Source organism: Dendrobates tinctorius, unplaced genomic scaffold, assembly GCF_039654945.1.
Source record: "Dendrobates tinctorius isolate UK_male_01 unplaced genomic scaffold, ASM3965494v1 ptg000039l, whole genome shotgun sequence".
NCBI classification, from domain to species: Eukaryota; Metazoa; Chordata; class Amphibia; order Anura; family Dendrobatidae; genus Dendrobates; species Dendrobates tinctorius.
In genome coordinates, this window is record NW_027361707.1 from 35,898,279 (window position 1) to 35,970,367 (window position 72,089).

A 72,089-nucleotide genomic window follows, 5' to 3' on the forward strand; every position below is an offset into this window, starting at 1 on the left:
GTAGGTTAGTTACTTCAATGTTGGACTTTATGAGCATGTCAGCAACCTGGATCTTTGCTGGTCCCGAGGAACTACAACTCATAGTTCTCTTTCAATATAACCAGCAACTGATTTTTACAGTACTAAATTGTGCCAGATTTACACCAGGTTTTTTTTTCCTTTAACCTCATCAGTGTATGTCTCCTCTACTCTTGGCTTGTTTCTACTGCATTGCAGAGGGTAAGAGTTAGAATAGTCTCATTCTTCTTCTCAGAACGCGACTAGTCTGTATGTGGATCAGGTTACTTCAGTGAGAAATCCTAGATTTTCCAGTCTGGAATGAAAGCTGGAACTTAAAATCGATGTGAGCTTTTGTGTTGCCTCAGGCTTGGGAGCAAAGATATTATAGCGTGCTCTACTGCACCAAACACAAATATTCACATTGTATAAAATATCCGAGTCTGTTCTTATAAAATGAAAACGGTCACATTAGAAATAGTGCGATGCTCCCAGGAGCAAAGTGCTTAATGCAACGTTCTCTTGTAGGGACCTGACTGCATTGCAGTGGGTTTAGTCATGTGAAGAAATATAGAAGGATTTTTACATGTATGTGTAAGGTCTCAGCCCATTGACATATAATAGCGTGCTACAAGCTTGTAAGGTGTTGAAGCCAACGGTTGTCTCACCACTCGTACAATGTTTGCTAAATTATTTGATCTGATAACATATTTTGTCTGAATATTTATATTAAGAACAAAACCAAGCAAATGAGCCGGAGCACATGTTGGTATAAGTGCAATGTGTAGCTGCATAGTCACACTGTGGCCACTAACAAACATAATCCAGTGTAAAACTAACATGAGGAAATACCCTTTAGTAAGTAAATAGCAATAAGACATGTAAATAACATAGTATAATTAATTGACACTATTTTGATCAAAAAAGTGTAAAAGCCCTCCCACCGCGACAAGGTGAACCCTCTCAGGATGTCCTACTTCTCTCTAGTGTTAAACTTCCCTTATGTTTAAACAATTGACTCTGAGTTCTGCTCTGCCCGACCTATATTGAGGTCTGCTGGCACATAGAGAGGTTTATACGAGAGATCTGGCCATCCTGACTGGGTTCACCTTGTTGTGGTGAGATGGCTTTTATACTTTTTTTGTTCAAAATAGTGTCAACTATGTGCCCTATGTTTCCTCCCTGTGTGAAAAAAACTGTGACATTTGGCTCACTCTCAAACTGATCAAAAAAAATGAGTTTGTTTCTTCTCAGACATGAAAACATCGGATGTCTGGATAATAAATAATTATTTTTTTTATACACCAATGTTCTGCAAAGTTTTCAACAATTTAATTTTTTTTCTTTTTACACTTACGGTATTTATTTTTTATTTAATAATATAAAATGTGACGTGACTGCAAGTGTGGTAAGTATAGGGTTATAATTGATTTTATCAAGCTGGTTACTCATTATGATAGACGATTGATTCAGGGACCCTATATAAACCACAAACCTTCCGCTTTCCTTTATACATACCTTCTGAGGAAACAGGGTGAAACGTTGGGGCCTGGCACATGTGCATCTGTGCCATTGGAAAGAAAGGTTGTCTTATATGTCTTTATCTTCCTTTTCTTAGCAATTTATGTCAATCATAACTTTATTGGATTTATTACTTCTAGCGATAATCTTACTTTTCTACCTCATTTATTTATTGTTATTTCCAATTTGGGTTATTTGACTTTCACCACTGCACTTTGTTCACTCTGGCAATGTTTAGATTTACTTTTATTCCCATAGTATAATATAGCGGTACTTTGCACTAGCACTTTACACTTTTACCTATTTTTTTTCCACTGGGAGGTTTATGACATTATATTTGCACCTTAAGTATTCTGACAATATTAATATTCCGTATGTTTCTATACATAACTGGATCATCTTGAGGCCATTTCTTGCTATGTTTTCACAGTTATGCATATGACTAATTTTTGTACTGATAATACCCACTAAATACTGTATACATGCATGACTAATAATTTAGAGTTTTATTTCTAATCTCATGATCCCCACTAGATGTTCGGTTTTGACACCACAGTGCCCTAACATTTGTGAGGAACATTTTGCTTGCTATTATTCTGCATGAAATTATATTTTAAAATATTTTGAAGAAATTTGTCATTTTAATATTGAAGTTGTATTGCACTTTCATTGGTCTCCCTGGGATTTTGCATGTGTTAATCTGAAGGCGGGGGGGTTACAAGAGTGGACCCACTGGACTGTGGTACCGAACCTCCCCCGAGTGAGCGCACCAGGTGGAACCAACCCCTATACAGGAACTGTTAAGTGGCAGGCTCAGGGACCTCAAGTATCACGGCTGCCAGGACCAGGGGTCGACTCAGGGAGGTGAACCGGAACAGAGATGAGATGGGAGAGCGGGGAAGAACTCTGGGTGAGACTGGGAAGATGGAGACCAGGAGGAAGAATGCGGAGAAGGGACAGAGCAGGACATCAGGAGAATGAAGGACTGGAGCAGGCACTGGAAGAAACAAAGGAAGACACACTGGGTTAGGGAACAATAGTAAATGGTAGCTAGCAGTGGCAAGCGGTGGCTAGCAGAGGCAAGAGGTGTCTAGCGGTGGCCTAAATATAAAGTAGTGAACTCAATAGTCAGGCGTCTCCACTAAGGGAGGGCAGCCAGAAATACCTAGCGCCTGCCTCCCATTGGACCGGGGGTGCTGCCGGATCAGGTCACGCAGGGAGACATATGCTGCGCAGGAGCTCGCAGCCTGGCCCTAAGGCACGTGCACAAAGACACAGTGTGCACGGCCGAGAGAAGTGGATGGACGCGCCGGGACGCTGCACGCCAAGGAACGAGGAGATGAGAGGCGCACGGCAGAGCGGGAGCAGCGGCGGACCCAGGGCTGGTGGCGAAACAGGCAGTGGTGGACCCAGGACCGGAGGTGATGCCGTCAGCAGTGGACCCAGGATCTGAGGCGGTGAGGGCAGCAGTAACAGTATGTCTCTCATGACCGCCCATGTTGCTTGGTTTCTCAATAATTTAGTGCATCCATACTATTACGATTAACATGGATCTGTGTAAGGATTGATCTGTATCCTCCAAAAACATGTATAATTCAATTGTAAGAGAAAGGAAGCCGGTGCCAGGAACAAATGAGCGAGCGTGTCGAAATCTACATGCTCAAGCCTTCTTTTCTCCCAACATCTGACAACCTCCCCATATACTGTAAAGATAACGCAGTCATCTGGACTTGTCAAATTTGACTGGTTGGTACAAGTTTTTTCTAATATTAATGACTATTGTATTTGTTATACAAAGCAAAAAGATTTAACACACGGAAGGAAGTATGGAGATATAAGTAGTTGAATATGTTAGCATATCAGCAAACAAAGAGGAAAAATGAAAATAGATAAAACTTTGCTATCTCAGATGCATTTGGTGAGGCACTGAATAGGTTATCCCATCTGCCCCAAATTACTAGAATATCCACCTTGTCATCAGCAAGATCGGAGTGTACTGTACTGACAGCCCAACCCTGCACACCATTCTCATTAAAAGTGCCGAGTTCCAGAATGGGGAAGCCGACACCGGTGCATTCTGCTTGTTGCTAGGGAACCCCATTCCATCATTAATGAAGTCTCTAGGGGTTTGGAGGCATGCATGTCTATATATATTAAATTACTGCTAACAGTGATATAATAGACAGGAAAGAACACGTAGACCATGAACTTATTTACTGCTTGAATAAATACATGAAATAACATTAATAATAATAATAATAACAATAATAAAAATGAGAAAAAAATAAAACTATATAAAAAGATAAATAGAAAAATAAATAAGCCCCTCTCTCCCCACACAGTGCACACCTTTCCAAACCCACACATGCTAATTTTAGACATCCCGTAGCATTTATACGTTGCTATCATGCAGAGCTCAGACAGCAGGGGTTCCCTATGCAGGTTCAGTATATGGGTGCCTTGCTCTCCAGGAGCTGATCACAGAGCACTCATGTCTCACTATCAATCAACTCACGGGGCCAAGTTCACACGACAGACTTGCAATTCAACTGCCGTCCGTGAAAAAAAACTGACATCGCACGAGGATGTTACTTAATTGGCTGTCCATTCTTTTAATTATGCATCCAATCTGAACGTGAAAAAATCCAAGCATGTGTTAGGCCAGTGATGGCGAACCTTTCAGAGACCGAGTGTCCAAACGGCAATCCAAAGCCCACTTATTTATCTCAAAGTGCCAACTTGAAAATTTAACCTGAATAATGAGGTTTTACTTTAGAAAAACAACTCGTACATTAAAATTTTTTTGTTTTAAATGAAAAAACACAATAACAGAACTTTCAATGGTACAAATAACTTTTTCTTGGAATTTTACAAGTTTGCATTTGGCATGGTTCTCTGAAAAGTCATAGGTACTCTTCAGAAAGCACTGTGTTATGGGTGCTCTCAGAAGGCACTGTGTTATGGGTGCTCTCAGGAAGGCACTGTGTTATGGGTGCTCTTCAGAAGGCACTGTATACTGACTCCTTGACTCCAGCCCAAGTCACTCTGGTAGTCTCCGGCTGGACAGGGACCAATAATGTCTCATTCTTTGGCCACTTGACTACTGAGGCCTGTAACATGGCATCAGTAAAAGCATATCTGTTGATGTTTTGTTCCAGTCACATGAGGTCTTAGTGATTAGATAACCAAAGAATGGATGTCATTACTTCCTGCCCTGCTAGAGAACACTAAAGCAGCTTGTGCTAGACCAGGAGTGAGGAACCTTTTTTCTGCCAAGGGCTATTGGATGTTTATAGCTTAGCTCGGGGGCCATACTAAATTATCAACTAGAACCTCTGGCAGTAGAGAAACATCAGAACCACCAGCAGTATAGAAATACATCACTAGAACCCCCAACAGTATGGGAACATTTGCATAGTTTTAGGCGCTCTCTCAAAACACATTTGTTCAGAGCGGCCTATCACGTTCACTAATCAAAGTCATTCTATGTGTAAGTGTGTGTGTATAGCCCATTCACTATCTCCATCCATCCCTCACTCCCTCAAGATGGCTGGACCATCATTGTAAATATACAATTGTAAATACACACCTGTACTTTCTATCTCCCTCACCTCATTGTAGATTGTAAGCTCTCACAAGCAGGGTCGTCTTATTTCGTCTTATTTTGCTTTAATTATTCGTGACGCCACCTGTGGTGTTCGGCAATGAAGATGTTAAGCCAACGCTGCAGACAGATCCTCTGGGACAGATGGTGTGGTGCAGCAATGATGGTGTAGCCCTCCACAGGTAGGGCTGTAGTCCCAGGGCAGAGTAGATGAAGAAGATAGGTGTTAAGGGAGTGAGTGTAGTGTCTGGCACCAAGATGTAGCAGTGCAAAGTGTGTTGGCGCAGGAATAAGTGGAGGACACCAGGGCATGTAGTTCCAAAGCTTTACTCACAGTCTGTTGTGCATACAGGTGCCCGCATCCGTGCTGTGTCCTCTGGGTCAGGGGCTCAGTCAACCTCCAAGCCAGATGAAGCACTCCGCTCCAACACTCCGCCAACATGTGCCTTTTCTGAACGTCTCCCTCTATTGATACACAACCCCTTTAACATAGTCAATATCTTTGTAACTCCGAACGTCTTAAAAAAAAAATTAATTCCTGCTATTCCATTTGATTGGGTTAAACCTCTATGCCTTTAATGTCTCCTCCACTTCCCCCAATACATTGCCGTGTCCTCCAAGTCAGGAGCTCAGTCGACCTCCAGGCAAAATGAAGTACTCCGCTCCAACACTCCGCCAACATATGTGCCTTTTCGGAACGTCTCCCTTTTGCGCCTATAGTGAAGTACTCTCAGTACTGAGTTACACTGGAGTTCCTCCCGTCAGATGCTCCTATGAACTCTACTGGTACGGCAGACAGCTGTAGCCTGCTTCGGGGACTCCTTACTACCATGTCCCGGCTCACTATCGTTGCTGTTGTGCCCCTAAGTTTTGTGTGGGAATAAAGTGGTGACAACTTCTATTCCTCCGGTGTCTGCTGCAGGACCATCAGTATCCATACAACCTCGGGGACCGGACCCCGGCCTTGCGCTGTGATCTTAGGAAGGGTTCTGCTCTAACCCTAATCCTTAGTCCTCCTCTCCTCACGTTCCATACTAATCCTTCCTTCTTATGGAGAGAGTCAGGCTTTCCATCAATGTCTCTTTCCTGTGCCAGTGGACCCAGGTCACTGAGGTCGGCTGCAGCACTTCCTTCATCCATCCCACTCAGGGGATCTTCACTCTTCCACTGACTCTGTCAGACTGACCAAATCCTAAACTCTTCCCGCTCTTTTGGTGCCAACTAACTCCACCCGCCTCCCAGCACGCTTCGTTTTCCTAGCAGGGAGCCACCAAAGGGTGCTTTGCTACACTACTATGTTGTGTGGGATGCAGGTGTTGGAGCGTGGTCAGGTGTCTCCACCTTACCTGGATGGTGGGGTACCACACCTCAGGAGGAGGTGCAGTACCTCTGTGGCGACTGAACCCTCATGGGCGCCACATACCCCCACCATTAAACACAGCACGTCCGCAGGCTGCAAGTGAAACAAAGTTAGACAAACAAAGGAACATACAAAAAATTTTTGAATGCTGATAAACAATTCTTATCTAAACTTCCCAATGTGGGAGGCACTGACTCTTAAACGTTGCAAACAATTTAACTAACTATCTATGTCGACCTAATCAATGTGCTATTGGCAATAAACTCTCTACCAGTTCAAGTATCATCAGTAACACATTTTCTATTACTTCTTGACTTCTGAACCCTAGGTGACAACCGCTGATGCCTGGTTCGTCACCTGCATTTTCAATCTTCATTCAATTTTTCATCTTTATTCAAATCCTTCATCTCTTTATTAAAACATTCCTAACTGTTATTACTATCTATTAAATTCTATATAAAAGCTGTTCTATAACTATTAATACTTTCATAAGGCACATTATAAAATACTTCACATCAAAACTTCAATAATTCTTGTAAGTGCTGGACACCGCTCCCAGCCGGGATTTCTTGCAGTGTCCTTAGGTTGGAGCAATGCTCCAGGTTGAGGTAGTCCTTATCCATAAAAGACTTATGTAAAACCAAGAAAGGGCACCTAAAGAGGTGCAACTATGTACAGGTCAGTTCTGGATCATTCATTGTACATGATCTCACAGTTCAAGTATAAAAGGCTGCCAAGGGAACTGGGCAAACTAGAGCAACATGATGAACCTCAAACAAAAAAAATGAAAAATGAAAAAGGCATAACAGTGCCTATACCCTCCTGTGTAACAGTTAGTTACTGGAGTGTTTCTTTATTGGGGGGGTCCCCTCCTGGGGTAGTGGAAGCTGGTTGCTTGGGATGCTTCCAGGGGAGAACTGCAGGGCATCCTCTTCTTGCTGATTGTCCACAAATTGCATATATTCCCTCTCCCAGGAAGTGAGGTTGGTATTTGCCTGTGTAGATGGAATTTCAACGGGAGTAACTGCTGCCTGTGAGGGTAGCCTTTCAGCTGCTGCTGGTGGTATCTCTGCTGCCAGTGATTCTGCAGGGGTTGCAGCTGGTACCAGTGGATGTTTTTCCCCAGTTTCAGGTGGTACCACAGTTAGCAGTGTTGCTGCCGGTTGCTGCTGGCACGGGGTAATTTGGGTGCTGCCACTCGATATCCGAGCAATCACGGGCCCATTTCTATCCATGGGAGCAGTCCCCAATACCAGGATCATAGCAGGGGCAGTGATTCCACCTGGTGATTCCCGGTGATGTTCGGGCTCCTGCATGAGGGAGGGGGGCGGATTATGGCTGCCACAACCTCCAGGGCTGCCTGATGAGCAGCCGGCAGCGGAGCCAAAGCCATTACCGGATCGGTGCCTGCCAAAGCCTCCGGGCTGGACCTGCATGGCTGCACCAAGTCAGGGTAGGGCCTCAGCCCCAGCTCTACCACTTGCTCTGGGACCCTCATATACCACCTTCTGGCAGGCCACATCCAGTGGCAATATCGGGTTGGAGGTAGAGGTGGGCGCTGTAGAGGGTATTGCAGCGGCCGTATGCCCCACAGGGGCGGCTTGAGAGCAAGTGGCCTCTCTCCCTTGCGTTCTCCTGGCCTCCGTCTGTCCTCCTTCATGGCGTTCTGGCATTCTCCTTCCTTCTTCCTGGGCTGTTTTCCCGCCACCGGCTCTCGCTCCTCCTTCTGGGGGTGGCATCTTCTTCCTACTCCTCCATACCAAGCCAGTATCCGAACCCCTCGGGGGTGGGCCATGTTGCAGTTGCATAGAAGTTCAGGCATGGGAGACCCAGGACAATTCGCGGTCTTTTCTTAGGACCACCCATGTTGTCACATCCTTCTTCACCGCGCCGGTGGCCATTTTTAGAGTCCATTTTACAGTCTATTAACTTGGTTATTCTGTACATTTTCAGCAAGGTTTAAGTCCAATAAAATTCAGGCACACAGAACCCAGTGGCACCGGGCCTCGTCAACCTGTTCGTGACGCCAAGTAATGGAGCGGTCTCGCCCTCACCCACGGCAGCGGGGTACTCGGAGCCGGGCTCGATGATTTCAATGGGAAGTGTCATGGCAGCTGTGACCCGGTCCGTAGCGCTGGGCATCCATTGTAAAAGGGAAATGTTGAGCGTGTGGATGATAATGATTAAAGTTTATGAGTGAATGATTCGTGACGCCACCTGTAGTGTTCGGCAATGAAGATGTTAAGCCGACGCTGCAGACAGATCCTCTGGGACAGATGGTGTGGTGCAGCAATGATGGTGTAGCCCTACACAGGTAGGACTGTAGTCCCAAGGCAGAGTAGATGAAGAAGATAGGTGTTAAGGGAGAGAGTGTAGTGTCTGGCACCAAGATGTAGCAGTGCTAAGTGTGTTGGCGCAGGAATAAGTGGAGGACACCAGGGCATTTAGTTCCAAAGCTTTGCTCACAGTCTGTTGTGCATACAGGTGCCCGCATCCGTGCCGTGTCCTCCAAGTCAGGAGCTCAGTCAACCTCCAGGCAAGATGAAGTACTTCGTTCCAACACTCCGCCAACATATGTGCCTTTTCTGAACGTCTCCCTTTTGCGCCTATAGTGAAGTACTCTCAGTACTGAGTTACACTGGAGTTCCTCCTGTCAGATGTTCCTATGAACTCTACTGGTAGGCAGACAGCTGTAGCCTGCTTCGGGGACTCCTTACTACCAAGTCCTGGCTCACTATCGTTGCTGTTGTGCCTCTAAGTCTTGTGTGGGAATAAAGTGGTGACAACTTCTATTTCTCCGGTGTCTGCTGCAGGACCATCAGTATCCATACAACCTCGGGGCCGGACCCCAGCCTTGCGCTGTGAACTTGGGAAGGGTTCTGCTCTAACCCTAATCCTTAGTCCTCATCTCCTCACGTTCCATACTAATCCTTCCTTCTTATGGAGAGAGTCAGGCTTTCCATCAATGTCTCTTTCCTGTGCCAGCGGACCCAGGTCACTGAGGCTGGCTGCAGCACTTCCTTCATCCATCCCACTCAGGGGATCTTCACTCTTCCACTGACTGTGTCAGACTGACCAAATCCTAAACTCTTCCCGCTCTTTTGGTGCCAACTAACTCCACCCGCCTCCCAGCACGCTTCGTGTTCCAAGCAGGGAGCCACCAAAGGGTGCTTTGCTACACTACTATGTTGTGTGGGATGCAGGTGTTCAGGTGTTGGAGCATGGTCAGGTGTCTCCACCTTACCTGGATGGTGGGGTACCACACCTCAGGAGGAGGTGCAGTACCTTTGTGGTGACTGAACCCTCAGGGGCGCCACATCTAATTTACAGGATCCAGCTTGGCGGTAAAAGAAAGAAAGGACACAAGATTATGGCTCGTTGGCTGACTTGCCTGTGAATTGGGTACAGGGCATTGGGCGAAGAGCATGTCTTAATAAAATATTAGTGCCTTTTTAATGGTTGTTATTAAAAGATAATAAAGCTGTGACCAATCTTAACCCATCACTTCGTGTTATGTGCATTATTTGCTTGTGGTTTGCTGTTTGGAAAGTGTGCCCAAGGGGGATTTTGGGGTCCTGGCTCTGGGGTCGCTGCAGTCTGGCAGGCACCGCACTGTCTAAGGCAAGTGCCTCTGACTGCGGAGCCCTCCCCTCTTGTCCCCTTTTCCATCTCCCTTCCCCCAAGTTTGTCTGAGGCACGCTTTAGTTTAGCTGCCCATGGGGGGAATAGCGGAGGGGTGAGGGATCGTAAGCCCAATCAGGGACAGATGTTTCAGTTCACCCCCCCTCCTCTTTTGAGCTCCCATGTATATTAAGGTACAGTGCCCCTTTTACTTGCTCTTCCTCCCGGTTTTACGTGCGTCTTGGAGGCGCTTGTTCCACCCTCCTTCCCTTATTGAGATGAGTTTGTAATATTTTTTCTATCTGTTTTGTTTTTCCTAGATTTCAAGTCAGAAGTAAAAGAAAGAAAGGACACAAGTTTATGGCTCGTTGGCTGACTTACCTGTGCATTATGTGCATTATTTGCTTGGGGTTTGTAGTTTGGAAAGTGTGCCCAAAGGGGGGTTTGGGGTCCTGGCTCTGGGGTCGCTGCAGTCTATTGCACGCTCCACTTTTCAGTTTTTCAGTTTCCACAAAAATGTATAATAACCAATAAATTTCATACAACTTCACAATTGTGTCCCACTTGTTGTTGATTCTTCACCAATAATTTACATTTGGTATCTTTATGTTTGAAGCATGATATGTAGGAAAAAGATGAAAAGTTCCAGGGGGCCGAATACTTTCGCAAGGCACTGTAGCAGTACCACAAATATTAACATAGACATTACCAACATTAGCACATGTAAACATCAACACACTGAGACAATTAAAGGGAAGGGTAGCAAAGAGGTAATTCCATCCCACCCCCTTACAGAACAAAAAAAAATAAGTAATCACACAGCCCCATATCCCAAAAAATAAAAACAATATGGGTCTTGAAAATTGCGACAAATGCAAAAAAAAATTTTCACTTTTCACACAAATTTCCGATTTTATTTTCTCCACTTAAATATATAAAAAACAATACATGTTTGATATCTGTGTACTTGTACTGACCTGAAGAATCATATTGCCAGGTCATTTTTACCATATAGTGAACATGATAAATAAAAAAAGAACAATAGTGGAATTGCACTTATTTTTGCTATTTCACCACACTTGGAATTTTTTTCCTGTTTTTCAGAACACTATATGGTAAAAATGAATGGTGTTATTCAAAAGTACAACTCGTCCTGCAAAAATCAAGCCCTCACATGGCCATATTGACGAAAAAAATAAAAAAGTTAGGGCCTAAAATTGAAAAAATTAAAAAATTGTCCGGGGTAAAGGTTAATGTAATTCTATTTTTGTGAAAATCGAAAAGAAAGAAAAGTATAAAGGAATAACCACGTTATCTGTTTTTTTTTGTTTCTAATCCAGTGGTTGCCTCAAAAACTGCACCTCCATGTGTGAATTCTGCTTTATATGTATAAATTACTTTCATATAAACGCTATTGTAAAAAACGCTAAAAAACAACATTAAAAACACATTGTTGAGCAAGGTGAAGCCTTTCAATTGAGGACACTTTGCTAATTGCATACTTTGATTAATTAAATCATATTACACTCGCGTTCCTCTGATGAGTTTGGGTCATTTAGGTTTTTTATTTTCCAGCCTGCTATGTGTTTGTATTCAGCTTTCGTAGAGTGCTGGTGGATTGCATTGTGCCATAATTACGGTAGAGCTAGCCTGTTAAACAGACTGATCTGATAATCAAGATGATTGCCATGCAAAAGGAGCACACTAATTAAGCAGGGATTTTGCGGCATCCCATTTAATGGCAGACTCCTATGCAAATATAATGAAAGGAACACAAGAGCAAGAGTTTTCTTTCCTTGCTTTTTGGGGGGTGGAATGTGGGACACATATGAAATCACACACAAGGAATTGTTCTATTTTAACACTGCTTATTAACCATATAAGTCAACTTTAAGGGTAGGGAAGATATTAGTAATACACATAAAGTATTGTGAAAAAGTTTTAGGCAGGTGTGGAAAAAATGCTGTAAAGTAAGACTTATTTCAAATATATATTAATTGATTATTTTTATCAATTAGCTAAAAAGAAAGTGGATAAACAAAGAGAAATCAAATTACCGGTAGTTGTGTTGAAACTTTGCCTTCAAAACAACATCAATTTTTCTAGGTGCACGTCGGAACTCGTCAGGGAGATTGTGCTAAACATCTTGGAAAACTATCCAGGGGCGGGACTACCGCGGTTTCAGCGTTCGCAGGAGCGACGGGGCCTGGAGTGCTTAGGGGCCTGATCACAGAGCTGCAGCTGCTCATTGGCTGCGCAGCTCCGTGCTTTGATTGGCTGCCAGGATACAATTGGTCTGACGGGATGGCTGCTCTGTGCGCACAGGACCTGTATGAGGTCACAAGAGGGGAGGAGTCAGGGGTCACATGATCAGGAGCCTCGTGAATGCAGGACTGGTTGTCATGGTGCTGGATGAGGGGAAGTCTATGTGTGGGGTCAGGAGGGGTTTACAGGGTGGATGTAGCAGAGCCGTGTGTGTAAAAGATGTACGGGCGGGAGCCGTGTGTGTACGAAGTGTATGGAGCGCAGCCGGTTGTATGATGTGGACAGAGAGAAGCCATGTGTGTGAGGTGGACAGAGTGGAGCCGCGTATGTACGAAGTGTACGGAGTGGAGCTGCTTGTGTATGATGTGGACGGAGAGGAGCCGTGTGTGTATGAGGTGGACGGAGCGGAGCCGCGTGTGTGCGAAGTGTACGGAGTGGAGCCGCATGTGTATGCATGTGTATGAGGTGGACAGAGAGGAGCCGCGAGTGTACGAGGTGTACGTATGTTAGGCGTCAGGTTTCTGCATCTGCTCTGCAGGAATCCAGAGCCTCACATTCTGCGATCTCCTGCTGTCTATCTACCGCAGAGGAGATTACTTTGCAGCAGATCGCTCCAGAGACTAAGTCCATCTGTTCCTTCTTAAACCTGGCGATCTTGCCGCCTCTGATACCTTCCATGTGTCCCAGTTTTCCGTGTCACCTGCAAGGACATCAGACTTGCCTTCGGACGAGTCTGAGGCCTATGCCTCTGATGGGCACAAGGTGGTGGATTGGAAGGCTCAGAGGGGAGGGGGCCCTAGGAAGGGGGTAATGTTAGGCGTCAGGTTTCTGCGTCTGCTCTGCAGGAATCCAGAGCCTCACATTCTGCAGTCTCCTGCTGTCTATCTACCGCAGAGGAGATTACTTTTCAGCAGATCGCTCCAGAGACTAAGTCCCTCTGTTCTCCTACTGGGCATGCTAACGAGACGATCTCCCATTGGAGATCGGGAGTCATGTGCCCAGGTCCTGCTCCAGATCTCATTGGTCCATCTCGGAGATCTGGAAGCTTCCGGGAGGTCCCGGCTATAAAAAGCACGCATGACCATTCGGCCATGCGCTATTATAGTCTCTAGTTGCTACTGTGTGAATGATGATGGATGTATGAACCTGCGAATGACTCATTAAGATCCCCTCCCTCTGAAATTATGAATGTGTACAGGGACTTAGATTAGAGTCAGCACCAGCGCGTGGCAAGCCTCAAGCCTCTACAGCATCATCCACAGTGCTAGCGTCCGACATTGCGCCTGCTTCCTTGCTTTGTCGACCAGCGGCAGTGTCATACGCCGCGCTGCAGTTGAAGCCCTCTTTGGCGTTCGCAGTAGCGACGCCGCACGCACGGTAGGTCTTGACGGACGCAGCTCCTGTGTCTTGGGTCCTGCTCCTGTGACCAGATACCGTGTGTTCATTTACCTGAGACCTGTGACACTATCAGGCTCAGCCTTTTGTGTTTACCTCTGCTGACATCTCTGTGAGCAAACAGATTGCTTAGCGCACTTGAGTGACGTTCAACCCGCGTGCGCATTTCCGCCATATTGCTCATCTGTCACTACTTAGCAGCAGTGTTTACATCTACTGCACGGTGGACCCCGAGCGGCGAACGCACTTTATTATTTATTTTTATTTAGTGCGTTCCGCCGTTCCAACAACGTAGCGGAGATGTGCGTGTATTTTGGCATGGGGGGCCCCATTTGAAAGTTTGCATCGGGGCTCATAACTTTGTAGTTACACCACTGAAACTATCCATAGGTCTTTTGTAGATTTTGCATGTACAAAGCCTTCTGTCTCTTCATGTAATTCTATACTGACTCAATGATGTTGAGATCAGGACTCTATGCGGGTTATATCATCACAGAATTTGTTCTTCTTTAGACTGGAGATAGTAAATAGCACTGCCTGGATTTTTGGTGTTCTTGTTCTGCTGTATAATAAATTTAGAGCCAATCAGATGCCTCCCTGATTGTATTGAATGATGAATAAGTATCTGCCTGTATTTTTCAGCATTGAGGACACTATTAATCCTGACCAAAATCCAACTCCAGCTGCTGAAATGCAGTTCCAATCCTGCATAGAACCTCCACCATGCTTTACTGTTGCTTGCAGACAATCATTATTGTTCTGCTCCCCTGAACTTAACCAAACAAGCTGCCGTCTGTAACAAACACATTTTTACACATTTTTATTCCTCGGTCCAGAGCACCTGCTGCTATAAATCTGCACCCCAGTTTCCATGTTTTTGTGTAAAGGTGAGAGTCAATTGGCCTTGTTTTCATTTTGAAGGTTTGATTTTTGGTCACAATTCCCCCATGAAGACCTCATCTAGCCAGACTTCTCCAATCAGCAGATGCGTGTAGTTGGGTCCCAATGGTTGTTACCAGACCTTAGTTGATGGCACTGCTGGACATCTCCGTATTTTTAAGTGAAGTAAGCATGATGTGTCTTTCATCTGTTGCACTAAGTTTCCTTAGCCGACCACTATGAACACAGACAACAGCTTTCTCCATTTCTTGGGGTCCTTAATGCTGGGAAATATAGGCAGACACTTAACCATCCTGCATTACCTTCAGGAAGTAATGTGAGTGGCTCCAAATGTTTTCTTTGGCAAGACAATGACCTCAAAACATACAACCAATGTCAATAAGAACTATCTTCAGAATAAAGAAGAAAAAGTAGAATATCCTTCAGTTTTTTTCTTCTGTTGGATGTAATGCTATTGCCAATCATTCATTTATGTTCCATGTTGTTGGATGCTGGATTCTGTTCAGTGCCTGTGACACACATGTTACTAGACAACACTGCTCAGTGTGTTGCCTCTCCTGTGCTATTTTGTGTATTCTAGACTTATACGTGTGGCTTTCAAGTACCGTATCCACTTTCACGAGTAATCTGTATAATAACTATAAACTGTGATATAAAGTAACAGGTAACCTTTATACAAATCCATATATTTTCCATGGGTAATAAAATGAAATATGCAAACCTCATTGCAACAGCTGGGATATTTGTACTATTCTTAAAGGGAACCTGTCACCTGTTTTGGCCGCTATAAGGTGCGGCCAACACCTTTCATGGCTTATCTACAGCATTCTATAATGCTGTTAGTGATGAGCGAGTATACTCGTTACTCGTTATTTCCTGAGCATGCTTGGGTGATCTACGAGTATTTGGATGTGCTCGGAGATTTAGTTTCTGCCGCCGTAGCTGCATGATTTGTGGCTGCTAGACAGCCTGAATACATGTGGGGATTACCTGTTTGTTAGGAAATCCCCACATGTATTCAGTCTGTCTAGCAGCAGCTGCAAATCATTCAGTTACGGGGGCAGAAACTAAATCTCCGAGCACATCCAAACACACTGAGATCACCCGAGCATGCTTATAGAATGCTGTAGATAAGCCCTGAAAGGCGGTGGCCGCATCTTACAGCGGCTGAAACAGGTGACATGTGCACTTTAAATTATCTATTGCACTAAAACTCTTAATCCTTCCAAATTACATATATACAGTAGCATCAGTCTGACACAGAATTACTGGCTGTCCTACAAACAGCGTTGATCATCTATCCACAGGTTAGGTGATAAATAACCGGTGGGGGTTTGACCATGGTCCCAAAAGGGTTCTCACGCAAATGAGGTAGTAGTGTCCACATGTGTTCACTGATCCATCCACTACTATGGGTCTATGGGAGCAGCAGTGCAAATGCTTCTAAACCTCTTTATTTGATATTGAATGGAGCAGAGATCAAGAACGTACACCACCACCTCATTGGCAAGTGGTACACAAGACCTCTCTTTTTCACTTTTTGCAGTTTTCAGTGGTCAGACACCCAGCCATCATATACTTACTACCTGTCCACGGATGATAGTAGGCAGGATATCCCCTTTACGATTTTTAAAATTTACATCATTTTGATGGAATTTTTAAACATTGTTTGTTACTTATACAAACACAATCCATAAGTCCTATTAGGGTTTCTGGATATAATGAAAGGAATACCCCTGTTTGGACCTCCTCTCTATTGGGCAAAATAGCAAGGTGCTACAAAAGAGCAAATCCTCATCTAAAAGACTTGGCCCATCCATGCGTTACATTCCCAAACCATTAGCTTCAATTAATTGCAAAATTGTGACCTGGGGAAATGAAAACTTGACAGTATCTCCCCATCTATCGGTAATAATACGTCATCACTGGGGACCAAGCGGCTTGACCACCACAATAAGCTAATCATAAGGAAGCATGTTTCCTGCCCATAGGAAGACCCTACATAGTACATAACATGAGTTCTAGTATAGTGTCAACTATTTGCCTGCTCACACTTCACAAAAAAAAATCATTTGTAAGGAGATAGACCAGACCGCAGGAACCTGCATGCTGGGTCGGGAACTAGAAAGGCTGCATCCTTTTGTTCCCGGGAGAAGCCTGAGTGGGGCAGACCTTCCCCTGCTGTCTGGAGGAAGCCTGAGAGAGGCGGACAATCTCCTGCTGCAGGAGGGAAGGAGGAGAGAGATAGAGCTTCCTACTCACCGAGGAGAGCTGGGAAGCACGTGTAGCAGCAGGGAGATAAAAGGGAGAAGCACGCCAAAATGGTCAGTCTGGCATCGGCATAGAGCAATCAGGAGGACGGTGCAGAGAGCAGCGTGCAGAGCAGAGAACATCGCGCTCTGCTTCCCCCACCAGAAAGGCAGTATAGAAAGAGCCCCTGTCGCCTGCAGAGTGGAGCCGTGCCAGCAGAGCAGAGCCATGCAGAGCCGTGCCAGCAGAGCAGAGCTAAGCTGAGTGCCGTACCCGGCGTGATAGAGAGTACCACACATGCTCTGTCCAAGAGTGAACTCATACTTGACAGACCCCTGCTTACAGGTCCACTGTTTGTGGACGACCAACTGTCAGCTCCCTGCTAGCCTCCACACTAGGAGGTGACCCTAGTGAAGGCAGAGACTGCACTGTGAGTGTGACACACAGAGAGAGAGACAGACAGCTAGGACAGAGCCTCGCTACCAAGGACTTGTGTACACTGCAGAGCGAAGTCCCGTTCCGGCGGTTCCCCCACACTAGACTCAGTACCGTGCTAGATACGTTTTAGCACGGGAAATCTTCCTGCATTCCAGAGACTTCGCCGTGACATCCCGCGCCGCTGTTGTTGGAGCCATTGTTGGATTCCCGCCTGTGACAGACCTCACCGAGACATCACGTGCCACTGTTGTCAGTGCCACCATTGGAACCCTAAGGAGCTGCACTCAAGAAGACTACAGACCGATAAGTTTCATCTCTTTGTTACTGAACTTGTCCCTGACCTACCTTGCCACTCTCCCAGTTCTGCCCCCATTCCTTATCATCACCCTACAATCCCTCACTCCCTGTGTGGAGTACATTCCCCTGTAAATAAACCTGTTAACTCTTGCCCCGTCACTGCATCCCGCGTTCCTGCTTGTTACCTTACACATTCATCATTAAGGGTGGGTTCACATTAGCGTTCTTATGCGCAGCGTTTGCGGCGCATTCATGCGCATGCGCCCCTATCTTTAACATGGGGGCGCATGGTCTTGCGTTTGCACACATTCATATGCGTTTTCGTGTTTTTTAGTCGTGTGCGCCTTTGCACTCCAGACGCAACATGTTGCATTTCTGGGTGCGGCGAAATTTGTAAAAAAAAAACGCATGCGCACGCTTGTGCACAGAATGCGACAAAAAACGCATTACAGTCTATGGGAATGCAGGCGTGTGCATGGAAATGCGCACGCCTGCGTTTTGATGAACATGCGTTTTTGTCGTAAAAATGTGTAGACACTGGGTTTACCCATAAAGACGTAAATGCATGCAAAAACGGGTGATGCGCTGCGCACAAAAGCGCTAATGTGAAACCAGCCTAACACAAATGATTTTTGCCCGATACATAATTGCATTTGTGCCTTTATTTGGTCTGTTTGGTGGTGTTTCCACCTGTTTCTAATGTGCGCCTTTTATGCGCCTTTTAATTTCTTTTATGTAGTCGCCTGTTCTGTTTTTTTTATGTTTGCTATCGTGGGCAGGGTTTGGGGTTTCCAAATGTTTTCAGCTAATTTTTAAAAAGATGCTAATTTTTTCCGCAAATGTACTCTAGGCTCCACTGAACGGGGGTGATTTTATAGATGCCTGGGGTGTTTGCACAAATGTTTGCTACATTTTAGCTGAAAATAGAACTTTAAAGTCATAAAACGGTTAAAGAGAACCTGTCACCATTTTTTTTTTGCTTACAAACCGTGCCCATCAACTTTAAGATCATGTGATTGGTGTTCCTATAACCCCTGTATATCCTTAGAGGTGCCCCTGCATACCCCAAAAAAATATGTTTCATACTTGTCCCGCACTGCATGAAAATTGCATTGTCCAGGCCTATAGGTGTCTCCAAATTTTGATCAGTGCCGCCCTGGTCTCCTTAAAAGCCACTTCTTTTCTCTGGATATGAGTGCATGAGGTCTCTACATCCTTCGCACAATGCTTAATGTCTCGCACCTGCACGGTGGAATGAGCAGCAAGGGAGCTGCTGACTGGTCCTTGCGCTGCCGGTCTGAATCCACTGCGCCGGTGAGAGACTTCGGGCACCGGGTGGACGGCAAAGGCCGGAGTCACACTGGCGAGGAATACGGGAGAGTGAGAGGCGCTAAAAGCACGCATTAGACACGGACAAATGATTTTCTATGGGGTCCCTCGCACCAGGCGTATATTTCTCATCTGTATCCTACGCTCTGTGCCAATCGCAGCATGCTGCGATTGTCAGCGTACTACGGCCGTAATACGCCAATGCAAGTCTATGGGTGCACAAAAAATACGGATTACACACAGAACACACATGTGACTTGAGAGAAATACGCACCAGGTGTCTTTAGAAACCCTGTCATAGGGCTCCATTATATGTCCATTTTGCAAGCCTGCGAGAAAATCTCGCCATACGGATTACATACGGATGCTGACATGCTCAAAATACGCAACCACACCTTGATTACGGATGACTTACGGAGCACTGTTTAGGGGTCTGTCATCCGTATTACGCATGTAAAATACTGACCGTATTTTGCGCAGGTTAGTGTGACTCCAGCCATAGAGACATAATCCACATACAACCAGAGAAAAGAGGCAGCATTAAAAGAGAACGGGGCGACGCTGATTGCAATCTGGAGACACCCATCAGCAATTTACATGTAGGGGGGACTTACATAAAACACATTTTCGGAGGTATGCAGGGGCACCTGTGAGGATATAAAGGGGTTGTAAGAACCCCATTCACATCAAATTTTCTCTAACGTGATGGGCAGGGTTAGTAAGTTGAAAAAACTGGTGACAAAAAAATAAAGATCACTCTTGATTTTGCACAAAAGTCATGAACCGTGAAAACTTTGTCCCCAAATAATCAAGAAATATTTAAAAAAAAGACCCTGCAAGTGATGAATCATGTCCCTTTGTCTTGTTTTGACCAATGGACAAGCAGAAATGAAGACCGTGCCATGAGGGGTCGGTGGTTACAGACAGGTTCCATGAGATTGCGCCGTTTTTCATTTGGCACATCCTGACCGATTCTATGTTTTTGCATTTACATCTCTATGTCTTGTGATACATAATGCCTGCTGTTTAGAATAAAGGAATAATGACTATCACATGTGCCCTACACGCTGTAAGGTCACCCGTCTGATTACCATTACCGCCATACACTGCACCGAATATATTATCCTGCCCTTAACTCACTCCACCCAGCCTGTCATGTGAGTCACACGGCACATCCGTTCATATCACGTCTGGTTTCTATTTTATATCATCACCATTGGAGACTTTTCTGCCAATTTTGGTCTCTTTTTTACGACACATTTTATTCCTAACGAGGCGACCAATTTACTCGATTCTGACAAGATTCATGTCCGTCTCGAGGATGCGGTCAGTTTTTTTTTCATTTTCTGTCATTAAATATGTTTACTTCTTAACTGCAACTAAAAAATCCAGCGCCGAGTAATTATATCTATTACAAATCCTACGTTCTGCTTTCCTATTATTTCCACGATAGGAGGCAGATCAGCTGTCTGTCTTCATGGCGGCGGCTCCGATTCACAGGTTCGGGTGATACTTCCCAAAGGTAAAACATATTTATCATACCTCAAAAACTGCGTCAAGAAAATGTGCATTAGCGTGTGTTTTTAGCGCAATCGAGGTTGTGGTTTTTGAGTAGAAATATGACCCCCATTGTGGGAAAACCTCAGCTGCGTCGAAATGTGCAATTTTCAGCAATGTAAATGTTAAAGGGATTCTGTCAGAATGTTTTCCCTATTTAATCTGAAGGAAGAATGAGATAGGGGCTGAGACACTGATTTCAGCGATGTGTCACTTATATGGCTGTGTGCTGTTGTTTCAATAGAATGAGTGCTTGATCAGCAGATTATCACTGCTGGAGTAGATGCCATGTGACTCTTGGCCTAGCCCCACCCACAACACTGATTAGCAGCTTATTGTCAATAAATGATGCACACAGAAAGCTGTGGGTGTGGGTGGGGTCATCTGTGGTGTGGGCGGGGTTAGCTTTCTGAGCTCTGCTTCATCTTACGGCTAAAAACTCTGATTGTGTCACAACTGCTGCACCTAGACGAGTGTTTCCCAAACTCTTGTCCTCATGGACCCCATGGGTCATGTTTTCAGGATTTCCTTAGTATTACACAGATGGTGGAAGTATCATCAAGGCATCAGGAATTCTCTCACCTGTGCAACTCTATGGAAATCCTGAAAACATGACCTGTTGGGGGCCGTGAGGACTGGAGTTTGGGAAACACTGCAGTAGACTAACTGATACATTGCTGGAATCAGGGTCTCTTTCTCTACATTATGCTCTTATCAAATGAGGTAGGAAAAACCTGGTGACAGATTCCCTTTAAATTTTCATCCTTGAAAAGACATTCACCCTTTTTTTTTCATTTTAAAATGTCCAAAATTTTAAAATTTGCATACATTTTTAAATTGAGTTTGTCAGCAGGGTTTTGCTATGCTACCTGACAGTAGCATGATGTAGGAGCTGGGGGCTGAGACCCTGACTCCAGTGATGTGTCACTTTGTTTGCTGGGTGCAGTATTTGTACTAGAATCACAGTTTTCTCTGCTGCAGCTGAGCTGTGTATAATCTCACCAACATAACAGTTTTTTGTGGACATTGTATAGTGACAGAAAGTTACTCATCAGTAGTGGGGTTGGATCAGGAGGCAGGAGACCAGTGGTCCTGTAGTAATAATCTCCTGCTGATAAAGCACTTAATTGTATTGAAGTAGTGAAACACAGCCCAGTAAGTGCCACATCCCTATTATTGGCGTTCCTGCTCTCACATTAATTTTCTCTTCGACTCCATAGCAAACAGCTGGTGGTGAAAGATTCCCTTGATAAATGATCAGTATTTTGTTTTTCAAATTTGTAGATCAATGGAGGCTAAAGCCACCATCAAACTATCAACTATAGGATTGTTCAAGGAATTTAAAAATGGGATAAAGCAAAGGCAATAATGTGCGATGGAGAAAAATGTGGAAGAAAAAACAGATGGACACAGCTTGTAATGAACCTTATCAAATTCAGGAGTTTATTATTAGCACCTGCATGTACCGAACATCCGGCAAAATTTTGGTCACGTGTAGCACCCTTCCTTGCCATGCAGAGGCCTTTCTCTGAGTGTAGGTCCCTTCACTTACAGAACCACAACTCCTATTCTAAGAAGGGCTTTATGGCCATATTGTGGCCTGATTATCTGTACATACTGGTGAACCTCGTAAAGGGGCTGCCCTAGTAGTGGACAACTACTTTAAATCCATAAGGACTTTTATGGGCTGTCTTCTTGTCTTCTATAGGCATTATGATGTTTGAGGGACACTGCTTTCCATTCCTCAGATATTATTATTATTTATATATACAGTATGTGTGTGTATATATATATATATATATATATATATATTAGCTGAAGAGCCCGGCGTTGCCAGTGTAGGGTCGGTAGGGGTAGGCTGGGCTGGGGGGTGGTCCCTCTGTATACCACGCAGTTACGCACAGACAAAAGATGGAGGCAGATTTCGGGTGCAACAGGTCCAAGTTTATTTCCCGCCGTCCGACTGACGGCCCTCACGATACACCGCAAATTCTCTTCATGGCCCTCCATGTCCAGGCCCCGTTACACACACACCGTACTTATCACCAGGGACGTAATTACACGTACCGTCCCTTTCTGCTTATCGACGTTCCTGTCAGCTCAGCCACTGTGGCCGCTTTAGGCCCGTACACCAACAGTAATTTTTCTGGTCAGGTATCGTCTTCAACTCGGTATGTGTTTCCCCGGGGCCTCGTTTGTACTGCGGTACTTCCGGTCAGGACCACCCCCCTGACTTCCTTTCTCCTCAGTCCCCTGGTTAGGTTTTCCTCACAGTGCAGCAACTGTCACAGTCTCCTCGTCACTTGAGCTCCCCCTGGGGACTGGAATCTTCTGGAACCCTCCTGTCAAATTTATAGCTTTCCCGGTTCCCTGTAACTCCGCCCCCCATGACCAACGGTTTCTTAGCCCTAAGCTGATGTCAAGTCCTATGCTCACACTCCTCCCTGCCCTCTAATGTCAGTTCCAGGTACTGCACGTCACCTACACTTTCCTAGCTGTTTTCCCTTCTGTCATAACTGAGATCCTGCCTGACAAGTGCAAACCCCTTTGATTCCTGACCAGACAGTCCGTCCGTCAGGTCACCTTCCCTACACCAGGGCATAGTAACTAACTGTGGTTAGTTATAACAAATTATAATGATTATATTGCACATAAAAACATTTCACATCATATATTCAACACTACAGATTAGCAACACAAATTAACGAAACAATTACCCAAGTATTGATAGTATTTTATTTTCAACTCATTCAAGAGCCTTTTGATAAACAACATGTGTATCTGTGTATCTAATCCTATCCTGCGTGATAATGACTGCTGAGCCATGTATCTAATCCTACCCTGTGTGATACTGATTGCTGAGCTGCATATCTAATCCTATTCTGTGTGATACTGACTGCTGAGCTGTGTATCTAATCCTATCCTGTGTGATACTGACTGCTCAGCCATGTATCTAATCCTATCCTGTGTGATACTGACTGCAGAGCCGTGTATCTAATCCTCTCCTGTGTGATACTGACTGCTGAGCTGTGTATCTAATCCTATCCTGTGTGATACTGACTGCTGAGCTGTGTATCTAATCCTATCCTATGTGATACTGACTGCTGAGCTGTGTATCTAATCCTATCCTGTGTGATACTGACTGCTGAGCCGTGTATCTAATCCTACCCTGTGTGATACTGATTGCTGAGCTGCGTATCTAATCCTATCCTGTGTGATACTGACTGCTGAGCTGTGTATCTAATCCTATCCTGTGTGATACTGACTGCTCAGCCATGTATCTAATCCTATCCTGTGTGATACTGACTGCAGAGCCGTGTATCTAATCCTCTCCTGTGTGATACTGACTGCTGAGCTGTGTATCTAATCCTATCCTGTGTGATACTGACTGCTGAGCTGTGTATCTAATCCTATCCTATGTGATACTGACTGCCGAGCTGTGTATCTAATCCTATCCTGTGTGATACTGACTGCTGAGCCGTGTATCTAATCCTATTCTGTGTGATACTGACTGCTGAGCTGTGTATCTAATCCTATCCTGTGTGATACTGACTGCTCAGCCGTGTATCTAATCCTATCCTGTGTGATACTGACTGCTGAGCCGTGTATCTAAACCTAATCTGTGTGATACTGTCTGCTGAGCCGTGTATCTAATCCTATCCTGTGTGATACTGACTGCTGAGCTGTGTATCTAATCCTATCCTGTGTGATACTGACTGCTGAGCTGTGTATCTAATCCTATCCTATGTGATACTAACTGCTGAGCTGTGTATCTAATCCTATCCTGTGTGATACTGACTGCTGAGCCGTGTATCTAATCGTATTCTGTGTGATACTGACTGCTGAGCTGTGTATCTAATCCTATCCTGTGTGATACTGACTGCTGAGCGGTGTATCTAATCCTATCCTGCGTGATACTGACTGCTGAGCCGTGTATCTAATCCTATCCTGTGTGATACTGATTGCTGAGCTGCGTATCTAATCCTATCCTGAGTGATACTGACTGCTGAGCCGTGTATCTAATCCTATTCTGTGTGATACTGACTGCTCAGCCATGTATCTAATCCTATCCTGTGTGATACTGACTGCTGAGCGGTGTATCTAATCCTATCCTGCGTGATACTGACTGCTGAGCCGTGTATCTAATCCTACCCTGTGTGATACTGATTGCTGAGCTGCGTATCTAATCCTATCCTGTGTGATACTGACTGCTGAGCTGTGTATCTAATCTTATCCTGTGTGATACTGACTGCTCAGCCATGTATCTAATCCTATCCTGTGTGATACTGACTGCAGAGCCGTGTATCTAATCATCTCCTGTGTGATACTGACTGCTGAGCTGTGTATCTAATCCTATCCTGTGTGATGCTGACTGCTGAGCTGTGTATCTAATCCTATCCTGTGTGATACTGACTGCTGAGCTGTGTATCTAATCCTATCCTGCGTGATACTGACTGCTGAGCCGTGTATCTAATCCTACCCTGTGTGATACTGATTGCTGAGCTGCGTATCTAATCCTATCCTGTGTGATACTGACTGCTGAGCCGTGTATCTAATCCTATCCTGCGTGATACTGACTGCTGAGCCGTGTATCTAATCCTACCCTGTGTGATACTGATTGCTGAGCTGCGTATCTAATCCTATCCTGTGTGATACTGACTGCTGAGCTGTGTATCTAATCCTATCCTGTGTGATACTGACTGCTCAGCCATGTATCTAATCCTATCCTGTGTGATACTGACTGCAGGGCCGTGTATCTAATCCTCTCCTGTGTGATACTGACTGCTGAGCTGTGTATCTAATCCTATCCTGTGTGATACTGACTGCTGAGCTGTGTATCTAATCCTATCCTATGTGATACTGACTGCTGAGCTGTGTATCTAATCCTATCCTGTGTGATACTGACTGCTGAGCCGTGTATCTAATCCTATTCTGTGTGATACTGACTGCTGAGCTGTGAATCTAATCCTATCCTGTGTGATACTGACTGCTGAGCTGTGTATCTAATCCTATCCTGTGTGATACTGACAGCTGAGCTGTGTATCTAATCCTATCCTATGTGATACTAACTGCTGAGCTGTGTATCTAATCCTATCCTGTGTGATACTGACTGCTGAGCCGTGTATCTAATCCTATTCTGTGTGATACTGACTGCTGAGCTGTGTATCTAATCCTATTCTGTGTGATACTGACTGCTGAGCGGTGTATCTAATCCTATCCTGCGTGATACTGACTGCTGAGCCGTGTATCTAATCCTATCCTGTGTGATACTGATTGCTGAGCTGCGTATCTAATCCTATCCTGTGTGATACTGACTGCTGAGCCGTGTATCTAATCCTATTCTGTGTGATACTGACTGCTCAGCCATGTATCTAATCCTATCCTGTGTGATACTGACTGCTGAGCGGTGTATCTAATCCTATCCTGCGTGATACTGACTGCTGAGCCGTGTATCTAATCCTACCCTGTGTGATACTGATTGCTGAGCTGCGTATCTAATCCTATCCTGTGTGATACTGACTGCTGAGCTGTGTATCTAATCCTATCCTGTGTGATACTGACTGCTCAGCCATGTATCTAATCCTATCCTGTGTGATACTGACTGCAGAGCCGTGTATCTAATCCTCTCCTGTGTGATACTGACTGCTGAGCTGTGTATCTAATCCTATCCTGTGTGATGCTGACTGCTGAGCTGTGTATCTAATCCTATCCTGTGTGATACTGACTGCTGAGCTGTGTATCTAATCCTATCCTGTGTGATACTGACTGCTGAGCCCTGTATCTAATCCTATTCTGTGTGATACTGACTGCTGAGCTGTGTATCTAATCCTATCCTGTGTGATACTGACTGCTCAGCCGTGTATCTAATACTATCCTGTGTGATACTGACTGCTGAGCGGTGTATCTAATCCTATCCTGTGTGATACTGAATGCTGAGCCGTGTATCTAATCCTGATCTGTGTGATACTGTCTGCTGAGCCGTGTATCTAATCCTATCCTGTGTGATACTGACTGCTGAGCTGTGTATCTAATCCTATCCTGTGTGATACTGACTGCTGAGCTGTGTATCTAATCCTATCCTATGTGATACTAACTGCTGAGCTGTGTATCTAATCCTATCCTGTGTGATACTGACTGCTGAGCCGTGTATCTAATCCTAATCTGTGTGATACTGTCTGCTGAGCTGTGTATCTAATCCTATTCTGTGTGATACTGTGTGCTGAGCTGTGTATCTAATCCTATCCTGTGTGATACTGTCTGCTGAGCCGTGTATCTATTCCTATCCTGTGTGATACTGGCTACTGAGCCGTGTATCTAATCCTATCCTGTGTGAAACTGTCTGCTGAGCTGTGTATCTAATCCTATCCTGTGTGATACTGACTGCTGAGCTGTGTATCTAATCCTATCCTGTGTGATACTGACTGCTCAGCCGTGTATCTAATCCGAACCTGTGATACTGTCTGCTGAGCCGTGTATCTAATACCATTCCGTGTGATACTGTGTGCTAAGCTGTGTATCAAATGCTATCCTGTGTGATACTGACTGCTGAGCCGTGTATCTAATCCTCTCCTTTGTTATACTGACTGCTGAGCTGTGCATCTAATCCTAGCCTGTGTCATACTGCCTGCTGAGCCATGTATCTAATCCTATCCTGTGTGATACTGACTGCAGAGCCGTGTATCTAATCCTATTCTGTGTGATACTGTCTGCTATGCTGTGTATCTAATCCTCTCCTGTGTGATACTGCTGAGCTGTGTATCTAATCCTATCCTGTGTGATACTGACTGCTGAGCTGTGTATCTAATCCTATCCTATGTGATACTAACTGCTGAGCTGTGTATCTAATCCTATCCTGTGTGATACTGACTGCTGAGCTGTGTATCTAATCCTATCCTATGTGATACTGACTGCTGAGCTGTGTATCTAATCCTATCCTGTGTGATACTGACTGCTGAGCCATGTATCTAATCCTATTCTGTGTGATACTGACTGCTGAGCTGTGTATCTAATCCTATCCTGTGTGATACTGACTGCTCAGCCATGTATCTAATCCTATCCTGTGTGATACTGACTGCTGAGCGGTGTATCTAATCCTATCCTGTGTGATACTGACTGCTGAGCCGTGTATCTAATCCTAATCTGTGTGATACTGTCTGCTGAGCCGTGTATCTAATCCTATCCTGTGTGATACTGACTGCTGAGCTGTGTATCTAATCCTATCCTGTGTGATACTGACTGCTGAGCTGTGTATCTAATCCTATCCTATGTGATACTAACTGCTGAGCTGTGTATCTAATCCTATCCTGTGTGATACTGACTGCTGAGCCGTGTATCTAATCCTATTCTGTGTGATACTGACTGCTGAGCTGTGTATCTAATCCTATCCTGTGTGATACTGACTGCTGAGCGGTGTATCTAATCCTATCCTGCGTGATACTGACTGCTGAGCCGTGTATCTAATCCTACCCTGTGTGATACTGATTGCTGAGCTGCGTATCTAATCCTATCCTGTGTGATACTGACTGCTGAGCCGTGTATCTAATCCTATTCTGTGTGATACTGACTGCTCAGCCATGTATCTAATCCTATCCTGCGTGATACTGACTGCTGAGCGGTGTATCTAATCCTATCCTGCGTGATACTGACTGCTGAGCCGTGTATCTAATCCTACCCTGTGTGATACTGATTGCTGAGCTGCGTATCTAATCCTATCCTGTGTGATACTGACTGCTGAGCTGTGTATCTAATCCTATCCTGTGTGATACTGACTGCAGAGCCGTGTATCTAATCCTCTCCTGTGTGATACTGACTGCTGAGCTGTGTATCTAATCCTCTCCTGTGTGATACTGACTGCTGAGCTGTGTATCTAATCCTATCCTGTGTGAAACTGTCTGCTGAGCTGTGTATCTAATCCTATCCTGTGTGATACTGACTGCTGAGCTGTGTATCTAATCCTATCCTGTGTGATACTGACTGCTCAGCCGTGTATCTAATCTGAACCTGTGATACTGTCTGCTGAGCCGTGTATCTAATACCATTCCGTGTGATACTGTGTGCTAAGCTGTGTATCAAATGCTATCCTGTGTGATACTGACTGCTGAGCCGTGTATCTAATCCTCTCCTGTGTGATACTGACTGCTGAGCTGTGTATCTAATCCTAGCCTGTGTGATACTGCCTGCTGAGCCATGTATCTAATCCTATCCTGTGTGATACTGACTGCAGAGCCGTGTATCTAATCCTATTCTGTGTGATACTGTCTGCTATGCCGTGTATCTAATCCTATCTTGTGTGATACTGACTGCTGAGCCATGTATCTAATCCTCTCCTGTGTGATACTGACTGCTAAGCTGTGTATCTAATCCTAGCCTGTGTGATACTGCCTGCTGAGCCATGTATCTAATCCTATCCTGTGTGATACTGACTGCTGAGCTGTGTATCTAATCCTCTCCTGTGTGATACTGACTGCTGAGCTGTGTATCTAATCCTATCCTGTGTGATACTGTCTGCTGAGCCGTGTATCTAATACTATTCTGTGTGATACTGACTGCTGAGCTGTGTATCTAATCCTATCCTGTGTGATGCTGACTGCTGAGCCGTGTATCTATTCCTATCCTGTGTGATACTGACTGCTGAGCTGTGTATCTAATCCTCTCCTGTGTGATACTGACTGCTGAGCCGTGTATCTAATCCTATCCTGTGTGATACTGACTGCTGAGCCGTGTATCTATTCCTATCCTGTGTGATACTGACTGCTGAGCCGTGTATCTAATCCGATCCTGTGTGATACTGACTGCTGAGCCATGTGTCTAATCCTATCCTGTGTGATACTGACTGCTGGGCTGTGTATCTAATCCTATCCTGTGTGATACAGTCTGCTGAGTCATGTATCTAATCCTATCCTGTGTGATACTGGGCTCCCCCTGCAGTCTGTGTCAGAGGGTGGTCTGTGTTGGCACGGTAATAAATTGTGTTATTTCCAGGTTTACAGAGGGACGATAACACCATAGAAATGATAAGAATAATAGGCAAAATTGTTTGGTGAATTGGAACGCGTGGAGTTAAAATTTCGCCTCTCAACATAGCCTATGACGCTCTCGGGGTCCAGACGTGTGACTGTGCAAAATTTTATGGCTGTAGCTGCGATGGTGCAAATTCCTATCCCGGACATACACACATACATATATACATACACACATTGAGCTTTATATATTAGATATACTGTAAATATACAGTATATTACACAAGATGAAAATAAACTGGAGTAACTAACAAGAAGCTAAGAAGAAAGTCAGCCGAAATGGAAGCATAAGTGACCGAGTACTGTTACAATATGTATCTGACTTCCAAACAAACTGGTCATTTATACCTCTGACCTGACTATTCTTATGCAAAAAACAATAATAAAAAAAGTAATAAGTCTATAACTAATTTAGACAATAAAAAATGCATTGGAAGGAATTTATCACACATATTGTAACTTGTCACACATATTTCAAAAAGACGTAAAATAACTATTCTATACCATAACTTGTCTTTTGGTTTGATGTCATAGGTTCAATACTTAGTAACATGAATAAATTAAAGATGATTTAATGCCATGTTTTACAATACAAACTGCATGCATTACTTAAAGGGAATCTGTCACAATGTTTTTGCTAACTCATCTGTGAGAGCAGCCTAATATAGGAAAAGAGACCTTGATTCCACTGATGTGTCACTTAGTTTACTGGGTGCAGCAGTTGTGATTCAAAGTTCTTAAATGGAGCAAGGAGCATAAGCTGGGAAAGCTAACCCTGCCTACACCACAGCATTCTATGTGCATTGTCTATTGACAGTCAGCTGCATATCAGAGGAGGGGGCGTGGTCGGATTAGCAGGTATGTGAGCACCAGTCCTGAGAATGATAATGTCCTGGTGATAAAACTTTTATTGAAAGTAAAGAACACCACATAGCCTAATAAGTGACACTTCGCTGACATCTGCATTTCAGCCCCTATCGCTTGCTGTTTTATGATTACATAGCAAAAACCTGCTGACAGATTTCCTTTAATATATCACTTGGACCTGATGAGACTGATATACTTAGTTTGAAAATTCATGTAAGAACAGCTGTAAAATTTTGATTTTAAGATAAGTATTTTATTTAGCTCAGTTCATCTTAAAGGGAACCTGTCACCAGAAAAAAAGCTATTAACCTGCCAATATTGCTATTAACCTGCCCCGTGCCCTCACTTATCTGAACGCTATGAACAGAAAATGAACTTTATTCCCCCCACAGCGTTATGGTTTTAGCCATGGGAGCCACTCTGGCGCTGGATCAGTCACCGCTCTGAGTATAGGAGCTGCATCCCCATCCCTGACTGTCCCTCGCTCAGCATTAGGGCCGACTGTCAGTCAGGACTGTGGTGGTTTTTGGAGAAACACGGTATTTGCTCTGGGATTACCTACTTATAAAAAATGTACGGAACAGAACACCACAGCTTTGTACATTGTTTTGTGACCGCTGATATGTAGGGTGCCAGAGGGCGGTAGTCGTGGCCGAGTTGGTGCTCCATGTTGTCCTGGCACTTTGCAGGAAAATAGTGTCCCAGGTCTGATATGCTGTCACGTGTGTTACACTCACTTGTAAGCTGCAGACCTCAGCCGTCTACAAATCTTCAATTTCAGGAGCCACCACATATGAATCAGGGGAAACCCAGCTCGTTTTAACATAGAAATTAGTCCACAGTTCAAGTGCATAAGATTGTAACAAGCGGTATCGGGCACAACACTCTCCATTTTTTGTTTCCATAGTACAGCACATTTCCAGCATTTTTTTCCATTCCACCTGGACTATCCCTACGTTCACTGATCCTGTCAGCCCGAGGGATTTCCAGTCCAGTTCCACAGTACACCTGAGATCCTTTACCTCTCCTACATGCGGTTTCACATCCATATTGTTCTATACGGTAAGGACTAAGTTGCTCGCCATAGCACCTATATCGAGCCTTGAGATCAGGACGTTACAGGAATATCAACGTCGACTTTGTGGGCTGTTTTGATGCTATTATTTCACTTTAAAATATCTTCATAGACAGTTTATTGTTTGCCACTGATGGAGCATGCTTAATTGCAGGAAAATGCTTCATCATATATGGAGGTGTTCAAGCTGTACAGGCACACCTCATATAGCAATATAATGATATGTGTATACAAAACTGAATACCCTGTCTCCTGAGTACTTTGGTTCGCTTTCTCTGCTCTTGTCTGATTCCTTCATTTTTTTGTCTGCTTTGAGGCACCAACAATTATTTAGCTTTATTTTATGTGTAAAATTTCAATAAAATTCTTGATATTAAGTCTGTGTTAAAAACTTCTTGATCACATCTATTGTATAGCGGCTGTAGGATCAGTATGTTCATTGATTATGTGGAGTGTTACCTTTCCCATGTATAGGGAAATGGTTTTGGGTTGTACGTTCGTATATACTTGTGTATAAGCCAACCCGAGAATACACCGACTTCCCCCTAATTTTGCCACAAAAAACTGGGAAAACTTACTGACTCGCGTATAAGCCTAGGGAGGAAAATGCAGCAGCTACTGGTAAATTTCAAAAATAAAAATAGATACCATTTAAAGTAAAATTAATTGAGACATCAGTAGGTTAAATGTTTTTGAATATCCGTATTGAATCAGGAGCCACATATAATGCTCTATACAGTTCTTAATGGGCCCCATCAGATGCTCCATACAAAATACGCCCCATATAATGCTGCGCAAAGGTTAATAATGGCCCCGTAAGATGCTCCATAGAATAATATGCTCCATATGCTGCCACATAAGATGCTGCAAATAAAAATAAATGACATACTCACCTTTCGTCGCTGGGGGCGAGGTGCCGGTGTCCTGAGCAGGCAGGGACACTGGCGTGCTATGGGGGACAGGTGCCGGTGTCACCACTGGTTCAGGACCCCGGCACTGGCGATATTCACCTGTCCCCGGTCCATCGCTGCGTGCCGCTCTGTCTTCCGGGTCCCTCTGTCAGTGACTGTTCAGGCAGAGGGTGCGGCACGCACTAACTACGTCACTCCGCCCTCTGACCTGAACATCACAGCCAGAGGACGCGGAGGACAGAGCTGCCGCAGCAGTGGACCGGAGACAGGTGAATATCGTATACACTCAACCCCTCCTGGCGTGGTCTCTGCAGCCTCTCCTGGTGCGGCCTCTGCCAGCTATTCCTTCCTTCAGCGGTCACATTGTACCGCTCATTAAAGTCATGAATATGTGCATATTCATGACTTTAATGAGCGGTACCACATGACCGCTGAAGGAGGGTACCTGAGACCGTGGGAGAAGCGGGGGGAGCTGCAGAGACTGCGCCGGAGGGGTGAGTATGATCTGACACCCCTGCTCCCCCTCCCCCTGCCGACCCCCAGTATATGACTCGCGTATAAGCCGAGAGGGGGACTTTCAGCCAAAAAAAATGGGCTGAAATTCTTGGCTTATACGCGAGTATATATGGTAGTTTATTTCCCATTACTGTATCTCCCATTCAGATGTGCCATTCTATACATTGCCTACAATCAGCCACAGCTAAAGCATAAAACAGCTGATTGATGGCATTGTCAAGTATCTGACCTTCACTGATATCATATTGATGACCTACCTACTAATAGGTCACCAATATGTTAGTCCAGGAGAAACCCATTAAGGCCGGGGTCACACTTGCGAGAAACTTGCACGAGTCTCGCATCTCAATACCTCGCACTGCCGCCGGCACTCAGACCGGAGTGTGCGCCTGCATGTATTTCTATGCAGCTGAGCGCTCCGGTCACCGAGTGCCAGCGGTTGTGCTAGGTATTAAGATGCGAGACTCGGGTAAGTTTGTCGCAAGTGTGACCCCGGCCTAACAAATGCACACCTCGTTAGAAATAAAGGCATTTAGTTGTTATACAAAAATATTTGAATGAAAGCTAATTTAATGTTTTCAGTTGTGCTCAGTCTGATTCGGTAGGTGTATGTAGCAGTGTAAAATACATACAGTATGATTCTATTTGATCACTGTGGTTGTGTTCATAAATAATATATACTGCTCAAAAAAATAAAGGGAACACTTAAACAACACAATGTACTAGGATGTGTTCCCTTTATTTTTTTGAGTAGTATATTTTATAAGGTATTTAAAGGGAACCTGTCACCATAAAAAACAGTATAATCTGTAGGCATGTTACACAGCAGGAGGAACTGAGTAGATTACTATATAATTTTATGATAAGATTCAGTATAACTTATTTGTTCCACATTAAAACCTCTGCTCTTTCTGGGATTTTCAGTCCAGTGGGTGGTTCTAGCAGTGACTGACAGCTTTGTTGTATAAGGCCGGGGTCACACTAGCGAGGAATACGGACGAGTGAGAGACGCTAAAAGCACGCATTACACACGGACAAATGATTCTCTATGGGTTTGCTCCCAACAGCCGTATATTTCTCGTCCGTATTCTACGGTCCGTGCCAATCGCAGCATGCTGCGATTGTCAGCGTACTACGCCCGTAATACGCCAATGCAAGTCTATGGGTGCGCAAAAAATACGGATTACACACGGACCACACGTGTGACTTGCGAGAAATACGCAGGTCTTTTGGCTGCTGACAGGAAATGGGCCAATCCATCATCAGGAAGCCTAGACATGCAAATGAGCTCAAAAAGCGCTCCAGACATCCAGAAAGTACTCCTCCACGGAGTACAGCAGCGTCATGGCGCCATATTTCCTTAATGTGGAGATGCTTATAGTATTAGTGCAGGAGCGGCCAGAACTTTGGGACCAAAGGGATCCCAATTATGCCAACCGCGCAAGAAAGGAGGCGTCATGGAGACGCATATGTCGCCAGATGTTCCATGACTTTGGTGATCGGCCACGTGAGGAGCAGCAGAAACTGAGTAAGTACAAGGCCCAAAAATTATTTAAAATACCTCACAAACAAAAATTATTACAGATTCTGCCCCCCTCCCCTTCCTGTCCTTCTCCTTTTTGCCTCATGAGGCGGGTAGATTTTGATGTGACACATAGTATCACACTGCCATAATTTGGCCCAGGACACAAGCTCCTCTTCCTCTTTGCCAACCAAGTTATTAAGTGTAGTTACTTGATACATGAACTATTCTGACCCTGTGTATCTGGCCTGGATGGCCCAATTAGATATGGCAGCCTGGCACACCCCAGAAGGCCACATGCCTAGACTACTGGTTGCAAATGTCACCGATCAAATATGTGAAATTGATAATATTTCCTGTCACATTGCAGTGGAAGATGTGATGAAACGCTCGTGAAGCATCCGGGACCAATACCGCCGGGAATGTCAGCAGCGGTCCAGGAGTGGGGATGCGGGCTACGTGAAACGCAAATATGTGTATTATGACTGCCTCTCCTTCCTCGCCCCAATTCTGGATCTGAGACCGTAAGTACATACCTCACACCACATTACACCGATACTTTACAGGGCCAAAAATATTGATGTATTTTTGCCTCTGTTCTATTTCATAACAGAACTCAATCCAACCTTACGGATCGAGGAACGGGCTCAGAGACAGAGCCCATAATTGATCCTGTAGGGGATGAGGTGGCTGGCCCATCTTCTCCCCCCTACAAGATGCAGGGGTGGAGATGAGTCATCACAGGAGAACCCATTGGCTGCCCAACAAAGCACACCACCAGGCCCGTCTGCTGCTGCCCCATCACCCATCCTGGAAGAGCAGGGCAACTTGAGCAGCAGCCCAACTGCCCAGATCCGGGGATCCCCACAGGCTGCTGTTACATCCCGGCGAGGCCGAAGAAGGCGCCAGGACCAATGTGGACACAGGGGTCCTAAATTATTTATCTAGAGTCACTACAGATGATGGGGAGGAGGCCTACTCACGTAGCCTGACCCTTTATCTCCGTGCCCTTTCCCGTGAGGTCAGGCTCCGTATTAGGGGATGTTTTCAGATCCTGCTTGATGCAAGCACCCCCCCCAATACCCCATATGAGCTTTTCGAATATCTGGAGAGGTGGCAGCTTTCCCCCAGAAATCTAATGCGCATGAGACCACCCACACAGATGCTTGCTCAAGCAGGGTCTGAACATCCTGTAATACATGGGCTTATACCTCACCCCCTTCCTCCCCCTACCCAACCTTCCCAACAGCAGCAACAGATTTCTGGCTCTAGCCAACCCCACCAATATGGCCACTTATTCCCACCCAGTGTTTAAAGGCTGGTCCCAACCTGGTTGGGGACGACATGGCTATATTGGGTATGAGACACGGGCCTACCCGCCACAACAAGATGCCCCTCAGCAGTATTACTATGGCCACTACCCCCAACAAGCACAGGAGGAAGGTCAGTACCAACAGCATGGGCAACAGTATGCACCCACACAGGGCGATGTTGCTCAAAGTAGTCAGCAGCAACCACAGGCTGCTCCTCCGCCTTCTCCTTCCCCAACGTTCCACAATTTATAAGTGGCTAAAAACATGGAATTAGTAAACCCATACTGTACATGAGTGTTCTTAAGCGGTCTGATGGGAGGAGATGTCCAGTGTGTTTGAACTGGTGGTCAAAATCCCAAGCCAAAGTAAAAAAGAGGTTTTCTCCATCATCAAAATGAGCTAAAACAGATAATACTAACATTTCTTATGACAGTTTGCAAATCATATGATTAAGACACCATGACAGGCAAGGCTACCTTATGCGTTTCTGAGACATATTACATGTCTGTTAAAAATACAATATTTCACGGCGCTATACTGGCAAAGTCAAAGGATCAAAATAGAGTACTCACTTGATAATGCATAGAAAAGGCGTGCTGTCCATATTCACTTAGTCAAATTTAGGCCAGCTAACTATAGTCCAAAATCAAGGCAAACTGCCTCAAGACCATCATGCTCTCTCTATGTATTATCAAGTCAGTCTTCTAATTTGATCCTTTGACTTTCCCAGTATAGTGCGGTGAAATATTGTGTTTATTACAACACGTAATATGTGTCAGAAACGCGTAAGGTAGCCTTGCCGGTTATGGTGGCTTATTAATATGATTTGAAAACCTTCAGAATAAATGTTAGTATTATCTTTTGTAGCTCATTTTGATGATGGATAAGGCTGGTTTCACATTTGCGTTTTTTAGCGCTGGAAAAAAACGCACATGTGCGCATGCGTTTTTTCCCCTATATTTAACATGGGTGCGCATACCTGTGCGCTTGTAAGCGCATGTATGCGATTTTCATGCGCTGCGTTTTTTTGGGGTGTGCGATTGGATTTTCCAGACGCAGCATGTTGCATTTTTTGGCCCTGCAAAAAAGCGCATGCGCACATATGCGCACGTTTTGCGCTAAAAATGGCCATTATAGCCTATGGATGCGCATATGTGCGCACTGGCATGCTCATGTATGCGTTTTTTTGCATATGCGTTTTTTTTTTTTAACCATGGAATTTAGGGGTTTGGGTTAGAGTTAGGGTTAGTTAAGGGGGTTTAGGGTTAGGGTTAGGGTCAGGGTCAGGGTTAGGGTTGGGTTTTGGGTCAGGGTTAGGGTTAAGTATGGTTTGGTTAAGGGTTAGGGTCAGGGTTAGGGTCAGGATTAGGGTTAAGTATGGTTTGGTTAAGGGTTAGGGTCAGGGTTAGGGTTAGGGTTAGGGTTAGGGTCAGGGTTAGGGTTAGGGTTAGGGTTATGGTTAGGGTCAGGGTTAGGGTTAAGTATGGTTTTGTTAAGGATTAGGGTCAGGGTTAGGGTCAGGATTAGGGTTAAGTATGGTTTGGTTAAGGGTTAGGGTCAGGGTTAGGGTTAGGGTTAGGGTTAGGGTCAGGGTTAGGGTTAGGGTTAGGGTTATGGTTAGGGTCAGGGTTAGGGTTAAGTATGGTTTTGTTAAGGATTAGGGTCAGGGTTAGGGTCAGGATTAGGGCTAAGTATGGTTTGGTTAAGGGTCAGGGTTAGGGTTAGGGTTAGGGTTAGGGTCAGGGTTAGGGTTAGGGTTAGGGTCAGGGTTAGGGTTAGGGTCAGGGTTAGGGTTAAGTATGGTTTTGTTAAGGGTTAGGGTCAGGGTTAGGGTCAGGATTAGGGTTAAGTATGGTTTTGTTAAGGGTTATGGTCAGGGTTAGGGTTAGGGTTAGGGTCAGGGTTAGGGTTAGCGTTAGAGTTAGGGTCAGGGTTAGGGTCAGGATTAGGGTTAAGTATGGTTTGGTTAAGGGTTAGGGTCAGGGTTAGGGTTAGGGTTAGGGTCAGGGTTAGGGTTAGGGTTAGGGTTAGGGTCAGGGTTAGGGTTAGGGTCAGGGTTAGGGTTAGGGTTAGGGTTAGGGTTTAGGGTTTGGGTTAGGGTTAAGTATGATTTGGTTAAGGGTTAGGGTCAGGGTTAGGGTTAGGGTTAGGGTCAGGGTTAGGGTTAGGGTTAGGGTTAGGGTTAGGGTCAGGGTTAGGGTTAGTAAAGTCATGGTTTGGGTAGTGTGGGGCCACCTAAAAATGTTGTAAAAAAACGCAAACGCGGTAAAAACGCACTAAAAACGCATACAAACGCTTAAAAACGCTGCGTTTTTTTCATGCATGCTCATAAAAATGCTTGAAAAAAACGCAGCAGTTGTATGCTTTTGTATGCGTTTTTTCAATGCGTTTTTTTGCGGGAAAAACGCGCTGCAAAAAAAAGCAAGTGTGAAACTAGCCTAACTCCTCTTTTTTACTTTGGATTACAAATGTGTAAATTTGCAATGTTGTTATTGCACTATGTATGTTGTAGGATATGTTTGTAATTTTGTTTTAACAGCAATGTTGAAATATGCCAAAAGGCCAATTTGGGCTATGGCCCAAGTTTTTCATTGGGCAAGAATATGTTTGCCTTACAAACTAAAAATTTGGCAACTACACTTTACGTCTCTGTCTTAATTGTCAAAACCCCTAGCAAAATACGCTTACCAAATCAATTCAACAGTCATAGATTCAGAAGGGGTAGAAATATATATATTTTGACACACATCAAATCAAAATTGCCAACATAGATCCAGCATGCTCTTGCCAAGAAGGTTCCCCCTGAGGTGCCATAAAGTAATTAGGTGAAAATATCACGCACTTTGAGGCCAGAGATCGGTCTACGTTGAGGGTAGATAGGTGGTCTCACCCAACGCACATTGTCCGCCCTACGCACAACACCAGCAGAGGAGGAACAATAAGGGTATGTGCACACATAGTTTTTTGTCTCTGCGGATTTTGTAGAGAAAACCGCAGGAAATCCGCAGGACAAAGTGCTGCGGTTTTTCTGCGGTTTATCTGCGTTTTTTCTGCGGTTTTGCCCTGCGGTTTTCACCTCATAATGGATGAGGTGTAAAACTGCAGCGTTTCTGCACCAAACAATTGACATGCTGCGTTTTGAAAACCGCAGCAAAACCGCGAGGAAAAAAACGCAGCATGTGCACAGCTTTTTTTTATTTCCATAGGAAATAAAGGTACTGTACAACGCAGCAGAATCTGCTGCGTTTCTGCAGAGCCAAAAACGCTGCGGAAACGCAGCAGAAAACGCAAAGTGTGCACATACCCTCATGTATACTGGTGAAGTTATGAAGAACCACACAGGCTTTCACTACTTCATTAACATTTTGTTCACTCAGCTGAATGGCAGACTGGAGTACCCACCATTTGGCAAAAAGAATGCCAAAGGAACACTACACCAGTCGCCGAGCACGTGATAGGTGCAACTTAAATATCCTGCGCCTGTGGTGAAGGTTGCGCCGGGGATATGGCCTCATGACATTGCGTGGTAACTGAAAGGCCTCATCTGCAACAAGGACATAAGGGACACATTCTTGAGTGGAGCCTGGTAGCTGGCGTGGTGGTGGTAGATCCAACTGGTTGGTGCGTAGCCGCCGAGCCATAATGGAAGTATTGAAGACTCGAGAGTCTCCCGTCCTTCCATAGGCCCCAATGTTAACAATTATAAACTTGTATTGAGGGTCAACCAGAGCCAACAATACAACAGAAAAGTATTGTTTATAATTGAAGAATTGGGAGCCAGAGTTCGGCGACTGTATTGGTAGAATTTGACAGGATGCTCCCGCAGAGAAGAATAGAGGCGGTGGAAATGACCTCTTGTGAGTCGTTGTCTCAAAAGTGGATGTACCCACATGCGTCTCCTCCTCCGCGGATCCACTATCACTGGGTATGGGGGACCAAAGCGGCGTGACAAAAGCCAGTTGAAGAGAAGCTGCTCAGTTGTGTTGAAAGTCAGAGTGTTTGCCATGTTGCACATACAACACCAACACACCTAGTGAAGGCAAGGTGACAAATGGACAGAATGGAGGCTGCCACCTGTTCCTGAGCCAATAAATAGAGTGCAGGCTAATGATTTATATAGTTAGCAGGCCTCAAAACCGTTAAATGTCCATTTTGCAAGGCTGCGAGAAAATTTCGCCATACGGATTGCATACGGATGCCATACGGATTACATACGGATGCTCACATGCGCAAAATACGCGACCACACCTTGCTTACGGATGACATACGGAGCACTATTTAGGAGTCATTCATCCGTATTATGCCTGTAAACTACGGACCGTATTTTGCGCCGGTTAGTGTGACCCCGGCCTAAGAGTGCATACAGACATGGCTATCAGTCACTGATAGAACCACCCACTGGACTGAAAATCCCAGAAAGAACAGACATTTAAATGGTTAAAATACAGGTTATCCTCAATCTTTTCTCAAAAAACTATATATCAACCTGCTCAGCTCCCCCTGCTCTATAGCATGCTGCCTGCAGTTTGGGCTGCATTTTCATAGTGAGAGGTTCCCTTTAAGGCTACTTTCACACTTGCGTTTTTTTACGCTGCGCACCGCAACACACAGGCTCTCCATGCATGTGCTGTGACTGTCACACAGTCGCGACACATGCAGCTGCAGCACCGAACAGCTGATCATCGGGAGCTCTACAGGTATCCGGGTTCCCGATGCAGCTATTCAGAAACCGCTAAAACTATTCGGATAAGCACTTATCTGAAGCTATTCACTCATCCCTAGTTAACTCCCTGCTATGGGACCTGGGTTGCCTGCTCCACACTGTCAGTGATAAAGTTTATCTTAACCCTAGTCAACTTCCCTGTTCTCAGCTCCTGTGGTGTTATTTTGACTATTCTGTTTTCTGACCTCGGCGAATCTTCTGACGACCAGCTTGGATTCTGATTCTGTCCCTAAGGCCGGGATCACACAAGTTAAACTATTAAACTCTGGGGCCCCCATGTAATTTCAGATGCCTATATAATGGTTAAAAAGTGAAGGACAAGGCAACCCCAGGGATCTGATAGATGGAGTGACTAGCACGAAGTCTGTCCATGGATAACCTATTATGAGTTGCCAGGCTGCCACGTGCAGTGCCATTATGACACATACAATAACACTATTTTAAAAAAAGCAAAATAATTCTGTAATTTTACCATCTGATTTGAAATAAAACTGAATTAAAATACAAAGTACTTTCCATTTTTAAGAGGTTGTCCACTTCTTAAGTGCTGCACACATTTTTTTTAAATATTCTATAATTACCATCAAGACTGCTCTGCTGTCAGGACTGTGCCCCCCACTGGTCTCCTGTCACAAGAAATGTCAATCAGCGACCATTGATGGGCTGCAGCTTTCACATTTTCATCTGAACAGATGAACAGTGTTTCTTCCGCTAGGAATTCATAGTGAATTTTGCAGCTGATTAGTAGCCACTGATTGGCTGCAGCAGTTGAATGACATTGTTTACGTCAGATCAGAATACTGAGAGCAGAGGAGCGTCATCACAGTTCTGGGCAGTAGAATTTATTTATCATTTCTGCACATTGGGTCCATGTATAAGAGGTTCTTCAATAGTAGTTAACCCTTTTAATTGCTTAGAAGGAAAATTAAAATGATTTGTGCCAAGTTTATAAGTTATAGCTATGGATAGGGGATAAACTCTTATCTGCTGGGGGTCTGAGTGCTAAGACCACCAAAATCCTCAAAAAGGGGCTGTTTAGAACTGGCTAAATGGATTGGAGTTGGGCATATGCACCGCTAATCCATTTTTTCTCTATGGGACTGCCAGAAATAGCAAATTGGTAAGTTGTCCACTATCCTAAAAAGAGGAGATTGGTAAAGAGATAGGTAGATAGAAGGAAGTGAGTTAGGGTATGTTTACATGTAGAGCTTTTGCTTCATTTTTTCCATGTTTTTTTTCATGCAGAAAGCAGTGTTTTACAGTGGCAGCAAAATAAACGAGATTTCTAAAATTTATCCAAATGGTTTGTATTTTTTCCTTGCGTCTTTTTTAGCTGCTGTACTTTTTTTTTAATTGCAGCATGTAATTTCTTTTACCCTTAGAGTTCTTACATATTCCTTTTTCACAACACTTTTTTCCGCATGAAAAATGCAGTTTTGAAAGGAAAAATTCTGTGTACATTATATGTACTTGCACCAGTTTTCCAATGTCTTTTTTAAAATGTAGTGCCCAGAACAAGACACAGCATTCCAGATGAGGCCTGACCAAGGAGCAGTAGAGGGGATAATTACTTCACATGATATAGACTCTATGCTTCTCTTAATACATCCTAGAACGGTGTTTGCCTTTTTGCTGCTGCATCACACTGTTGACTCATGTGCAGTCTCTGATCTATTAGTATACCTAGGTCTTTTCCACACATGCTATTGCTTAGTTTGATTCTTCCCATTCCGTAGATGTAATTTTCGTTTTTCTTGCCCAGATGTAGAATCTTGCATTTCTCCCTGTTAAATACTATTCTATTAGTCGCTGTCCATTGTTCAAGCTTATCTAGATCCTTCTGAATCCTTTCTCTGTCATCTCTAGTGTAAGCTATCCCTCCTAGCTTTGTATTGTCTGCAAATTTGATCAGTTTACCTCCAGCTCGTATATGTAGATCATTTATAAAAACACTGGGGCCAGGACAGAGTTTGAAACACTCTTCCAATTGGATGTGCAACCATTTATAACCACTCTTCGAGCACAATCACTGAGCCAGTTACGAATACTGTGGAAAGAGTGGCATAGTGGGGGATGTCAAAAGGGAGCAGTCTGTGAAAGATGAAAGAAACCATAAGAAGCAGTCCGGTGAGGTGTTAATCATGAAAAGTATTTTTTGTGACAGAGGAGAAGAATACAAGGTATTCTTAATGCAAGGTATGCAACATTAACTCTTTGAATGCCCTAAACCACTTCGGATACTGACATTAACCCTTTTTTTCTCTTCTAGATTACCAGGTGTTAGGCATCTGGTTCCTGCCTCTTCACAGGAAGAATCCCGAGCCTTGCCATCTGCGGTCTCCCATTCCTCTCCAGCTGCAGAGGAGCCTGCTCAGCAAAGACGTCGTTCCCGGCGTCTTGCTCAGTCTACTACTGTTGGCTTGGTTTCTGCTGCTAATCTGGGTTCAGCTATAGTAACCTGCAATAGCTAGCAGTGAGCAGCTCCTGGGACTAAGTCCTTCTTTCAGTCCACTGAGCATGCCCGTGGGAAGTCCTCTCATTGGAGGTCTGCGGTCACATGCTCACATCCTATTCCTGCTCCCACTGGACCACTAGGAAGGTCCCGGAAGGACGCTGCTATAAAAGAGTCGCATGGCCGCATGGCCATGAGCTAGTATAGACTCTTATTGTATTATGTGTGAGTGATGATTGATGCATGTATCTGGTGACTGACTCATTAAGACTCCCCTTCCTTGGATATGTATGTTTAGGGCAGAGGTCTCAAACATGCAGCCCACGGCATGCGGCCCCTGAGGCAGTCATCTGTGGCCCGCGGTGCCTCACCCCCTGAGGCAGGTAGAAGGGAGAAGGCACGCAGCCATCCTGGAGCACGCGATGGCTGTGTGTTCTGTGTGCACAGGACCTGGGATGAGGTCACAGGAGTGGAAGGAGTCAGGGGTCACATGATCAGGGGCCTCTGTGTAAGCAGAACGCTGCTGTCTGTACCGGTTGTCATGGTGCTGGGTATGTTTCTGTGTGGGGTCAGGAGGGGTTTACAGAGTGGATGTAGCAGAGCTGTGTGTATGAGGTGTACGGAGAGGAGCCGTGTGTGTACGAGGTGTACGGAGCGGGGCCGTGTGTGTACGAGGTGTACGGAGAGGGGCCGTGTGTGTACGAAGACCGAGGTGTACGGAGCGGAGCCGTGTGTGTGTACGAGGTGTACAGAGCGGAGCCGCGTGTGTACGAGGTGTACGGAGCGGAGCCACGAGTGTCCGAGTTGAGCGGGGCCGTGTGTACACGAGGTGTGCGGAGCAGAGCCGTGTGTGTGTGAGGTGTATGGAGTGGAGCCGTGTGTGTACAAGGAGCGAGGTGTAAGGAGCGAAGCCAAGTGTGTACGGAGCGGAGTCGTGTGTGTATGAAGTGTATGGAGCGGAGCCGCGCGTGTAAGAGGTGTGCAAAGCCACGTGTGTACGAGGTGTGTGGAGCAGAGCCACGTGTGTACGAGGTGTAAGGAGTGGAGCCGCGTGTGTACGAGGTGTACGGAGCCGAGCCGTGTGTGTGTGAGGTGTATGGAGTGGAACCGTGTGTGTACAAGGAGCGAGTTGTAAGGAGCGGAGCCATTTGTGTGTATGAAGTGTATGGAGCGGAGCTGCGCGTGTACGAGGTGTGTAGAGCCACGTGTGTACGAGATGTGCTGAGCGGAGATGTGCATATATTTTGGAATGGGGGTCCCCATTTGAAAGTTCGCACCAGGGCCCATAACTTTGCAGTTATGCCACTGCTCATGCTAGAAGAGAGGAGGAGTGTGCCACTCCGTAGTGGCTGTGACCCTGCGTGATGATATCCCTCTGACGCTGTGTAATGACAACGCGCAGAGAGCGAAGGCGTGACTTTCCCCCCATTGCTGGGTTTTGCAGGTGACTGTGGCTGTGCGTGTACAGCGAGATGATAGCGCCGGCTCACATGCAGAGCCGACACTGTCATCCGCTGAGGTAAGCTGTACATCGCAGCTGACAACCTATTTGAATGGCCACGATCGGTATTAGCACCGATCGTGGCAGTTTAACCCCTCAGATACCGCTATCGATTTTGACTGTATTAAGTTTGAAAGCAATGCGACCCGCCAGCTTAAATTTTTTTTTATGTGCAGCCCATTTACTCTGCCGAGTTTGAGACCCCTGTGTTAGGGCTATTAGAGTCAGAGTCTGGTACCAATGTTTCAACAGAAAAATAATGTAGCTGAGAATTGGGATTGGAGAAGCAGGAAGCTCATCTGCATATTTCCGGTGCATTCTGGGAAGAGGAGAAGAGTCGCCTTAAGCTGATCGATGGCTGGGACTTGCCGGGTCTCGCTGTTTGAGGACATCGCAAAACCAGGGATTGGAGAAGCAGGAAGCTCATCTGCATATTTCCGGTGCATTCTGGGAAGAGGAGAAGAGTCACCTTAAGCTGATCGATCGCTGGGACTTGCCGGGTCTCGCTGTTTGAGGACATCGCAAATCCAGGGATTGGAGAAGCAGGAAGCTCATCTGCATATTTCCGGTGCATTCTGGGAAGAGGAGAAGAGTCACCTTAAGCTGATCGATCGCTGGGACTTGCCGGGTCTCGCTGTTTGAGGACATCGCAAAACCACGCGCCGTACGGAGTTTCCACCCATGATAGCCTGCATCAGCAATATGGAAGAGAAGAAAATCCACATGGTCACCTGCAACACATGCTACATGTTTACGGATCTTCTGGCCCAAAAACTCAACTTTACCTGTCAGAAGTGCAAACTTGTTGCCCTCTTAGAGGAAAAGGTGCAGGGACTGGAAGAAAGAATAGCAACATTGAAGGTAATTAAAGAACATGAGGACTTCTTGGATGAAGCTGAAGCAACCATTCAGGAATTGGAGAAGCCAGCTTCTCCACCATCACAGAAGATCAACTCTCCACCCTTCTGTCAAGATCACACCTCACCACTTGTGCCCTCGACCCACTCCCGTCCCACCTCATCCCTAACTTGGCCACAGTCCACATCCCATCTCTAACACACCTATTCAACCTTTCACTTACAAATGGCGTCTTTCCCTCATCCTTCAAACATGCCTCAATCACACCCATCCTCAAAAAGCCCTCCCTTGACCCATCCTCTGTGTCTAACTATCGCCCGATATCTCTTCTCCCTTACGTCTCAAAACTACTGGAACAGCATGTATATCTTGAACTGTCCTCCCACCTCTCCTCCTGTTCCCTCTTTGACCGGTTGCAATCTGGCTTCTGACCGCATCACTCAACAGAAACTGCCCTAACTAAAGTCACTAACGACTTACTAACCGCCAAGAGCAAGCGACTCTACTCTGTCCTCCTTCTCTTGGATCTGTCCTCTGCCTTCGACACCGTAGACCATTCCCTCCTGCTACGGATTCTCTCATCTCTTGGCATCACAGACTTGGCCCTATCCTGGATCTCATCATACCTAACGGACCGTACATTCACTGTCTGCCTCTCACACACCAACTCCTCACCTCGCCCCCTGTCTGTCGGTGTTCCCCAAGGCTCTGTCCTAGGACCCCTACTATTCTCCATCTATACCTTCGGCTTGGGACAGCTCATAGAATCCCACGGTTTGCAGTATCACCGATGACATGCAGATCTACCTATCTGGACCCGACCTTGCCTACTTTCTGACTGACATCCCACAATGTCTGTCTGCTATCTCAGCCTTCTTCTCTGCTCGCTTTCTCAAACTGAACATGGACAAAACAGAATTCATCATCTTTCCCCCATCTCACTCTACCCCTCCACCAGACCTATCCATCAATGTCAACGGCTGCTCTCTTTCCCCAGTCCCGCATGCCTTGGGGTGATCCTCGACTCTGCGCTCTCTTTCAAACCACATATCCAAGCCCTCGCCTCCTCCTGCCGCCTCAAGCTCAAAAATATTTCCTGGATCCACTCATTCCTCAACCACGAAACCACAAAAACACTAGTGCACGCTCTTATCTTCTCCAGCCTCGACTACTGCAACCTCCTACTCTCTGGCCTCCCCTATAGCACTCTAGCACCGCTCCAGTCCATCCAACACTCTGCTGCCCGACTAATCCACCTGTCTCCCCGCCATTCCCCAGCCTCCCTATTGCCCAGAGGATCCAATTCAAAACCCTAACCATAACATATAAAGCCATCCACAACCTGTCTCCTCCATACATCTGTAAAGCCATCCACAACCTGTCTCCTCCATACATCTGTGACATGGTCTCTAGGTACCTACCCGCACACAACCTTCGATCGTCCCAAGACCTCCTTCTCTACTCCCCCTTATCTCTTCTTCCCACAACCACATACAAAACTTCTCCCGTGCTTCCCCCATACTCTGGAACTCCCTACCGCAACACATCAGACTCTCACCATCAACGGAAACCTTCAAGAAGAACCTGAAGACCCACCTGTTCCGACAAGCCTACAGCCTGCAATGATCCTCGGTCTACTGAACTACTGCACGACCTGCTCTACCCTCTCCTACTGTATCCTCACCCATCCCTGTAGACTGTGAGCCCTCGCGGGCAGGGTCCCCTCTCCTTATGTACTTGTGTGTCCCTTGTCCCTTGTCTTACACTTATATATTACTCTTGTATATATTACACTTGTCTATTTTTCCCCTTTTCACATGTAAAGCGCCATGGAATAAATGGCGCTATATAAATGCATAATAATAATAGTAATTTGGAAAGTTAGAAAAGCTTCAGAGCACATACAGAGGCTGAAAAGTGTAGCCATGTGACGAAAAGAAGCAAACAGATCAAGTGGTCATCACCACCCACACAACTTAGCAACCAATATGAAGCCCTCATGCTGGAGAACGAAAATGGCACAGCTCAGGATGATACCGTATCTACAAGAGAAGACACACTATCAACAAAAGTTACTCTGTCAACAAAAGCGGAAACAAATGACACTCAAAAACACTCACGAGCAACAAGCAGTGCGTCCGGAAAGAAAAGAAGACTGGTAGTTGTGGGCGACTCACTACTAAGAGGCACGGAGGCAACTATCTGCAGGCCGGACATAACCGCACGAGAAGTATGCTGCCTCCCAGGAGCAAAAATCAAGAATGTGGCCAACAGGATACCAACTATCCTCAAATCCAAGGACGACTACCCTTTCCTAATGATACATGTAGGCACAAACGACACGGCAAGAAATGACCTACCAACTATCTGCGAAGACTTTGAAATTCTGGGGAAGAAAATAAAGGAACGGAATGTACAGGTTGGTTTCTCATCAATCCTCCCAGTCGATGGCCATGGCATCAGAAGATGGAATAAGATACTAGAGGTGAACAACTGGCTACGACGGTGGTGCAGGCAGCAAGGATTTGGATTCTTGGACCATGGCGTGAATTACCTCTACGATGGACTTCTTGCAAGAGATGGGATACACCTCACAAAACCTGGGAAACACACATTCGCCAGAAAACTTGCCACACTCATCAGGAGGGCTTTAAACTAGAAGAAGAGGGGATGGGAGGAAAAACAGCAGACAAGAACATGCAGCAGAAGGACAAACTAATCAAGGATACTAGATGTGGTAAAGAGGACCCAAGACAGGGTACTCAGAAGGAAGCTAAGAAAAAGGAAGCAAAACTTCTTTCCTGCATGCTGACCAACGCAAGAAGCCTTACCAATAAGATTGAAGATCTGGAGTTGGTAATGTATGAGGAAAAATACGACATAGTAGGAATAACTGAGACATGGTTAGACGACAGCTATGACTGGGCGGCTAACTTGCAAGGATATGATTTGTTTAGGAGGGATCGTAAAAAAAGGTAAGGGGGTGGAGTCTGTCTATATATAAAGTCCACTTTAAAGCCCACACTAAGAGAAGATATACAAGAGGGAAATGAAGAGGTGGAGTCTCTATGGGTGGAGATACAAGGAGGGAAAAGTAATAAAATCCTCATAGGGGTTTGTTCTAAGCCACCAAATATAACAGAAACCACTGAAAATGTATTATTGAAACAAATAGACAAAGCAGCAAATCACAATGAGGTGATTATTATGGGGGACTTCAACTACCCCGACATACACTGGGAATCTGAAACCTGCGTATCTCAGAAAGGAAACCAATTTCTGTCAGTAACCAAGGATAATTATCTGTCACAACTTGTGCAGGGCCCAACTAGAGGGACAGCCCTTCTGGACTTAATTTTGAGCGACAGGCCAGATAGAATAACAGAAGTACGAGTCGATGGGCACCTAGGGAACAGTGACCACAATATAATACAATTCTACTTGTCCTTCAATAAGGTGCCCTGGAAGGGGGTTACGAAAACGCTGAATTTCAGGAAAGCAAAGTTTGATCAGCTTAGAGAGGACCTTTGCCGAATTGATTGGGACAATGTCCTCAAAAATAGGAGCACAGAAAATAAATGGGAAATATTTAAATCAGTTTTACACACCCTGTTGTGAGTTCATTTTCCCCTTCACCATTGAGGTCTGATGAACTCCCTCTTCTGGTGAAGGAAGGTAGTGAGGCTGATTACCAAGCACCTGGGTATGATGATGATGACTGGGTGACGGGAATTGCTGACTGGATATAAGGCAGCCGACGCCCTTCTGCCTTGCTGGTGATCTCTCTGAGGGATTCTAGGAGACCAGTCTGATTCCTGCTCCTCAAAAGCTAAGTTTTCTGCTCTGCTTTTTGCATTTTTGTTTTGTTTTGCCTTGTTTTTCTGAATTTCTGCCATTCCCTGCTGGGGTGAGTTGAATTCCTTTTTGCTCTGTCTTCAGAAAATACCTGAGTGCTGATATAGTCTTTTTGAAGCCTAGCGTCTTCAGGGCCTTTTTTCCCTATCAGCCTGTTGGCCCTTGTTTTGATAGGGATTTTGGTGGATTGCAGACAGCAGCTTTCCTTTCCTGTCCTATTTAGTTAGCTTGTGCCCCATCATTTGCTCAGCCTATCTTTCTATCTGTGTGAGTATTTTTTCATCTTGCTTCACTGTCATTATATGTTGGGGGCTGCCTATTGCTTTGGGGTCTGCTCTGGGGCAGTTTAGATTTCCCTTTCTGTCTTTCAGCTATGTAGTTCTCCGGCTGTGATCGATGGGTCTAGGGCACTGTAGGAACCCCCCACGGCTACTGCTAGTTGTTGTTGATAGGTTCAGGGGTCTGCAATCCGATAGCTGCCAACTTCTCTGGTTTTCTGGACTTAGCTAGTATTTCTGTTTTTGCCTCCTATGGTGACTCATTCATAACAGAATGACCAGCCATACCGCAGATCCTAGGGTACTCAATAGCAGGAAAGAATTGTAAAAAAGAATAAAAAGTGTGTATATTTTTTCCTCTATATCTCTGAGGCCGTAGGGGGAATTTTTTTTTTCTCTCAATGGAGATAAAGCAATTGTCTGATCGTGTGGAGCAGCTCGCTGCGGAAGTGCGGGGAATTTCCGCCTACCTTGCTCATTCACATGCTGCTGAACCAAAGATCCCTACTCCTGATGTGTTTTTTGGGGATCGGTCTAAATTTTTGAATTTCAAAAATAATTGTAAATAATTTTTTGCCTTGAAGCCTAACTCGTCAGGGAGCTCCATGCAGCAGGTTAAAATTGTCATCTCTTTGCTGCGTGGCGATCCCCAGGATTGGGTGTTTTCTTTGAAACCAGATGATCCTATTCTGACTAATGTGAACACATTTTTTCAAGCCTTGGGGTTGTTGTATGACGAACCTAATGCTATTGATCAGGCTGAAAAGACCCTGTTGGCATTGAGCCAGGGTCAAGATTCTGCAGAATTGTACTGTCAAAAATTCCGAAAGTGGGCGGTCCTTACTACCTGAAATGATAATGCCTTGGCAGCTCTCTTTCGGAAGGGTTTGTCAGAAGCCGTAAAAGATACTATGGTGGGATTTCCTGTTCCCTCTGGTCTTGACTATTCTATGTCATTAGCCATTCAGGTTGGTCGGCGTTTACGTGAACGCAGGACTGCACGAGAGGTGTTGCCACCTGTTGAACAAGTGTCTGAACCTATGCAATGTGATAGAGTTTTGTCCAGGGAGCAACGTCAGGAGTTCAGAAGGCGTAATAAGCTGTGTTTTTTTTGTGGAGATGCCTCGCATATTATTTCTGTCTGTCCTAAACGAGAGAAACGTTTTGCACACACGTTTTCTGTGGGTGGTGTTCAACCTAAGTTTCTTCTGGCAATTACTCTGATCTGCTCCCTGTCCACATTTTCCGCCAAGGCTTTTGTGGATTCGTGAGCAGCCCTGAACCTAATGGACTTGGATTTTGCTAAACGTTGTGGATTTCCGATGACACCTCTGCGGACGCCTATCCCTTTGAGAGGGATTGATGCCACTCCTCTGGCAAAAAATTAACCTCAGTTTTGGACCCAGGTGGTAATGCGGGTCGCCCCAGACCATTAAGAAAATTGCAGATTTGTGGTGTTGCATAATTTGCATGATACCATTGTTCTGGGGTTTCCCTGGTTACAAATTCATAATCCAGTTTTGGATTGGAAATCTGTGTCTGTGGTGAGTTGGGGTTGTCGGTGTGCCCTTAGTGAGGCTCCGTTTTTTTCCACCTCTCCTCAGTCGCATGATGTTCCTGACTATTTGGCGGACTTTTATGATGTATTTAGTGAGAATGAGTCTGCGTCTTTGCCTCCTCATAGGAGTTATGACTCTGCAATTGAACTGAGCCCGGGGTGTAAATTTCTCAAGGGTCGGCTCTTCAATTTATCTGTACCCGAGCACGAGGCTATGCGATCCTATATTAAGGAGGCATTGGAGAAGGGTCATATTAGACCATCCTCTTCACCCATAGGTGCTGGGGTTTTTTTCATGGCCTAAAAGGATGGTTCATTAAGGCCTTGTATTGATTATCGTGCCCTCAACAAAATTACTATTAAATATCAGTATCCGTTACCCTTGATTTCGGATCTATTCTCCAGAGTTAAAGGTGCTTGCTGGTTTACCAAGCTTGACCTCAGGGGGGTGTATAATCTTATCCGCATTAAGCATGGGGATGAATGGAAGACGGCGTTTAATACTCCGGAGGGACATTTTGAGTACCTGGTGATGCCTTTTGGGCTCACTAATGCCCCTTCTGTCTTCCAGTGCTTCATGAACGACATTTTCCGAGACTTTGTGGATACATTTTTGATTATCTATCTGGATGATATTTTGATCTTCTCCAAGGATTGGGATTCTCATGTGGAACATGTTCGGACTGTGTTCCGGATCTTGAGGGAGAATTCCCTGTATGTCAAAGGATCGAAATGCCTTTTTGGGGTACAGAGGATTTCTTTTTTGGGATTTATTTTGTCTCCGTCAACTATTGAAATGGACCCGGCCAAGGTACAGGCCATTTATGATTGGGTTCAGCCCACTTCTTTGAAGGCCCTCCAGAAGTTTTTGGGTTTTGCTATTTTTTATCGGAAATTTATAGCAACATTTTCTAGTATTGCCAAGCCATTGACTGATCTGACTAAGAAGGGTGCTGATGTGTTGAATTGGTCTCCGGAGGCTGTTTCTTCCTTTCAGGAGCTGAAGCGAAGATTCACTTCTGCCCCGGTTTTGCGGCAACCTGATGTCTCACTCCCGTTCCAGGTAGAGGTGGACGCTTCTGAGATTGGTGCAGGAGCTGTTTTGTCCCAAAAGGATCCTGTAACATCTAAAATGAATCCCTGTGCTTTCTTTTCCCGAAAGTTCTCACCATCTGAACGTAACTATGATGTGGGGAATCGAGAACTGTTAGCCATGAAATGGGCATTTGAGGAGTGGAGACATTGGTTGGAGGGAGCTAAACATCAAGTCGTGGTCCTCACTGACCACAAGAATTTGATTTACCTGGAGTCGGCCAAACGCTTGAACCCTAGACAGGCTAGGTGGGCCTTGTTTTTTACACGTTTTGATTTTGTGGTCTCTTTTCTTCCTGGCACTAAGAATGTCAAGGCTGACGCTCTCTCTAGCAGCTTCTTTGCTGATTCTCCTGTGGTGACCAAGCCTGCTACCATCTTAGGCGAAGGGGTAGTTCTTTCTGTCATCTCGCCCGATTTGAGACGTGCTCTGGAAGCGTTCCAGGAGGACAATCCTGAGCGTTGTCCCAGTGGAAAGTTGTATGTTCCTGACCAGTGGAAGAAGAGGGTGATGTCTGAAGTTCATTGCTCTGTATTGGCTGGTCATCCAGGTATTTTTGGTACTAGAGATGTGGCGAGTCGGTCTTTTTGTTGGCCCGCCTTGTCTCGTGATGTCAGGAATTTTGTGTAGTCTTGTGGGACTTGCTCCCGGTCTAAACCTTGTTCTCACTCTAGTGGGTTGTTGATGCCTTTGCGGTCCCCAGGACGCCATGGACCCATATTTCAATGGATTTCATCTCTGATATGCCTGTCTCTCAGAGAATGACTGTTATTTGGGTAATTTGTGATAGGTTCTCTAAGATGGTTCATCTTGTACCACTCCCTAAGTTGCCATCTTCCACTGAGTTGGTGCCCCTGTTTTTGCAACAGGTGGTTCGCTTGCACGGGATTCCTGAGAACATTGTATCTGACAGAGGAGTTCAGTTTGTGTCTAGATTTTGGAGGACTTTCTGTTCCAAGCTGGGAATTCAGTTGTCCTTCTCCTCTGCTTTTCACCCTCAGACCAATGGGCAGACGGAGAGAACAAACCAGACCTTGGAGTCGTATTTGAGATGTTTTATTTCCGCTGATCAGGATGATTGGGTTTCATTTTTGCCCTTGGCCGAATTTGCTTTAAATAATAGAGCTAGTTCTGCCACTTTGATGTCACCTATTTTTTGTAACTTTGGGTTTCATCCTCGATTTTCTTCAGGGCAGGTGGAGCCTTCTGCCTGCCCAGGTGTTGACACTGTGGTGGAGAGAATGCACCAGATCTGGGGCCAAGTGGTGGATAAGTTATCTCTCTCCCAGGAAAAGGCCCAGCGGTTTTCCAACTGACATAGGACCATTGGTCCCCAGTTTAAGGTTGGTGATATGGTTTGGTTATCATCAAAAAATATCGCTATGAAGGTGGCTTCTCCTAAGTTTAAGCCTAGATTTATTGGACCTTACAAGATTTTGGAGATTATTAATCCGGTCTCTTTTCGTTTGGCTCTTCCTGTCACATTTAAAATCCATAATGTGTTTCATAAGTCCTTGTTGAAGAGGTTTGTTGAACCAGTAGTTCCTGGGGTGGCACCTCTGGACCCTGTATTGGTTGAAGGTAACATGGAATATGAGGTAGAGAAGATACTGGATTCCCGTCTGGCTAGACGGAGACTCCAGTATTTGGTTAAGTGGAAGGGTTATGGTCAGGAGGATAATTCCTGGGTCTCTGCCTCTGATATTCATGCCAAAAGATTGGTGCGTGCCTTTCATCGGGCTCACCCTGATCGCCCTGGTGGCGTGGATGAGGGTTCGGTGACCCCTCCTCAAGGGGGAGGTACTGTTGTGAGTTCATTTTCCCCTTCACCATTGAGGTCTGATGAACTCCCTCTTCTGGTGAAGGAAGGTAGTGAGGCTGATTACCAAGCACCTGGGTATGATGATGATGACTGGGTGACGGGAATTGCTGGCTGGATATAAGGCAGCCGATGCCCTTCTGCCTTGCTGGTGATCTCTCTGAGGGATTCTAGGAGACCAGTCTGATTCCTGCTCCTCAAAAGCTAAGTTTTCTGCACTGCTTTTTGCATTTTTGTTTTGTTTTGTTTTGCCTTGTTTTTCTGAATTTCTGCCATTCCCTGCTGGGGTGAGTTGAATTCCTTTTTGCTCTGTCTTCAGAAAATACCTGAGTGCTGATATAGTCTTTTTGAAGCCTAGCGTCTTCAGGGCCTTTTTTCCCTATCAGCCTGTTGGCCCTTGTTTTAATAGGGTTTTTGGCGGATTGCAGACAGCAGCTTTCCTATCCTGTCCTATTTAGTTAGCTTGGGCCCCATCATTTGCTCAGCCTATCTTTCTATCTGTGTGTTTTTTCATCTTGCTTCACTGTCATTATATGTTGGGGGGCTGCCTATTGCTTTGGGGTCTGCTCTGGGGCAGTTTAGATTTCCCTTTCTGTCTTTTGGCTATGTAGTTCTCCGGCTGTGATCGAGGGGTCTAGGGCACCGTAGGAACCCCCCACGGCTCCTGCTAGTTGTTGTTGATAGGTTCAGGGGTCTGCAATCCGATAGCTGCCAACTTCTCTGGTTTTCTGGACTTAGCTAGTATTTCTGTTTTTGCCTCCTACGGTGACTCATTCATAACAACACCCACTGCGAGCTAGCCATACCGTACAGAAATGAAAGGGCAAGGAACAAGAGAACACCAATGTGGCTAAATAAGGATGTAAAAAGGGCAATAAATAACAAGAACAAGGCATTTGGGAAGCTAAAACAAGAAGTCAATGAAGAAGCAATAAAAAGTTATAGTGAAAAAAATAAAATGTCTAAAAAACAAATACATTTAGCAAAAGTGGAAACTGAGAGACTCATTGCTAAGGAAAGTAAAAAAAAAACCCAAACTATTCTTTAATTATATAAACAGTAAAAAGATTAAAATTGATGGTGTCGGCCTTTAAAAAACAATGAGGGTGAAATCATAGAGAGCGATGTGGGAAAAGCAAATGTTTTAAAACTTTTTTTCTCAACAGTGTTCACACAGGAAAAGGATTTGCCAGGGGAAATTCAGAGTGATAATGTAAACTCCCCATTAAGTATTACCTGCCTAACCCAGGAAGAAGTGCAGAACCGCCTTAGTAAGATTAAAATTGACAAATCACCAGGCCCTGATGGCATTCACCCTCGGGTATTAAGGGAGTTAAGTAATGTGATAGACAGGCCTCTATTCCTTATATTTAAAGACTCTATAGAAACAGGGTCTGTTCCTTTTGATTGGCGGCAAGCAAATGTGGTACCAATATTCAAAAAGGGGTGTAAAAGGGAACGTGGAATCTATAGGCCGGTAGGCTTAACATCTGTTGTGGGTAAAATTTTTGAAGGGTTTCTAAGGGATACCATTAAGTTAATAAATGTTTAACTCCATATCAACATGGATTTATGAAGGATCGCTCCTGTCATACTAACCTGATCAGCTTCTATGAGGATGTAAGCTCTCAAATGGACCAAGGAGAATCATTGGATGTCATTTATCTCGACTTCTCTAAAGCATTTGACACTGTCCCACATAAAAGATTGGTAAGTAAGATGAGAAAGCTTGGGCTAGGGGAATATGTGTGTCGATGGGTAGGTTGCTGCTTAGTGATAGAAAACAAAGAGTGGTTATTAATGGTGCATACTCAGATTGGGCCAGGGTTACTAGTGGGGTACCACAGGGTTCTGTATTGGGCCCCCTACTATTTATTATATTTATTAATGATTTAGTGGATGGCTTACACAGTAAAATATCAGTATTTGCAGATGATACAAAACTATGTAAGGTAGTTAACACAAAGGAGGACAGTTTGCAACTACAGACAGATTTGAGTGAATTGGAGAATTGGGCTGAAAAATGGCAAATAAGGTTTAACACAGATAAGTGTAAGGTTATGCACATGGGAAGGAGAAACAGATGCTATAATTACTTACTAAACGGGAAACTGCTGGGGAAATCAAACATGGAAAAAGACTAAGACATCTTAGTCAATAAGAAGCTAAATTGGAGTGCCCAGTGTCAGGCAGCTGCCACCAAAGCAAATAGGGTCATGGGATGCATTAGAAGAGGTCTGGGGACACGAGATGAAAACATAAATCTCCCTCTGTACAAATCACTCGTCAGACCACACTTGGAGTATTGTGTGCAATTTTGGACGCCGCTGCTCAAGAAAGACATTACTGAACTTGAAAGGGTTCAAAGGCGGGCTACTAAAATGATAAATGGAGTTGGTTCACTACAATACCCAGAAAGGTTATCAAAATTAGGTCTATTTACTCTAGAAAAGAGAAGACTTAGGGGAGACTTAATATATATGTACAAGTATATCAGAGGGCAATACAGAGATCTCTCCAATGAACTGTTTGTACCAAGGACTGTGACAAGAACAAGGGGGCATTCTCTTCGTTTGGAGGAAAGACAATTTCTGCACCAGCATAGAAGAGGGTTCTTCACGGTAAGAGCAGTGAGGCTCTGGAATTCTCTTCCTGAGGAAGTGGTGATGGCCAACTCACTGAATGAATTTAAGAAAGGAATGGATGCTTTTCTTGTGAGTAACAGTATAGAAGGTTACGAATAACAGAATATTATAGGTAGATGTTGACCCAGCTTAGGGGAAGGAATTTTTTTCCCTATGGAGAAAATTGGCTTCTACTCTGTGGCTTTTTTGCCTTCCCCAGGATCAACAATGCAGAACAGCTGCACTAAAAATAGGCTGAACTAGATGGACATAAGGTCTTCCTTCAGCCTTCAAAACTATGTTACTATGTTACTACACTGCTTGCTAAACCAAACAGCTTAAAAAGAGACAAGTGGATTTTACTCTGGGAGATATCAAAACTGATGGCTACAAAGTCTATTTAAGAGTTAACAAGAGTAAGTAAGGGTAGATTGTTAGTATACAGAGAGCTAACACTGGTGAGACTTTACTTGGATTTGCCTCAGTCTGCTGGCAAACACTTCAGCTGCACCTCCTGCAGATGCGGAAAAGGCTTTATGAATATTTGTGTCTTACTACCTTTGCACCTACAGTATACTGACATTCAGTCATGGACAAAAGTTTTGCAGCTGACACAAATTTTGGTTTTCACAGTTTGCTGCTTCAATGCTTTTCAGTCGTTTAGTCTCATGTTTCTATTGTTACTGAAGTACAAGGATCAGCATTTCATAAGTTGTTTTTAAAACTTGTATTGACAAATACATTTAGGTCCATATATATTTGGACAGACAATATTTTTCTAATTTTGGTTCTAGACATTACCACAATGAATTTTAAACAAAACAATTCAGATGCAGTTGAAGTTCAGACTTTCAGCTTTCATTTGAGGGTATCCACATTAAAATTGGATGAAGCGTAGGAGTTTCAGCTCTTTAACATGTGCCACCCTGTTTTTAAAGGGACCAAAAGTAATTGGACAATTGACTCCAAGGCTATTTCATGGACAGGTGTGGGCAATCCCTTCGTTATGTCATTCTCAATTAAGCAGATAAAAGGCCTGGAGATGATTTGAGGTGTGGTGCTTGCATTTGGAAGGTTTTGCTGTGAAGTAAACATGCAGTCAAAGGAGCTCTCTATGCAGGTGAAACAAGCCATCCTTAAGCTGCAAAAACAGAAAAAACCCATCTGAGAAATTGCTACAACATTAGGAGTGGCAAAATCTACAGTTTGGTACATTCTGAAACTCCTAAACCCTTCATCCAATTTTAATGTGGATACCCTCAAATGAAAGCTGAAAGTCTGAACTTCAACTGCATCTGAATTGTTTTGTTTAAAATTCATCGTGGTAATGTCTAGAACCAAAATTAGAAAAATATTGTCTCTGTCCAAATATATATGGACCTAACTGTTCATCAAGATTATGTAAAAAATTACAGCGTTGTCCCTTATTTCTCAAAAATTTTGCCCTATGCACTGTCAACTGGATATCAGCTTCTAGGCCAAATCCTGACTTATGATAACTCAATCTTGCCTCATCATTGCTTGGAGTTTATCACAATTTCTGTGTTTTCTGTTTCTACTTCCAGTTTTTGAGGATTGACCAAAAGTTCTCAATGGGATTTTGCTTGTCATGGACCCAAATTTAGTTTTTTCACCGAGCCACATAGAATCATAGAATCGTAGAGTTGGAAGGGACCTCCTGGGCCATCTGGTCCAACACCCTGCTCAAAGCAGGATTCGCTAAATCATCCCAGTCAATGTCTGTCCAGCCTCTGTTTGAAGAATTCTGTTGAAGGAGAACTCACCACTTCTCGTGGCAGCTTGTTCCACTCATTGATCACTCTAACTGTCAAAAAGTTTTTTCTAATATCTAATCTGTGTCTCCTCCCATTCAGTTTCATCCCATTGCTTCTAGTCTTTCCTTGTGCAAATGAGAATAAAGTTGATCCTTCTACAATGTGACAGCCCTTTAGATATTTGTAGACAGTTATTAAGTCTCCTCTCCGTCTTCTCTTTTGCAAACTAAACATTCCCAAATCCTGCAACCTTTCCTCATAAGACAGGGTTTGCAGACCGGTCACCATTCTGGTCACTCTTCTCTGAACTTGCTCCAGTTTGTTGATGTCTTTTTTAAAATGTGGTGCCCAAAACTGGACACAATATTCCAGATGAGGTCTGACCAAAGAGGAGTAGAGGGCAATAATGACTTCACGTGATCTAGACTGTATGCTTCTGTTAATACATCCTAGAATTGCATTTGCCTTAGTTTGAATTTGTATTTGCCATAGTTATCACTTTTATCATTTTTTCCTTGTGAGATTTTGTTCAATTTTTAATGTTATTGCTAAATGCTCATTGTCTACGTTACTGCAGTCTAGCAGTGGCCAAACATGTACAATGCCTAGATGCTCTTTTTTTTTTAATACAGTAGTGATCTATATCTGTCCAGATCGCTGGAACAGATGATTCTGCTAGGTTTAGTGTCTCTGCGCTGCTCCAATGCTGCTACATCATTAGAGAGCAAACAGTTCAAACAAGCAGATATAGTTATATCCCACTAGTTGAAACTGTCAATCTTTAAGAGTGCACCACTCCAAGCAAATGGGAAGCTGGTAACACTAACATGTATCAATTTGGCAAACAATACATTTCTTTGATCTTTACACTATGTACTCACACATTTTATCAGGGCAGATATAGCACAGCCATAGGGATTTCCTCAGCACCTAAATAGGCAAAAAAATTCTCAGATTTATTGTTTTTTTATTCATGCTTTGTTTCATGACTGTATCATTAATGATATTTTGTTTTTTTTCAGAAGGGAAAAAACTAGAGATTAACAGATCAATTTGCAAAAGATCATGTCCAAGTTGAAATTCTTGAAATTTGCATCTTTGTGCAAATTTGAACATTTTGAGATTTGTTTTCCATTTTCAGAGTTACTGGGTAAGTCTCTCTCTCCTATCTACTATATAATCGTCTATTTATGTTTGTCTGTCTGTTTGTAACGGAAATCCCGCGTCGTTGATTGGTCGCTCCCGGCTGGCCGCGACCAATCAGCGGCAGGCGCAGTCCCGCCACGAATTGGCGTGGAATTCGAATGACGCACGCCACCCCTACCGTTAGGAGATCTACGCATGCGCCAGTACACTATGTCCCAGAACACAGCAAAATACTTCCGGGACATAGTGTACCGGTGCATGCGCAGTAATGATTTTCGGCTTTGCCCGCAGTTGGGCAAAGCATACTGCGCGTGCGCGAAGCAAGATTGCTTTGCGTACGCGTGAACGATGGAGAAGAATACCAGAGAAGAGCGAGGACGGGGCCTCGGATGGGATAGAGAAAAAAGAAGAAACACCGCCTGTAAGGACAATGTAAGATATGATATCTCTGGAACATTACAGAATCTTCCATTCTCTAAACTACAGATGAGACTGCCTGTCACACAGCTGCGACCCCCCCCATCCTCACCCACAGCTCACACACAGTGCAGCTCTGTGCCTGCATCTGTAACAGGACACCAGACTGTTGTGAGTTCATTTTCTGGTCCAACAGCTGTGAGTTCTCCTTCCAGACTCCCTCTGGTGGTAACAGGAGGTAGTGAGGCTGATTTAATCAGTAGAGATCTGCCACCTGATAATGAGGATGACGATTGTACCTCAGGAATCTCAGACTGGATTTAAGACAGCCGACACCCTATTCTGGTGCTGGTGATTCCTTCTGGCTTGTCAGGTCTTGGTTTTCAGCTCTGTTCCAGTCATCTAAAGCTAAGTTTTTCTGCTAATGTTCACACTTGATTTTGTTGTTCTATTCAGTTTTTTGTGTGATCAGCCAGCCCTGGCTGGGGCTGTGCTGAATTTCCACTCTTATTTATCTGTATTTGCCAATTTGCTTTTTGTCCCTTATTAGATTGGCCTCTTTTTGCTCTGTCTCAGAATATTTCAGAGTGCTGATATAGTGGGAGAAGTCTAGTGACTTCAGGGTTAATTTTGTTATCAGAAGTGTTGGACATTATTTTGTAGGGTTTTGGGCAGATCGCAGACAGTGTCTTTCCTTTCCTCTCCTTTCTAGTTAGTTTGGGCCCCATCGTTTGCTCAGCCTATTTTCCTGCCTGTGTTTGTGTTTTCATCTTGTTTCACCATCAATACATGTGTGGGGGCTGTCTATTCCTTTGGGGTCTGCTCTGGGGCAGTTAGTTTTCCTCTTTTCTTGCTTTAGGCTTATTTAGTCCTCCGGCCGTGACGAGGCGTCTAGGTTCATCGTAGGTACACTCCACGGCTGCTGCTAGTTGTGTGGTTAGGATCAGGGATCTGCAGTCTGCATAGTTACCAACCTCTCTGGTTTTTCTGGGCTTAGCATGTTTAGGTTTTTAACTCCTTGGTGACCCATTCATAACACCAGACACTTCCTGTGCCCACCTTCCCCCCTCCCCAGCTAAGGACTGACAATTAGCAGTGGAAAGACTTTCCTTTGTTTGAAGAAACATGTGCAGCTTCTCATAAGCAATAATGGAGCTCTAATCATTTGGTCATAAAACGCAGCACGTTTATGGTAAAAACATAAAAATTACATTTCTGCATAGGGCACCGAGCCTGCATTGTAGCCCATAGTTTTCACGGTTCTAGCACCCACAGAATCAGAGAAATGGATTCCTCCTAAACGGTGTGACATAATTATTGCATGTTTGGTCTTGAATTATTGTCTTTCACAGGCTGGAAAAGATGAGACTATGGGCGTGTTTATACGAGCTACCCTCTGCGAGATATAGTTATTATAAGTTGTATCACAAAGGTCATGTCACTATCAGATGACCCAATAACCAAGAGTGTCACTCATTTCATAAAACGAACATTTTTTATTCAACATTAATAGACATACAACCATAAAACCATTGCCTCAAACCAACACATATAGGTAGGAGAAGGAACGAAAGGATACAATTCTTGTGTATATAATGTATCAAAAATTGGGAAAAATTGCTACAGTATCCAAAAATAATATAATATGCCCAACAGTATGCTTGGTATCTTTTGTTAAGTACAAAAGGGCTGAATGGCAATAGGAAATACTTGCAAAAACTGCAATGATGTAAATGAAATTTGCTGCCTTAATTTAGATAAATAAGATCTTGCACATAATTCCCACCATGGAGGTTTAATGACTATTTCACCTGTTGTAAATCAAATAGCATGCAGCTATTGCTGCTGCTGCACCGCCATAGCCTTACATACACATGGATTCAAATCACCCAAAGCATACGATATATGCAGCCATTGCTGCTTCAGCGCTACCACAGCTTCTCATGTATGCAGGTTATAATGACCCAAAAACATATATATAAATGTGAATAAATGAACCGTCAAATACGTATTACCTGAGCCATGTGCACCGTAAAGTTAGGCATAAAGACACGCTGCTTAACCACACCCCAACGCGCGTTTCGCCCCAGGAAGAAGCACGGGCGAAACGCGCATTGGGGTGCAGGTAAGCATCGTGTCTTTATGCCTAAATTTACGGTGCACAAGGCTCAGGTAATACGTATTTGATGATTCATTTATTCACATTTATATATGTTTTTGGGTTATTATAACCTGCATACATGAGAGGCTGTGGTAGCGCTGTAGCAGCAATGGCTGCATATATCGTATGCTGTGGGTGATTTGAATCCATGTGTATGTAAGGCTATGGCGGTGCAGCAGCAGCAATAGCTGCATGCTATTTGATTTACAACAGGTGAAATAGTTATTAAACCTCCATGGTGGGAATTATGTACAAGATCTTATTTATCTAAATTAAGGCAGCAAATTTCATTTACATCATTGCAGTTTTTGCAAGTATTTCCTATAGCCATTCAGCCCTTTTGTAGTTAGCAAAAGATACCAAGCATACTGTTGGGCATATTATATTATTTTTGGATACTGTAGCAATTTTTCCCAATTTTTGATACATTATATACACAAGAATTGTATCCTTTCGTTCCTTCTCCTACCTACAGTATATGTGTTGGTTTGAGGCAATGGTTTTATGGTTGTATGTTTATTAATGTTGAATAAAAAATGTTGGTTTTATGAAATGAGTGACACTCTTGGTTATTGGGTGACCTGATAGTGACATGACTTTTGTGATAAATCTGTATATTCAGAGTGTAGCCCGCTCCTTCAAAGGATAATGGGCTTGGGTATTGTGCTTACCACTTATTATAAGTTGTGTAGTTAGATTGTAACTCCAAGAGCAGGGGGAGGACCATCACCCAACTTCCCCTTTTTTGATCTCATGACCCAGAACTATAGAGCACACTCACTGAGTTGGGAGGGCATTCTTGCTGGAGATTCCGTGCAGCTAGGATCCCAGATGCAGGGAAACGTCTGGCCCCGCCTCCTCACATGATTAGCCTAAGACCATCTAAGCAACTGTAAGCAAGTGTTAATCTCTGTTTTTTTAATCCCGTTTATTTTATATTTGCGTTGTATAAATCGAATGTCTCAACCTTGTAAAACCTTTTTATCTTTGTAACACTGCCCGTCTTTGGGAATAAACTATAAAACTTATTGGCTCTAAAAACGAATTTACGTGCCTTTAAGATAATTACGCTACTGATTTGGGTTGGCATCGAACCCCTCTACTAAGTTTATAACTTAATCAGAGAAATCTGGAACTGGTGGCGGCGAAGTGTGGTCTGGGTCCTGGGCACTGCTGAGAGTGACGGAAGGGATATTATAAGCTAATTGGGTGGCCGTGGCCAGAGCATTTTATAATTCCCTCACTGCAGCGTGACGGGTGGCCAGTCCTCATTGAAGCAGCCGGACGGTGACCAATTATCCCAAGTGTAGTTCCCTGACTGACCTGAGGGTAAGGGGGCACCGGAGAACTGCGAGTTCCAAAGTGGAGCTGAAAAGTGGGATATACATAAATCCCTGCAGTTTGTGAAATATTGTTATCAGTGGTAGGACATCCAAAATACCCCCTGCGATAAATTGTTAGGGCAAGGTCAGCTTGCTGTTTTTATCACATGGTGCCAGCGGTGGGATAACTAAGATAAGCCCCCTGTGCCTGTGATAGCTGTGTGTCGGCAGTGCGTCGCATCCCTCCGTCCGTGACATATCAGTGTCAGCGGTTGGGATCGTGACACCCCCATCGGACCGGACCCAAGCCATTTACAGAGGCCTGCAACTTCCAGTGACAGATTCCCTTTAAACTACATACATATTCTAGAATACCCGATGCGTTAGAATCTGGCCATCATCTAGTAGTGTATAATATCTTATGGTCAGCAGGGTCCTTTCTCTCCTGTGCAGTGTAGGCTTTTATGGTCAGCGGGGTCTTCTTTCTCCTGTAGAGTGTAAGCTCTTATGGTCAGCGGAGTTCTCTCGCTCTCATCTGTAGAGTGTAAGCTCATAGTCAGCAGGGTCATAGAATCATAGAATCGTAGAGTTGGAAGGGACCTCCTGGGCCATCTGGTCCAACCCCCTGCTCAAAGCAGGATTCGCTAAATCATCACAGACAGATATCTGTCCTGCTTCTGTTTGAAAACTTCTATTGAAGGAGAACTCACCACTTCTCGTGGCAGCCTGTTCCACTCATTGATCACTCTAAGTTTTTTCTAATATCTAATCTGTGTCTCCTCCTATTCAGTTTCATCCCATTGCTTCTAGTCTTTCCTTGTGCAAATGAGAATAAAGATGATCCTTCTGCAATGTGACAGCCCTTGAGATATTTGTAGACAGTCTCCTCTCAGTCTTCTCTTTTGCAAGCTAAACATTCCCAAATCCTGCAACCTTTCCTCATAAGACAGGGTTTGCAGACCGGTCACCATTCTGGTCGCTCTTTTCTGAACTTGCTGCAGTTTGTTGATGTCTTTTTTAAAATGTGGTGCCGAAAACTGGACACAATATTCCAGATGAGGTCTGCCCAAAGAGGAGTAGAAGGCAATAATGACTTCACGTGATCTAGACTGTATGCTTCTGTTAATACATCCTAGAATTGCATTTGCCTTTTTTGCTGCTGCATCACACTGTTGACTCATATTCAGTCTGTGATCTATTAGTATACCCAAGTCTTTTTCACATGTGCTGTTGCTTAGCCCTATTCCTCCCATTCTGTATAGGCTTTTTTTCATTTTTATTGCCCAGATGTAGTACTTTGCATTTTTCCCTGTTAAAAACCATTCTGTTAGTTGCTGCCCACTGCTCCTGTTTATTTTTATCTTTTTGAATCTTCTCTAGTATTAGCTATCCCTCCTAGCTTTGTGTCATCAACAAATTTAATCAGTTTACCCTCAATTCCTTCATCTAAATCATTGATAAAGATGTTGAACAATACTGGGCCCAGGACAGAGCCCTGTGGTACCCCACTTGAGACATTCTTCCAACTGGATGTGCAGCCATTTACGACCACTCTTTGGGTCCGATCACTAAGCCAGTTATAAATCCACCTAACAGTCACCTTGTCCATCCCATACTTAGTCATTTTTTCCATAAGGATTGTGTGAGATCTAGTATATCTTGTGCTGAAGTCAAGATATACTATATCTACAGCATTTCCCTGATCCACCCAATCATTGATTCTGTCATAGAAGGAAATTAAGTTAGTCTGACATGACTTATTAGTTACAAACCCATGCTGACTCTGTTTAATCACTTCATTCTTATCCAGGTGCTGACATACATGTTGTTTAATTATTTGTTCAAAGATCTTTCCTGGTATAGATGTCAGACTCACCGGCCTATAGTTGCCTGGGTCCACCTTCTTCCCCTTTTTGAAGATAGGAACAACATTTGCTCTTCTCCAGTCTTCTGGGACTTCTCCTGTTCTCCACGAATTTTCAAAGATTATGGAGAGTGGTTCAAAAATTTCATCTGCTATCTCCTTCAATACTCTGGGGTGTAATTCATCTGGACCTGGAGACTTGAATTCATTTAGGTTAGCTAAGCATTTCCTCACTATATTTCTGTTTATAGATATCCTCGATTCATCTATTCCATTAATAGGACAGTGAAGAATAGTTGATGTTACATTTCCTTTCTGAGAGAAAACAGATGCAAAAAGTCCTCACTCTCCAGTAGATTATAAGCTCTCATGGTCAGTGAGGTTCTCTCTCTTCTATAGGGTGTAAGCTCTTATGGTCAGTGAGGTTCCCTCTCTCCTGTAGAGTGTAAGCTATTATGGCCAGCAGAGTCCTCTCTTTCCTGGAGAGTGTAAGCTATTATGGTCAGCAGCGTTCTCTCATTATCCTGTAGAGTGTAAGCTCTTATGGTCAGCAGGGTTCTCTCATTATCGTGTAGAGTGTAAGCTTTTATGGTCAGCGGAGTCCTCTCTCTCCTGGAGAGTGTAAGCTCTTATGGTAAGTGAGGATCTCTTTCTCTTCTGTAGAGTGTAAGCTCTTATACTTAGCAGGGTCCTCACTCTCCTGTAGATTATAAGCTCTTATGGTCAGTGGAGTCCTCTCTCTCCTGTACAGAGGAAGCTCCTATGGTCAGTGAGATTCTCTCCCCTGTAGAGTGTAAGGTCTTATGATCAGCGGAGTTCTCTCACTCTCTCCGGTAGAGTGTAAGCTCTTATGGTAAGCAGGGTCATCTCTCTTGTAGAGTGTAATCTCTTATAGTCAGCGTGGTCCAGTATCTCTCTCTTGCCTGTAAAGTGTAAGTTCTAATGGTAAGTGTGGTCCTTTTCCTCTCTTCTGTCTCTCTTTCCTCTGTCCTACGTATATTTTGCAAGCAATTACAATCTTTTCAGTACAGAAATCCAAAAGTGAGTCATCAAATTTGTATTTCAAAAGATCCTCTTATCTCTCTTTAAAAAAAAAAAAAAAAAACACAACTTTTTTATGTTGTCTAAATTTAAACAATAATAATTTGGGAATTAAGTTTACCTATGAAAGAAAGAAAAAATCATCTTTGAGAACCTCACAACTTGCATTAAAAATCAGAAAAGACACAGAGCAACCAATTTTTACAAAACTCTAACTTCGGCTAATGTTAACCCTCCAAATTTCTCTTGGAAATATATACCAGTAAACAATTAGCAAGGCATTTTTGTTCAAATATGGCAACATTTCACTATAAACGCTATAACCATTTTCTGAGGTTCAGAGAACGTGTTTACCCATAGAACCCCATGTAAAAAGGATTTACGATAACAGACAGCCAGAAGGACGAAACTACTTGTGAACACATGGACATTAGATGTAGCCAAAATGAGAATTGTATAAGGACATATGATGTCTGTTCCACCAAGTAGTTAATAGTGTGAGAAAATACTATGGGGAATGCGATAAAATAAATGGTATGTAAAGTGGCATTTTTAGCAAACAATCAATTATGACATAAAGAGAAGGTAATATGAAAAATATCATCTTATCTATAGTCATCTAAAATGATTGGACACTTAGCAAAGTGTAACCTGGTTTAGATCCAAAGTAGATGGCTCCCACTTAGAGTTGAGCGACTTTTGGTTTTTTAGGGTCGAGTTTCGTTTCGTGAAACCCGACTTTTCCAAAAGTCGGGTCGAGCAAGATCGGCCGATTATAGGGAAAAGTCAGGGTCGTCCCGAAACACGAAACCCAATGTAAGTCAATGGGGAATAAAAGTCGGCAGTGAGAGGAGGACAGGAAACACACCTACAGTGCCCATTTGAATGCCAAAAGCATCAATTCTTCTTACTTAAGCTTGTCAACCTTAATTAACTTCATAATACAAGTTACGCACTGAAAAATGGGGGTTATTTGGCTAAAGTTGTGGGGGGGTAGGGCTGGCTCCAGGTTTTCATGTGCCCTGGGCGAAAGAGCGCCCCTTTAACACATACCACAACTCATCATGCTCCGATACGGCAGAGAAATAGCGGTATAGTACAATGAAAAATACTTCACTTTTTACATCTCATGACGAGGCCCATCTATTTCTCCATACAGAATCATTGGTCCCATATAATGTTTGAAACAGTATATGATGAGCTCCAGTATATGTTACAGTATATGTTGGTCCCCATGGATGAAGCTCCACTGTCTTATGGGCCCAAATAATGCTCCAAACATAATGGGCCCCATTTCTAATGCTCTAGTGTATAATGGGCCCTGTAAATGCTGCTCCACTGTCTGATGTCCACCTTTGGAATGTTCCAGTGTATGGTGGGCCCCATCTATCATTCTCCAGAGTATAGTGCTCCCCAAAAATTGCTGTCCCAACATTGAAAACAATCAAATAAGTCTCCTCGCTAGGGAATCCCTGTACTAGTCTGGACTCCTCGTCGTCCCCATCTTCCATCTCACTGCATAGTATTTCAACCTTGCAAGTGCTGTGATCCTGAGCAAGCAGGGGGGGCCCACTCGTTGGCGACGGCACTGGCACAGGGCCCCTGATAGTACGGTGGTGTGTCTGATGGCGGGTGGGCCGAACCTGCACTTTCATCTGCAGCTTCCTCTTTGTCACCGTGTAAGATGGAACTGTATATAGGAAGGGTAACCTGAGTTTCATCAGGGTCAGATTCAGGCTGTGTAGCGTGCGAGGGGAATGTAGTGGTCTGAGTCAATGTGCCAGCAGATTCATCGAGCAGTGGCTGGGCATCAGTGCACTTGTGTCGCCCCTAGGAGTATGGTTGCCACAGTAGCATTACCTTCCTCCTAGGGAGTGTGATGTCATGCTTGGGAGCAACAAAGGATCTCTCTAGCAGGTTAACTGTTTGGGCGGCGTTATTCCCACGAGTCATGACCCTCCAAACAGCGTTCATGAAGGCAAAGTGTTTGTTTTACGTGGGCAGTATGGTTGCAAAGCTGAACCTTAAAGGAATGTCCAGAAGGCCACCACCAGGAGTGGAGCCTACGGTTAAATTCGACTCCACCTGGGAAACCTCAACCATGCCAGCTACAGAACAGATGCACACATTGCAAGCTTAATTCCGTTAACGAACGAGACTCTGTCATGCCCCGCGGTCCGAGTCCGGCTTACTAGAGGGACACGTGAGGCTCTGGCACATGAGATTGGCCAATAACTGGTGTGTCATGCCCTTACATGTCCGTGGCTGCATGTGCGCTACACTGAAAAGGCCAGCGTTTGTCGCTTACAGGTGCAGATAACCCGCTGAACAACGTTAGTGATGGGGATCACTGATTACAATTATTACCCGCGAACAATGATTTCCGAGTAAGTGCAGGTCAACTGCAGTTCCGGAATTAGGCCTAACCGTCATTCTTAAACTTACATGTGCAAACCACAGGTGCTGTAGCTTGCTTAACAGCTCGCCAGCCGTTCTCACGCCCAGTATGGATTACACGTGATTGCACAAAGGTGAGAAAGGGTACCATATCCCAGGATAACATGTGTGGATAGCGTACACATTCAAAATATATGTCTATACATCAGGAGGCAGGCTCAGACGGTGTTAGGCCCAGTATGGCTTGCACGTGATTGAACAAAGGTGAGAAAGGGTACCGTATCCCCGGATAACATGTATGGATAGCGTACACATTCAAAATATATGTCTATACATCAGGAGGCAGGCTCAGACGGTGTTAGGCCCAGTATGGCTTGCACGTGATTGCACAAAGGTGAGAAAGGGTACCGTATCCCAGGATAACATGTATGGATAGCGTACACATTCAAAATATATGTCTATACATCAGGAGGCAGGCTCAGACGGTGTTAGGTCCAGTATGGCTTGCACGTGATTGCACAAAGGTGAGAAAGGGTACCGTATCCCAGTATAACATGTATGGATAGCGTACACATTCAAAATATATGTCTATACATCAGGAGGCAGGCTCAGACGGTGTTAGGCCCAGTATGGCTTGCACGTGATTGCACAAAGGTGAGAAAGGGTACCGTATCCCCGGATAACATGTATGGATAGCGTACATATTCAAAATATATGTCTATACATCAGGAGGCAGGCTCAGACGGTGTCAGGCACAGTATGGATTTGACGGCCCAGACTACACAGCGGAGGAGCAGGGAGAGGTAAAGATTGCAAATGCTGGGGCCCTGCCCAAGCAAGGGGGGCCCACTCGTGGGCGTCAGTACTGGCACTGGGCCCCTCATAGTACGGTGGTGTGTCTGACGGCGGGTGTGCACCACCACCGTCAGAGACACTTGATTGCACTATGAGGGACCCTGTGCCAGTGCCCCACGCCCAAGAGTCGGCCTACCCACCTGTCCAGGGCAACGGCACTCGCACGGTGTCGTGCACTAGGTGGTGACCCCCGCCATGGGGGGGGGGCAGCACAGTTAGGGAGTTTTAGAAAGTGGCATATGTTGATGTTGGACATTCAGCTGATGCAAAAGGCGAAATAGGTCAAGTCCCAGGAAGAGGTGGACCAAAGCAAGCCATTTTTCTGTCACCCTATGTGTCATCAGGGGAAGGTGGGACAAAATCCTTGGAAACCCATATATGGTTCATTTTAATGAAGGTTAGATCATCCACATTTTGGGTTGACAGACGGGTCCTTTTTTCTGTCAGGATTGATCCAGCTGCACTGAAGACTCTTTCCGATAGCACACTTGCAGCTGGGCAAGCGAGCTCCTGTAAGGCATATTGTGCCAATTCAGGCCAGGTTTCCATTTTAGCGGCCCAATAGTCAAAGGGGAATGACCTGTGTGGGAGAACATCGATATGGGAGGAAACGTAGTTTGTAACCATAGTTGACAACTGCTGTCTCCTGTCACTTTCCATCGATGCAGTATTACCAGTTGTGTGAGCGGTCCGTGAAAAATCAGTCCACAACATTGTCATGAAACCCCTGTCTCCAACGCCACTTCTGCTGTGTGCACCATGAACACCTCTGCCAAGCTGCCCTCGGACCGTACGGCTCGTGTGAGAACCATCACCGCTGCTGTGTGCTGGGAATGCCTCAAGCAACCGATTTACCAGAGTTGCTTGTTTATGTCATGGTCACGTGTGTCAGGACGCAGATGTTACCGCAAGGCGGACCCATAACACACGTGACCCTGGATACACCGCCTCCAGTGGGGCGCATTTAAATAATAAAAACGTGCAGGTGGATACGCCGCCTCCACCTGGCGAATTTAGGTATTACACGTTATACATACAATATCTGGAAACACCGCCTCCAGTAAGGCGCATTTAAATAATAAAGGGGGGAACCTGGGTAACTTTAACAATAGTGGGCCCTGCAATAGGGAAAAGGGAATTGGAGACCTCCTGAGCTCCCCTGAGCCAGTGTCCCTGCACTCCTAACGTTCCCTATGCCGGTTTCGCACCGGGCGCCGCACGCATACTTCAACGCCCTTGCTCAACCTGAACCTAAACCCTCACTAGGGAATGGGTCGGTGCGGAGACTAATCCCACCACTGCACTAATAACACACATGAGGAAAGAGACAATACAGGGGAAACACCACTTAGCTTTGCTCTGTTGCGTGCGCTCCTAGCAACAGAGCCCTCCACCTGAGTGCATCTTCTCCTCCACCTGGATCCATCACCATAACAGGATCCTTCACCTTAGTGCAGCCTTGGAGCAGAGTCCAACACCAGTTGCAGCTGCTTAGAACCAGAGTCCCAAGGATGAGTTCAGCTGCTGACACGAAGTCGAGCATGCTTGAGTCCAGCTCAGCGGCCAAGTCCCACATGGTGAGTGCCACTCTCCATAGTCGCCACTCCACCAGCCCATGCAGACACTTCCCGCTGACACCATCACTGCGACTCCACCACGCCATGCCAGCCCTTCGTCCAGACACCATAGCTGAAACACATCCCCCCTGGCTAAGCTGCGCAGGACTCCTCACCAGCTCCATCCTTCCTCCAGGCTCTCCAAAAACAGAGTGAACACAAACTCACAATATCACAGGCAGTGATTGAACACCCTGAGCACACCTTTATAGCGTGTCACACCTGATACATGATTAAGTGAACATCAACCTAAACCTAAGGTGCGATACCATTCCCCACCACCGGCAACTTAGAATGAACGACACCACGTGTGATAATTCCAATGACCACCGGGGGCTATCACGACACACTTTGGAACCAAAGGAAAAAAAGTTCACTTAATGCATTTAATACCGCCAGATCCAACACTGGATCATGACAGTACCCCCTCCTTAATGAGGGGCCTCTGGACCCTCAAGACCACCCCTCATTAGGGAAACACCTACAGCGGGGACGCCCAGACCCTGAGTTCACCCCACCATTACCTGACACTTCAGGTTTATGACAAACGCACCGCTGGTATTGGCAATAAAGTTCATTTTGGAGGCACCACTCATCTCCACAGCGCCGACCTAGGGAACGAGTTAATGTATGTGTATGTATGCTAAGAGCTGATCAGACTCCACAACACATTTCCAAGATGTTTTTTGGTGGCACCCATACATGCTCGTTCACACACAGGTCCGGACCTGCACGTTTATTGCACACATACATTTGTCACAACTTGGTGAACTCTCTCTGGACTTTACAACAGAGGCGTCCCCCTGTGTCACCACACTCACACCCCCACTATTCACCAAGGGACACACCCTCCAACCCTTTCACCATGAGGACTGCGCCTCCTAGGGTTGGTTAATGGCGAGGGTAGAGATTTGTCCCTACTCCCCCGCAGCACACCTGCTGCACACACCAGGAGGAGAAGGGGACCGGGAAATGG